Source organism: Schistocerca americana, chromosome 1, assembly GCF_021461395.2.
Source record: "Schistocerca americana isolate TAMUIC-IGC-003095 chromosome 1, iqSchAmer2.1, whole genome shotgun sequence".
Classification (NCBI taxonomy): domain Eukaryota; kingdom Metazoa; phylum Arthropoda; class Insecta; order Orthoptera; family Acrididae; genus Schistocerca; species Schistocerca americana.
In genome coordinates, this window is record NC_060119.1 from 504,622,287 (window position 1) to 504,694,375 (window position 72,089).

General features: G+C 41.8%; 1 protein-coding gene across 1 annotated transcript; it reads left to right on the plus strand.

Moving 5' to 3' along the window:
* The first annotated feature begins 15,292 nt into the window (after nt 1–15,292).
* On the plus strand, nt 15,293–39,505 carry LOC124625247. The gene is made up of 6 exons (XM_047149156.1): nt 15,293–15,424; nt 23,593–23,659; nt 29,143–29,207; nt 29,295–29,330; nt 35,364–35,487; nt 39,318–39,505. Exons 1-6 carry the CDS (start codon nt 15,335–15,337, stop codon nt 39,416–39,418), a joined length of 483 nt encoding a protein of 160 aa, XP_047005112.1. The 5' UTR covers nt 15,293–15,334; the 3' UTR covers nt 39,419–39,505.
* Nucleotides 39,506–72,089: the final 32,584 nt, after the last annotated feature.

Consider the following 72,089-nt stretch of genomic DNA (forward strand, 5'->3'; position numbering starts at 1 on the left):
GTAGTATTAACATAAAATAAAGTCGAGAGAGGGCAGGAGGGAATGGAGACAGCCAGTGAGAGGCATCTAGCGCCTTAAGAGAGAAACGGTACTGCTAGTCTTAACTGGGGACAGTACTCCCCCTTTGAAAATGTAAATAGTGTGTAATGAAAATAGATAACAAGTAAATGAGTAAAGATAAAAATTAAGCTGTACTGATGAAATAATCCTGGGGAGGGCACGACCGCCACAAATGGGGCTGTTGATCACACTCGCACTGCAGTGAAGTCGACGACTGGAAGAGGCTTTCAAAGTTTCTGAAAAGCGCAATGTCAATAAAATGGTTCTGCTGATTTAATGTGTTGCCAGGCTCTTGCAGACGGTGTATAAAAAATCTCAATTTCTTCCAATATCGTCAGGTGCGTGTTAGGTTCATTATGGAGTACTTCCAAATGCATATCAGTAGGTCCAGCAGTATACTTCGATACTAGAAACGCCATTTATTATGTGATCAAAAGTATCTGGAAACCCCCCTGCCACCTACTGCCAGGTACTCCATGTCAGCGACCTCGGTAGTCATTAGACATCATGAGAGAGCAGAATGGGGCACTCTGTGGAACTCATGGGCTTTGAACGTGGTCAGGTGATTGGCTGTCACTTGTGTCATACGTCTGTGTGCGAGATTTCCACACTCTTAAACATCCCTAGGTCCACTGTTTCCGATGTGATATGGAAGAGGAAACTTAAAGGGACATGCACAGCAAAAAAGTGTACAGGCGGATCTCGCCTGTTGACTGATAGATACCGCCGACAGTTGAAGAGGGTCGAAATGTGTAATAGAAGATATCCATCCAGACCATCACACAGGAATTCCAAACTTCATCAGGATCCACTGCAAGTACTATGACAGTTAGGCAGGAGTTGAGAAAACTTGGATTTCATGGGCGAGCGCCTGCTCATAAGCCACACATCTCGCCAGTAAATGCCAAACGACGCCTCAAATGGTGTAAGGAGCGTAAACATTGGACTATTGAACAATGGAAAAACGTTTTACGGAGTGACGAATCACGGTTCATAATGTGGCGATCCGATGGCAGGGTGTGGGTATGGTGAATGCCCGGTGAACGTCATCTGCAAGCGCGTGTAGCGCCAACAGTAAATTCGGAGGTGGTAGTGTTATGTGGTGGTCGTGTTTTCAACGGAGAGGCCTTCCACCCCTTGTTGTTTTGCGTGACATTATCACAGCACAGGCCTACATTGATGTTTTAAGCACCTTCTTGCTTCCCACTGCTGAAGAGCAATTCGGGAATGGCGACTGCATCTTTCAACACTACCGAGCACCTGCTCATAATGATCGGCTTGTGGCGGAGTGGTTAAACGACAATAACATAATGGACTGGCCTGCACAGAGTCCTGACTTGAATCCTATAGAACACCTTTGGGATGTTTTGGAACGCCGACTTCGTGCCAGGCCTCACGGACCGATGTCGATACCTCTCCTCAGTGCAGCACTCTGTTAAGAATGGGCTGCCATTCCCCAAGAAAAATTCCGGAACCTGATTGAACGAATGCCTATGAGAGTGGAAGCTGTCAAGTCTAAGGGTGGGCCAACACCAAATTGAATTCCAGCATTACTGATGGAGGGCACCCCGAACTTGTAAGTCATTTTAGCCAGGTGTCCGGATACTTTTGATCGCGTAGTGTATTTCAAACGTCCTGCATATTTGACCAACGCAAAGTTTTTGAACAGCTTCCACACTTTAGTTTACATACACTTGCTGCACTGAATTTCGAGGCTTTTCTATTCACACAATGCCTCAGTCTGAAGCGAATAATGCCATTAGTTTTAAATCCTATACGCCAATTAGTACTGCAATATTGTCTAGGAATAACTTCTGATAAGAAGTCGAGGGCATGTACACGACTTTGTCTTTCCGTTCACCTGTTAATGTGCTGTCATCGATTTTACACTATTGTTGTCTTTAAATTTTCTGTAGGAGCTTAGTCACTGTTGAGACTGAATAACTGCTGCTCAATGCCACTTGCTTTGCAACAGTGACATATTTATTCCTCTCATGCTCGCTTAGGGGCAGTTTTGATAACATATCAATCATGCAAAGAAAGTATCCTACCGTGATACTTTCAGGGTGCCAAGACTTAGAGTCAATAATAATGTGTGCACAGGTCGGTTTTCTGTGTAAGCTAAACCGTTGTTTATCCGCCTCTCTTGTAACCGTAATGTAGAGGTAGTTGATGGCTCCTTTATTTTCGTGCTCAATTATAAACATAATGTTTGGGTGAATAGCTTTCATTCTTTCCGCTATGTCATAAACATCGCTTTGATCGTCTTTAACTAAGAAAATAGCGTCATCCACAGAACGGTAATAGTGGAGAACTTTGCTGGATGCTGCAGGGTTGTTAGCGAAAAACTGGTTATCTAAATGATTAAGGAAAATCTCAGCCATATTACTGGCTAGGGCACTATAAAGTAGACACTAAGACAGATGGGAGGAGGGAGAGTGGGAAGCACCCAGACAGATGAGGGGGGGGGGGAAGGGGAAGAGAAGAGGAAAAGTAAAAGGGGGGAGAGCCAGTGGAGGGAGAGGACACAGAAAAAAGGGGGTTCATGCTGGATGCGAGAAGGAGTGGGGAAGCCAGAGGAGGGAAAAGCAAAAGGACTAGAGGAGGGGGGGGGGGGAGAGGAAGGAGACGAGGGTAAGTGGGGGAAAACGGGATACAGGATGGAAGGGGGGAGGGAGCCTGGGAAAAGGACAGAGGGAGTGAGGGGGAGGTGACAATCAGAGTTGGTATAAATGGAGGGAGAGAGGACATCATCTGGGAGAGGGAGTTGATGGAAGCTACCTTGGGACAGGAGATGAAGGGTTTAGAGGGGAGAGTAGGAGGGACACAACAGTGAAGGCACGGCAGTGGGTGGGGGTTGGAGAGGAGAGAAGCAACCAGGGGATAGGGGGGATGGGGCCTTCACTGCTGCTGTGGTGGCCTTATATTGCCCATGGACAGCTTCTGATTGGTCGGCATGTGATTGGTCAGCGCTTACATACTGCTGTCGCAGGTGGTATCAGTGTCTGTGCTGGTGGCAGCACCACTTCCGTGGCCGCATAAACACTGCAAGGAACATCTCTGCTGCTTCTCTGCATAGAGCGCTCGTTTCTATGCACTGCTCAGGTAATATCCACTATCACGGCTACAGTTATTCTCGCGCATTCTTATCTCAGAACCCTCCTTAATAATAGAATCCCAGTACGTGGAGGCAAGAGACAAAATTTTTGTTTCATAAAATAGTATTTTATATTTGTTAGTGAGACTGTGCTCCACACTCGCCGATTTCTCTAGTTCTCTATTTTTAATATGGCATTGGTGTTCTGCAGAACGGTCAGAAATGGTACGAATTATCTGACCTGTATATTATAATTATCCGGGCTGTTATGCCGTGGTCGGTTGATGAATTCTGAGGTGATTCATCAACCGACCACGGCATAACAGCCCGGATAATTATAATGGACATGATATTTCCGGCCGTAAAAGTTTACATTTTAGTATCTGACCTGTATAATTGCTTCCACACTCAAACAGGATGATATAAATTCCAGGGACCCTGAGGCAGAGACTGTCCTTAACAGGGGGCATCATCTCCTTGATTTTCTTAGGAGGACTAAAAATTGGTCTTATGCCTCGTTACCCAGGACTCTTTCTATTTTACTGGATATAGTGCCACAAAAAGGAAGAAGTGCAATCGATGGCTCATCCTGTGAGTGTGCAACATTTTGGCGTTTACTTTTTTTGGAGAACGCTGCCTTTATATCGCGTGCACCATTGCCATTCTTTCGGAACACGTACTGGAGATGGTTAATTTCGAACTTTAAGTAGTCCTCGTCAGAAACAGTTTTTGCTCGACATACCAACGTGTTCAAAACGGCTCTCTTATGAACAGGATGATGGAAACTGTGTGCATTAAGGTATAAATCGGTATGCGTCGGCTTGCAGTACACAGAGTGGCCGAGACTGCCGTCCGCCTGTCGTTGTACTAAAACGTCTAAAAATACGAACCTTCCTTCCTTCTCCATCTCGACAGTGAACTGGATGTTCGAATGTATGTTGTTCATGTGTTCCATGAATTGTGTGCGATGTGGCCAGATCATAAATGTGTTGTCAACATAACGATAAAATAAGGATGGACGGAGGGCAGCCGAATTTAATGCACATTCTCATAATTCTCCATAAAAAGTTAGCCAGTGATGTTGATAGGAAATCACCGTTACAAAGGAAGAGGCATTGAGCAACAGTTGTCCAGTCTCAACAGTCACTAAGATCCCACAGAAAATTAAAAGACATAAATAGTGTAAAATCGATGGCAGCACGATCACAGGTGAACAGGAAGACAAAGTCGTGTACATACTGTTGACTTGTAAAGCATGTGTGTCAGAAGATACTGCTAGACAATGTTGCAGTACCTATTGGGGTACAGGATTTAAAACTAATGACATTATTCGCTTCAGACTGAGGCATCGTGTGAATAGAAAAGCCTCGAAATTCACTTCACTATGTGTGAACTCCTAATGGACCAAACAGCTGAGGTCATCGGTTCCTAGACTTACACACCACTTAAACTAACTTAACTAACTTATACTAACAACAACAGCAACACACACACACACACACACACACACTCACACATACACACACACACATGCACGAGGTAGGACTCAAACCTCTGGCGGGAGGGGGCCGCGCAATCCGTGGATGGTACCTCTAACCACGCGGCCGCTTCGCGCGGCCGAAATTCAGTGCAACAGGTGTATGTAAACGAAAGTGAGGAAACTGTCCAAACGTTTACATAGGCCAAACAGGCAAGACGTTTGAAATATGCTTCAAAGAATACGCTTCAATCCATAGTAATAAACAGCATTTGCTGAGTGTCTTCTAATATCGAAGCATGTTGTTGGAGCTACTGATGTGCGTTTGGAAGTACTGCGCAGTGAACCTAACAGACACCTGACGATTTTTACACACCGTTTGGAAGAGCCTGACAACACATTAAATCAGCAGAAACGTTTTATTAACAGTGCATTTTTCAGAAACTCTTCCAGTCGACAACAGTGCAGTGCATCGGCCCACACACCGTCCTAGCGGCAGGACACGGCAAAACCGTGCGCTGTACAGCGCCACCGAGCTGAAGAAAACGCAAGTAACCAGAACTGTCACACCCCTTCTACTGCTTTATACTTCTTTCAGCCTTTTACTTTCAATGTTTCCACATTCTGATTGATAATATTTAACGACGCTTCATGCAGTTGTAGGCCTTCTACATATTTCCACTTCTGTAATCTTACGATCTTTATGTTCCACTTTGTTTTAGATCTAAAGATGATTCAGAAGGATACAAACCTCTGATTAACTTAAAAATGTGTGCAACTGAGACGGAACAAGAAATGAGGGCTATCTTAAATGTCTACTCGAATACAGTTGCTAAATTCTCTCACGACGATTATGTCAACGATAGTGAAAAACATTAGATTAATTACAGAACGTACAGACTCATTCAAGCGATCATCTCCCTGCCGTCCATATGTGAATGGAACAGGAAAGAGCCCTTCTGTCTTGTACAGTGGTACATACCCTCTGCCATTCGATGCCCAGTGGTTCGCAGACTATAGATGTATATGTAGACTTGTTTTCTTTTTGCTACAGACTGTATATCCAACCATTCAACCAAACAGCTGCACTGCGGTACATTGCGAGTGTTCATAACGTTCAGAGATGAACTAATTCTTTGTTAAACAGGTTTGCGGAATTAATTTGGTGAAATAATTGATCATTTCATATCTTACAATTTCATATCGATACTCGTCAGCAAACTAGTTATTGTTCCATTATTAGTCGTAGTTCTTACAATGTTTTGAATTTATATAATCATTTCATAGTCATCTTTAGATCATACATTGCTATTTGAGAAATGTGGTAAACATATCAAATTTATTTTTAATGCCCAACACAGTCATTTCACGAGATCCATTAATTCCTTATCATTTTCATGAATATTTTTTGTTAAAAAAGTGATAATTTTACATGCTATAATCTCATAGCATGCCACCCCAAAGTCTCTATTGGGAGGGCAGGCTGTGATTGTCACTAGCCAGCCCCAAAGGGAGAGAGATGGGGCAGCAACACCTTTCTTCAAAAAAACATTGTCCAACTGGATCCACTGGTAGTATCTTATAAGGGCCTTAGTGAAAAGTTCAATAGTATGTGAGGCAAACAGCACCATGTGAACTACAATGCAGCTTACACACGTGATGGTAGCAGAAGACCTCTTTGATGTTACTTACAGGAACGTTACCATGGAGGAAGGTTGCTGTTCTCCAGCAGTCACAGTTACTGGAAATCAAAGAGATAGGTACATCAGCTGTGATGCTGCCTACAGGTGTGGCCAGGACACGTGTAATGGGTGGAGTAATGTGATATGGAACACAATGGAAAAGCATCACATTATCTTTATTTAGTAGCAGCAATTCTCTGCTAAAAACTCATGATAGCTGCCTCCTGGGTAAAATATTCCAGAGGTGGAATAGTTTCCCATTCTGATCTCCAGGTTGAAATTTCTCAGGAGGAGCTACATGACAAAAAAGAATGCTAGTTAAAATGGGCACATAGAACGTTAGGACTCAAAGACAATGTGAAAAGTGTAGAATTAGTGCAGCAGAATGGACTGATGTGAATACGTGACAAAATTGCAAAAGAAGGAGCTGTTGTCATTGAATGTGCCCATAACCATACCGTTAATGTAGTTGCCCAGGTTTTTGGTGGTTCAGCAGGGCTTGTCCAACATGCCTAAAAGGAATGGTGTTCCACTCAGAGCCATGTTATGCATTGTAAGGACAGTGGTCATGAAAGGATCCTAACTGACAGGGACCAGTGATAAGTGTCTCGCCTCGTCAATGACAATTGGTTTCAAAGCCTATAGGCAGGTCCACCTCAATCAATTTCAGGGCGAACATTCGAAGGTAACTGCATTAAATGGATATTTGAAGTCAAGTACTTAGAATGAGTCCATTGTACATGGGAGCACATAAAGTTTCACATCTTTAATGGGCCAAATAACAGAGAAACTGGGCAGTTGCTGACTGGAAGTGTGTAGTGTGGTCTGTTGAGTTATGACCTTTCCTCTTTTCGAAGGGTGTAAGGCATTAAGTGCACTGATGGCCAAGTAAGTCGTTAAACCTGCACTGTGTGAGGGGGGATAGTTCAGATCAGAGCTGATTCTTTGATATATCAGCTGGATATTGAATACATGAAAAAAAAACTAGTGGAGTTCCTTATAGCTTAATAGAAACCGTTATCAAGGTTAGAGTTGATGTTACACAGTGTTAGCATGATGTATGTCAGAGATGACTAATTTTGTATGTCTATTATGCTTATTTTAGCAAAATAAATGTTCAGGAATCTAATTGAGGACTGTAAGAGCTATTTGGGTGCTGACACTGATAGTGACCATAATCAAGTACAGCAGACTCTTGACTATCAGGCCTAATGTGGCAGAAGGTCATGCTGGATAACAAAAGTGCTAGATAGGCTGGAGTTCAAAACATTTTATCTTCTGATATCAGCTGTAACATTCAAAACCATTTTTTAAATACCACAACCCAATTTTATTAACATTTTCTGACTTCTTGCATACTACATGCTAGTTATAAGTGTGTGTTATGTGCATGCTACATGAAGTACCATCAATGACTGTACCATGACACATAGCGTTTAATGACCAGGAATCAGACGGCATTCAGCTCACAGCCGATATGCCGTGGCACCACTGCCACTTAACAGCGCATGCTTTGCGATAACCTTAGCAACGCCAACTGGTGTACATAGCAAGCTACCGACTATGGGCGAATCACGCCATGCCGTGCCACTGCGGGCTTCCTGGCAGCCTGTTACTCCTGCATGCCTGGACTAGTTAAAAGCACATGCCACAAATAAATATACAGCAGTGCGAAGTCAGGCTGCAGTCTTGAAAAGTGTTTGGACTCGTTGCTTGTAACTATGGACATATACAGTCTTAAAGCGACAGTGTTGTATGATTGTGATATGAACTCAGTGTGTGATTCCGTCTGTCAGTGTTTGTGTAAACTTCAGTTGAGAGATTAAACTTGTTTTTCCACTCACACCTCCAGTCTTTGTCGTTCTCCACTTCCCAGATACAACAAATTAGCGGTGACAGACGCTGGTTGTTGGTTTAGATTTCGGTTTTGGTTTCATTGGTCCTACCTTGTTTCTGGCCAGGTGTCTCATTGCCTCCAATGAGGGGAGCACTGTGTATTTCTTTTCTTCTCTTGTTTTGTGCAAACGGCGTTGGGGTACATCCATTCGTTCCTTTGCTTTTGTCTTCCTTGTTTCTTCTCTGCTTTTCGCCATGGCGGCTCCCAACCTTAGGAACATGTGACACCCGAAGGCCTCTTTCCGTATCAATCACTGCAATTCTCTCAACTGATGACTAAGTAGACATTGCTGTTGGACGACCAGCAGTTACTGCAGCAAACATTGCATCAGCACATCAATCAGGCTGACAACAGTGGCAGCCGACACCGATACAGCCTCCAATCCACAATTTTGACGCTGCAGTGGAAGAATGAGACGAACACGAACGGCAGCTGTTTCAAGACTTTGTGGTCTACAACATATCTGGTGATGTGCAGCGCTCTTATTCCCTCTGTTTGGTTGGTGTTGATATCTTGCTCATCTCCATTAAGCTGTTTTACCTTACACAACCGAAATCATTTCATTTGTCGTCGGAGGTCACCGAAGCTCTGGATAAGTAAATAAACTTTCAGTTGTTGGTCGCCTCTGCTCCTTGTAAGTTTTTTCACTCAAAATGCCAACCTTCCCAGCCATACCAGCAATGGCTCATGAAGTTACGAGGTATGACCTGGAAGTGCAAATTCGTCTGTCCTTGTGGTAAGTCATATGCTGACGCTATCGTTCAAAATGTTGCTGATTTCCGACCTTGTGTGGAGGTTCTCAAACTCTCAGACCCTTCCCTTGAGGATGTCATTCGTATAATCGAGGCACAAGAATTATTGGACACTATTGAGCTGGAGATGTCGCTCCCTGTGGTTGCCGCCCTTGTCGCTCGTTGGTCCCCACCATACAGGCATTCTGTTTCTACTGGGCACGGTAAAAAACCCATGTCATGTCCGCGGCAGTTCCTCCAAATGGCAAGTTGTAGTCCTGCCCTCAGTGCTACATTCCCCATGACAGGGATGCCTGTCGTTTTTGCCGAGATAGATGATTGTTTTGCAGTTAGTGGCATTCAGGAAGCTTGCTCCAAAACATTACATGGCCAGTCTGTCCCCCTGTCCACTTACGTCTCGGAAGCAATGGATGTGTCAGATCGATAGAGATGACGCACCAGTCAGTTTCTGATGAGTCATCTCCGGTTCAAACATGTTATAGTGTTTCCATTGTGCTGGGGTCGGCTCCAGTTGTCACTCATCCTCAGTGTCCCTCCTTGCTGATACAGGAACCAAAAAGCCGTTCATTCAGTTGTGCATCCGGAACCAGGTTGTGTAATTCCAGCTAGGTAATGGTGCTTTGGCAAAGCTTGGTTCTCCATGGCTGATGCTCCAACACAGGCCCTCACTGCATGCAGCGGGGATAACATTGCCATCCAGGGCACCTTTTATTTGCCGATGCAATACCGAGCTACCTCTAAGACAGTTCCAATCACGGCGCTCCACTCCTAAGACAGTCCTAACAGTTTCGGGCTTAACACTTTGTCATTTTTGGTTTTTAGATCTCAAACAATGTGGCGATGTTAACTCTTATGACAGCACCACAAAGTTCTTAGACCAATTCCACTAGCTTTTCAAGGACTCTCTGGGTAGGGCTAAAGCTTTTCTTGCTCACATTACGTTGAAGGATGTGGCCCAGCCAAGGTTCATCAAAGCACAGGAAGTTCCTCAGGCAGCAGAGTTATGTCGTATGCAGGACCTTGCATCCTCATGCCTATTACTGGTAGTAAATGGGCATCCCCGTCGTCGTTGTCACCTGTGCGCTGATTTTAATCCAACATTAATGCACAGTTTGTCATAGATTCCTACCCTTTTCCGCGCCCTGAGCAGTTAATGGACGAGTTATAAGGGGGCGCTTTGTTTTTCAAGATTGATCTCTGGGATGCTTACTTGCAACTCCCGTTGGATGATGAGATGAAGTCCTTCCTCATCGTCATCAGTCAAATCCGGCTGCTCCAATATCAGCGTCTCCCCTTTGGCAGTGTTTCTGCCTCTACTATCTTCCAAAGATTTCTGGAACAACTGACATCGAAAGTATCCTCTTGCGCCAATTATCAGGACAACATTATTGGTTCCAGCAGGACTCCAGAGGAACATCTCTGGAACCTGGAGTGCGTCTTCCAGACTCTTAATGATGCTGGTCTCAAATGCATTCAGGAGAAATGCGAGTTTTTCTGTACTCAAATCGAATATCTCGATCACATCATTAACACAAAGGGTGTCTGCTCTTCTGCCAAACACTTGGAGGCCATTCTGGAGCTCCCTTCCCTGAAGAACCTCTCTGACCTTCAGGCTGTCCTCGGCAAGATCTCGTATTATCTCTGTTTCATAACTAATGCTGCTCATATAGCAGCACCCTTACATGCCCTCTGGTGGAAGAATGTTCCATTTGTCTGATCGTCTGAGTAGGAGAACACTTTCCACACTTTAAAAAGTTTTGCCTGCCGACAAAGTCCTTGTTCCCTTTAATTCTTCTAAACCGGTGGGTTTCACGGTGGATGCCTCCTCTTGTGGCATAGAGGCAGAGCTGTCCCATAAAGTGTGCGCCACAGACTGCCCAACTGCGTTTGTGTCGAAACTGCTTAACAGGTCAACTACAGTCAACTGGAGAACGAGGCCTTGGCAACTGTCAACGGCGTTTCCGGATTTCATTACTATCTGTATCGACAGAAATTCTGTCTGCTGACAGGTCACAAGCCCATCACCAGTTTGTTACATCTAGCCAGTCTGTACCCGTTCAGATGGCGCAAAAACTTCCACAATGGGCACTTATCACGGCATACTATGATTAGAATATTCTCTATCGCCCCAGAGCCCGCCATGTCCCTTCTCCTTGTGGATTCAGATATGGAGTTAGATTCTTCTGTGGAGGCGTGTTTTCACATTGACCAGATTGAGGAAACCACAGTGGCTTCACTCCTGATTGACCAACATCCACTCACTGGAACGACTGGGCAAGATGCTACTCTCCAGCTTCTTCTCCCTTTTGTCCAGTCTGGCAGGCCCTACCTACTTAGTCGCTTCGGCGTTGGTTTCCCCACCGTGATACGTTTGCTGTCCAACAGGGGGTTGCCTTTTACTCACATCAAATGAGAAGACCCATATGCTAATCCCAGCATCTCTACAGCAGCGCGTGTTGGACTTGCTTCACAAGGGTCATTAGGGAACCATTCCTGCAATTGTGTATGGACAAAGACATTGAAATCATGATCACAAGTTGAAAGGATTCTGCTGAGATCTTGCTTGCTCCTCCCTATCAGTTTTTTCACTGGCCACTACCAGATGTCTGCTGGCAATGGAGTCACATCGATTTCTCTGGACTATTTTGGGGTTTGCGGCGGCTTATCATAGTGGATGCTTTGTTCATATTTCCTTTTGTGGTAATTCCAACTTCCACAACATTGGCCAGCACGATCCGAGCCTTGGAGACTATTTTCTGCCAAGAAGGATTGCCTGCCACATTTGCATCAGATAATGACCCAAAATTCACTCCGCTGAATTTGCATCCTTTTACAAGACTAATGGCAACAATAATATCTGCTCAGTGGCTTTCTCCCCAAAGTCCAATGGGGAAAGAGAAAGGTTTGTGTCAGCTTACAAGACCCAATGGACAAAGCTAGGGCCCTCCCACCCAAGGAAACTGTTCTGCTCCTGTTCCTCTCCTCCTACCATATGACACCTCAGGATGATGAGTCACCTACTGAACTTCTACATGGCAGACCTCACCGGACCTCTCTGCATGTCCCCCATCGTTCAGGCTCCCACGACCTCTCCACTCTTCCCTACCAATGACAAGGTATAGTTCCAGATTTTTCACAGGGGTCATTCATGGCTGCCTGGGATTGTTGTCTGCTCTGAGGGTAGGGCTACATATGTTATTCAGGACGGAACAGGCCGACATCAGCACAGACATCAAAATCGACTGCCCCTCACGCTACTCCTGACTCGTCTGCTGACTCCTTGGCTACAGAGCAGGCATGGACAGGCGCCACCTCTGCTGGCGGTTCCCCACAACGGATGTCATCCCATCAGCCTGGCACTCCCTGCAGGACTTCAGCATCGGACACACTGCCCTCACTGCCTTGGGGGCCTGCACCACCTCTGTCGCAGACTCTGCTCCTTCCTCACTACCACTGACACCCGTGCTGCTGCAGCCGTAGCCGTGCCTATTCCAGTGTTACTGGTGGTGGTACTGCTGCCAGTTGAGATGCCAGCCTCGCCCTCACAGTGCAGTGTCATCAATGACTGCACCGTGACACGCAAGTAGCCAGGAATCAGATAGGCGATGACACCACTGCCGCTCAACAGGGCAGGTGTATCCACCCCTAAGCCTATTCCGCGGTACGCTCAGCAACGCCAGCAGGCATACATAGCAACCTACCAATAACGTCGTGCCACACCACTGCGGGCTCCCCGACTAGTTAAAAGCATATGCCCTGGCGTGGACAGCAGTGAAAAGTCAGGCTGCAGTCTCGCGAAATGTTTGGACTCACTGCTTGTAACTACAGACATATGCAGACTTGAAGTGGCAGTATAGTATGATTGCGATAGGGATTCAGTCTGACTGCGTTTGTATTCAGATCTTGTGTGAACTTTAGTTCAGGGATTAAACTTGTTTTTCATCTCTCACCTCCAGTCTTTGTTGTTTGTACTTGCCCAAAAAAAAAAAAAAAAAAAAAAAAAAAAAAAAAAAAAAAAAAAAAAAAAAAATGGCTCTGAGCACTATGCGACTTAACTTCTGAGGTCATCAGTCGCCTAGAACTTAGAACTAATTAAACCTAACTAACCTAAGGACATCACACACATCCATGCCCGAGGCAGGATTCGAACCTGCGACCGTAGCGGTCACGCGGTTCCAGACTGAAGCGCCTTTAACCGCACGGTCACACCGGCCGGCTGTACTTGCTGGATAAAACACTACACCCTTCTAAAATTATTACAGGAACTGTACAACAATCTGCATTGTAAAGTATGAATGTACTACACTGAAGAGCCAAAGAAACTGCTTCTTTCCGGTACGCATAAACCGACTTTGTCATTGAGATTCTTCTTCCAATACTACTTGCACTAGCCGATGTAGTTCCATATAGAATATCAATATCTCTTTGGCAAATGATATCAGGACACATGAGCACACGAAACTTTGTTCCTGTTGATTCTTGTTTACTTACACCTTACTTGGCAAGAATTTGCAACCAGTTGAGCACATCATTGTGGCTGATAGAATAAACCAGAAAGTCCGATCTCGGCAGTAGCCGAATTTTGACATTAATCAGAGAACTTTTCCTGCACCTCCGCTGATTCTCACAGTGGTGATAGTTTTTAACGCCCATGTATACAGTTTTATCGAAGACTGTGGAAGAGGCCTCACATCGCAGGTTTCTCGCAACTGAGATTCGCACTTACTGTGAAAACAGTATTGCAAAGATCGCATGTTGTAAGGTGAAAACGGTTTAGGAAGACATTCCCTAAAATGACACTGAAATTCCGTCTGCGTTTCCTCACCACCTCCATGTCAAGCTCACAGTTTTTCCCATCACTTGGTGAATTCACGAAAGAGGTTCCTGCAGGTTCTATTACCTGTTCACTTAATTTATTTACGTTATATTACGGCGGCTTGAGTGTACGGTAATCATTTTGAGAGAGAAATGAAACTCTAATCCGAGCACCTGTACCTACTAACATTTTGACAGTCCTTCTTGCGCCTCAGTAATTAGACTTTTCTCACTGTATTCATTATTCGCGTAGGGGTCGAGAGTGGATAACAGAGTCTGCCCCACCCTCGTTTTCCCACTGTGCATTTCCCGTGTGGTTCGGTTTTTCACACCACCGGGAATTTTTCTTTTCTTGAGTCATCAGTCTTCTGACTGGTTTTCTGTGGCGCGCCACAAATTCCTCTCCTGTGCCAAGCTTTTGATCTTAGGATAGCACTTGCAACCTGTGTCGTAGCGCACGGCATCTTTTCCCAGCATACATATGTGACAAGTCACAATTTGTATCCTATATGCGTAAGTCTCAACGAAACGACTCGTAATGCTTTATTAGAATGAGCTGCAAGAAGTGGCGGTTACTATGGAAAAACTAAGACAGTTAAACTTTGATTACATTTTGAAAATGTAAAAGGTTCCATTTGAGGGCGTTGCTGTAGCGTTTATTCAACGTAGCACCAACTGCAGACGAGTGATTATGTGGTATTCGTGTCTTTCCGACTTGCTTGAGGGAAATTAGGAAACGTGAACTTTAGCGACGTTATTACCAAATGCGTCCAAAGAGGACCAGCGTGCTGTTATTCGTTCCTTGGCTGCCGAACGAGAAACACCGGTAGACATGCACCGGAGAATGTACAGTGTGTATGAGGCAGTATGCCTGATGAAAGTCAACTTCGATAAAGAGTATGCTGTTTCATGGTAACACACATCCCCAAAATACTAAATGTCATAAAGCAGAATTTACGCCAACTGAAGTTGGCAACACTGGAGCAGCCATCCTATAGACTTTATCTCTCCCTACGCGATTATCAGGCCTTAGATCTCTCAAAAAAAGGCCTATAAGGCTGACAATTCCTGTCGGACGAGGATTAGCAGCATGGAGTTACGAACTTCTTCACACAGCAGGACATGATGTTTCACCAAAGGGGTATCTTCAACCTGGATCGTCGGTAGGGTGATTGCCTCAATGCTCGCGGCGATTCTGCTTGACTGGCATGTCGATTCTGGACTGCACTGCCTTTAAACCAAATATTTTGATCGCCTCTTATACATTTTGTTTATTTAGCCAGTGTACTGTGCAAATAAGGGAACTGGCTGTCCGGTGGTTGGGGAAGTGCAGTGACAAGGACGTCAGCAGCAACCGCACTTTTTTTCGCGATTCACACTGAATGGTGCACACAAAGCGGGTTGACCTGCCCTGTAGCTTTATCAGGCGCTAGCGCTTCCGAGTGCCGCCGGCTGGAGGGTCTAGTTCCGGGAGAAACGCTCACGTGACGCCGAGCAGGGCTCCAGCGCCTGAGTATAAACGCGTCTGCCTCTGCGGCCGCCGGAGACGACGAGATGGCGGCCAACGCTGGGACGCTGCTGCTGGCTTCTGCGCTCTGCCTGGCGGCTGCGACTGGGGTGCTCCCGCAGCTTTCTGACCGCTACGTAAGTCAAGAGTTAAGATAACTGCGTTGGCTTCAGCGGCCAGAGTCAGGTGCACAAAAGTTTTGTGAGTGTCGTACCGCAGCATATGTAGGAAACTGCAGTGGAGAACCCAACGTTTCGGCCACGTTTGTAGTGGCTACTGATGGGATGGACCCAGAAGAAGACCACTGTAAACGTGGCAGAAACAACATTTTTTACATTATGACGTGGTACGATACTCATAAAACTTTTACGCCAAGTCAAAAGATGTTTGAAAAACCGCTAGTTTACTGTGAAACATTTACCACTGTGGACACACACGAGCCCCAAGAATGGTGTCGAAAACGGGTTGTTCAAATGTAATACAGTCAGGAATTTCTAAATGCTGACTTCTGAACTCTCGTTGGGGCCAATTGGTTTATTTCGTTATTCAAATGGTTCAAATTGCTATGAGCACTATGGGACTTGACATCTGAGGTAATCAGTCCTCTACAACTTAGAACTACTTAAACCTAACTAACCTAAGGACATCACATACATCCATGACCGAAGCAGGATTCGAACCTGCGACGGCAGCGTCGCCCGGTTCCAGACTGAAGCGCCCAGAACCGCTCGGCCACAGCGGCCGGCATTTCGTTATTATTCTAAGAAAAAGAAAGAAACGACAACTGAAAAATCTTACAGATAATTCTTCCATTAAACACACACCAGGTCGTTATAATTAAAGTACGCAAGTCCATCTACTCACGGGCTGTAATTATCGTACAGCAGTGAAAATTAGTTGATATGTTGATGCTTTAACGTAGAACCGATTTACGTTGGAAGAGAAATTAATTCCCATTGCGGCCACCACCGCTGTACACGGTCAGTATGATGGTATGACATCAAGTCTGTCCTTCGACAAGCCAGAAAGTGAGTGAACAATATGGCAATCGAGAAGAGAGACCGTGCACTATTACTGTAAAGTCTTATACACTAGTGATCATTAAAATTGCTACACTAAGAAGAAATGCAGATGATAAACTGATATTCATTGGACAAATATATTATACTACAGCTGACATGTGACTACAGCCGGCCGGAGTGGCCGAGCGGTTAAAGGCGCTACAGTCTGGCACCGCACGACCGCTACGGTCGCAGGTTCGAATCCTGCCTCGGGCATGGATGTTTGTGATGTCCTTAGGTTAGTTAGGTTTAAGTAGTTCTAAGTTCTAGGGGACTTATGACCACAGCAGTTGAGTCCCATAGTGCTCAGAGCCATTTGAACCAATTTGACTACATTTTTACGCAATTTAGGTGCATAGATCCTGAGAAATCAGAACCCAGAACAACCACCTCTGGCCGTAATAACGGCCTTGATACGCCTGGGCATTGAGTAAAACAGAGCTTGGGTGACGTGTACAGGTACAGCTGCCCACGCAGCTTCAACATTATACCACAGCTCATCAAGAGCAGTGACTGGCGTATTGTGACGAGCCAGTTGCTCTGCCACCATTGACCAGACGCTTTTAGTTGGTAGAGATCTGGAGAATGTACTGTCCAGGGCAGCAGTCGAACATTTTCTGTATGCAGAAAGGCACGTACAGGACCTGCAACATGCGGCCGTGCATTATCCTGCTGAAATGTAGGGTTTCGCAGGGATCGAATGAAGGGTAGAGCCACGGGTCGTAACACGTCTGAAATGTAACGTCCACTGTTCAAAGTGCCGTCAATGCTAACAAGAGGTGAGCGAGACGTGTAACCAATGCACCCCACACCATCACGCCAGTATGGTGATGACGAATACACGCTTCCAATGTGCGTTCACCGCGATGTCGTTAAACACAGATGCGACCATCATGATGCTGTAAACAGAACCTGGATTCATCCGAAAAAAATGGCGTTTTGCCATTCTTGCACCCAGATTCGTCGTTGAGTACACTATTGCAGGCGCTCCTGTCTGTGATGCAGAGTCAAGGGTAACCGGAGCCATGGTCACCGAGCTGATAGTCCATGCTGCTGCAAACGTCGTCGAACTGTTGGTGAAGATGGTTGTTGTCCTGCAAACGTCCCTATCTGTGGACTCAGGGATCGAGACGTGGGTGCACGATGCGTTACAGCCACGCGGACGAGATGTCAGTCATCTCGACTGCTAGTGATACCAGGCCGTTGGAATCCAGCACGGCGTTCCGTATTACATTCCTGAACCCATTGATTCCATATTCTGCTAACAGTCATTGGATCTCGACCAACGCGAGCAGCAATGTCGCGATACGATAAACCGTAATCGCGATATTCTACAATCCGACCGTTATCAAAGTCGGAAACGTGATTGTATGCACTTCTCCTCCTTATGCGAGGCGTCACAACAACGTTTCACCAGGCTGCGCCGGTCAACTGCTGTTTGTGTATGAGAAATCGGTTGGATACTTTCCTCATGTCAGCACGTTGTAGGTGTCGCCACCGGCGCCAACCTAGTGTGAATGCTCTGAAAAGCTAATCATTTGCATATCACAGCATCTTCTTTCTGTCGGTTAAATTTCGCGTCTGTAGCACGTCACCTTCGTGGTGTAGCAATTTTAATGGCCAGTAGTGTATAAACGACAGCAATTGTTGAGTCAGAGGAGAGGCTCAATATCATTAAACGGTTTACAGTAGATAATAATGAAGTTCGAGAATACGGATGAGCTTGGTTTGACACCTGGAAGTGGAAGGCGTCCTATCACGGTGGAAGTTACTGACGAGGTTGCTACTGCTGAAACTGATTATGCAGCACGTGATCCGAGTAGTGCTAGTGGTCGTGCGGTGTCACGACAATAATCCATCCAATGTTCAACAGTATGGGAAGTTCTGCGCTCTGTTTCATACTGTACCCACATGAGATCCAGACGGTGCAGGAACTGAAACCTCAAGATCCGCAGAAACTTTCTAAATTTGCTCTTTGGTTTCTGGCACGGACTGAAGTTGATGACATATGGGCGGAAAATATTCTATGCAGTGAAGAGGCACATTTTATAGTACAGGATGCAGTGAATACACAAAATTGCCGAATTTGGGGTAGTGTTAAACCAGGCGTTATGCACGAAGAGCCATTTCCACTCTCCGTATATGACTGTGTGGTGTGGATGTACAAGCCCCTTTATTGTCTTCCTTCATTGAAGAGGATACACCCAGAGAACCTATTCGATGTTACGTGACGTCTCCACGTAATCGAGACCTCCTCGTAAAAATGTGATTCGTGCCTTGGAAGAGCACAACTGTATGGAAACTACTGTTTTTATACGAGATATAACAACACACACGTAGCTTGCTTATTAAAAGATCTTAACGCAACCTTCTAGAAACGTGTCCTCTCCAGAGGTTTTCCAGACGCATGCCGCAAGATCAGCTGATCCAAATCCATGCGACTTTTGGCTCTGGGGTTTGCAGAAGAATTTCACTAGGATCACGTTCCTTTTCTACCTGATCTGCAGACCAGTGTAGAGGAACACGTTGCTCAGATTCCACCGGACCTGCTGCGAGCAGCTGTTGATACTTCGTTTCACGGGTCTTGTCGATATCTCCGGTGCTTATATTAAAAAACTGTGTAAGTGGAGGACAACAATAAAAGCAACATTATATGTTTCTCGCTTGTTTGACCTTTCCTAGCCTCGTCCCGTTTGTAATCCACACCATGTGGAAGGATTCTGTACGTCTTTCTTGCACTCAAAGCGCCAGATTTGCACCTGGTGGCCAAACCTGGAACTAATGGTGTTTCCAGCGTAAATTGGTTCCGGATTCATGCATCAGAATTCCTACCCAGTTTCGCTGCCATACGCTAACCACAGGCCACACTGGACCACTGTGGGTAGCTGTGCTTTCATTATAACCAAACGCTTTATATTTATTTCATAGAATTTTCACGTCGCTCTCGTTGCAGGGAAGCGTGGTCAGACTGCGTTGCCACGCATTACCATTTTACTCGCACACTGAACTTGGAGGCTTAAGCGGTCCCTTGACTATCTGTAATATTGTTCAATTTATTGACGTTTGGCTGCAGCAAGCGAAGTGGTATTGCGTAAACGTTTTGTCAAATCAAAGGCGAATACAGTCACTAGTTGTTAATGTGGATCTTGGGCTGGCTTTACGCTTGCCTAAGGAAAAATGAGGAAACGTGGGTGGATGAAGGAGTCGTTGTAATACTTCTAAAATGAACCTGCATTTCGAAGTCATTTCCACTTCACAACGCGTACTTCACAACCCATCAAATAATCAGTTTAGTATACGAGATAGAGCTGAGAAATATGCACAAGGTGGTTGTAATTATACTTTCGCTACTTGAGCCTGTGTAGACTTAAAATTATTTACGGTATGGTTACCCAACCTTATAGGAATGGTGTTCAGACTGTGGGCTGCAGGAGTAGCGTTGTTAGTAATTTCAGTGCCGTGACTTACGTTAGTTGCCGATATTGGTACGGCGATGTGGGGTTGAAACACAAGCGTCAGTGTGCATTTTTGTTGCAGACATCAACATGGGTGGGGGACAAGGTGGCCAGGGCTTTGTTAGTGAAGCTGTTTTATCAAAACTACAGCAATAGTGCTGCTACTCTTCGCGAGCATCGACATATTAGGGAAATACGGAGACGTCCACTTACCTTACCGGGGTTGAAGAACATGACTGTGAAGTTCGAATGAGACGTTTCGAGCAGCAGCAGAGCAAACTGTAGTGCGGTTCCAGGTTGTCATGGATGCAGATGTTCGTCGCATTGAGCAACATTTGTAACCTGGAGCATATACATGTTATGTAGTTAACAAATGTTACTCTCTCTTGTGGAAATTAAAATGTGTTTCTTTCAATGGTTTATTCGATTTTTCTCTTTCGCACGTGCTCGCAAACGTTTTCAAAAAGTTGCATTATCCTACGGTCACTCGTTTTTCATGGGAGCTGTCTCAGGTAGTGGAAGTATAATCGTAACTATCCTGTAAACATGACGAAAGAATATACAGCCTAAGCAGCTTCAACAATCAAAATCCTGTTTTAGTGCTACCTCTGAAACATTGTACTCAGGAGCCAAATAAAATGGTACACACTCCTAATATCGTGTAGGGTCCCCGTGAGCACGCAGAAGTGCCGCAACACGACGCGGCATGGACTCGGTTAATGTCTGAAGTAGTTCTGGAGGCGACGGACACCATGAATCTTGTAGGGCTGTCCACAAATGCGTAAGAGTACGAGGGGCTGGAGATCTCTTCTAAGCAGCATGTTGCAAGGCATCCCAGATATGCTCAATAATCTTCACGTCTGGGGAGTTTGGGGACCAGAAGAGGTGTTTAAACTCAGAAGATTGTTCCTGGAGCGAATCTGTAGCAATTCTGGAAGTTTAGGGTATCGCATTATCCTGCTGGAATTTCCCAAGTCCGTCAGAATGCTCGTTGGACATGAATGGACGCAGGCGATCAGATAGGAGGCATACGTACGTGTCACCTGTCAAGAGTTGTATCTAGACGTATCAGTGGTTCCATAACACCCCAACTGCACACGCCCCAAACCATTACAGAGCCTCCACCAGCTTGAATAGTCCGTTGCTGACATGCAGGGTCCATGGATTCATGAGGTTGTCTCCAGTCCGCTCGATATAAATTGAAACGAGACTCGTCCGACCAGGCAACATGTTTCCATTCACCAACAGTCCAATGTCGGTGTTGACGGACCGAGGCGAGGCGTACAGCTTTGTGTCGTGCAGTCATCATGTTTCACGATTGGGCCTTCGGCTACGAAAGCCCATATCGATGATGTTTCGTTGACTGGTTTGCACGCTGACACTTTTTCATGGCCCAGCACTGAAATCTGCAGCAATTTTGCGGAAGGATTGCACTCCTGTCACTTTGAACGATTCTCTTCAGTCGTCGTTGGTCCCGTTCTTGCAGGATCTTTTTCCGGCCGCAGCGATATCAGAGATTTGATGTTTTATCGGATTTCTGACATTCACGGTACGCTCGTGGAATGGTCGTACGGGAAGATCCTCACTTCAGCGCTACCTCGGAGATTCTGTCTCCCATCGCTCGTGCGCCGACTATAACACTCGTTCAAACTCACTTAAATCTTGACAACCTGCCATTGTAGCAGCAGTAACCGATCTAACAACTGCACCGGGCACTTTTTGTCTTATATAGGCGTTGCCGACCGCAGTGCCGTATTCTGCCTGTTTACATATCTCTGTATTTGAATATACATTCCTACACCAGTTTCTTTGGCGCTTCAGTGTAGTTACGCATCCACTGGAGACAGTGCAACAAACAGCTCTGTAGCGGTTACACGGCTAACCATAAACATATTAGGCTTGTGAACTTTCTTGGTTAGTTGCAGTACAGCGTGGAGTAGGCCTTCCACGATGTTTGGTGTGTGTGTGTGTGTGTGTGTGTGTGTGTGTGTGTGTGTGTGTGTGTGTGTGTGAAATGTTATGGGACTTAACTGCTAAGGTCATCAGTACCTAAGCTTACACACTACTTAACCTAAATTATCCTAAGGACGAACACACTCACCCATGCCCAAGGGTGGACTCGAACCTCCGCCGGGACCAGCCGCACAATCCATGACTGCAGCGCCTAAGACCGCTCGGCTAATCCCGCGCGGCCGATGTTTGGTAATAAGCGTTAGCTACTACGTGTGACAGAGGGGGTACAAGTTTTGTTTCTATCGAACTTCAAGCGATGAAGTACAGTGATGGTTATACTGTAAAAACACATGGAAAGCATGTCTTAAGAGTGATGTATCAGGTGCGACTCTTGAAAAGAACACTTTTCAAAGTGGGAATGAAAATGTGTGATACGGATCTCGATTGTCTCAGTATTCATAGAGGTACGCAACTCGGGTACCTCGTAAATAGCACAAGTTTAGGATATTGTTTTTCGCCCCCACCGAGCCAATCTTCTGACAAACTGCCAGGGCCTGAAGTGATATTTTTTCAATGAAAATTGGTGCCAAGAACCCCTACACGCTGAGCCGTATCGTAACATGTATCAAGCTGAAGATACACCTCAATGTGAGTAGACATCCTATAAATGAGTGAATGATGAGAATAACAACGTGGTACGTAAGTTTGCCGTTTTTTTTTGGGCTTACGAGATCAGTATTTGCAATAGGACTGGTCGTTTTCTGAAGGAACAAGATGTGAAATGTGTTCTTCAAACACCGTATGAGATTAAGACCCTTTTAGGGTCGGTAAATGGTAGCCTTGTTTCGTCTATGGCGAGTGTCTATCAAACCCCTATAGTTGTGGCCTGTCATACTTGGGTCAATCCATTTGAGCCATGCAGTACCGCTGTACAAAGAGTAGTCGTCACATAAGCACACAACAGCCGGGAAAATCTGCAATTGTCTTTGTACAATCATGACACGGAATGCAGCAATCCACAGATGCTGGCACGCACTTCCATTTACAGAGATAATGTAATTGTAGTACCTGTTGAGAGTAATCGAGCAAAATGGTTCAAATGGCTCTGAGCACTATGCGACTTAACTTCTGAGGTCATCAGTCGCCTAGAACTTAGAACTAATTAAACCTAACTAACCTAAGGACATCACACACATCCATGCCCGAGGCAGGATTCGAACCTGCGACCGTAGCGGTCACGCGGTTCCAGACTGAAGCGCCTTTAACCGCACGGCCACACCGGCCGGCAGTAATCGAGCAAGTGACCCTACAAACAGAGACACAGAGTATGTGCTTGAAATCCTGATCTCTGCAGTGGGACATAGTCAATGCTAACTGCTCACATCTTGTTGGTTAATGTTTCGCTATAAGTAACGTCTGTAGTTAGACAGCTCTGGTTGTGTGATCGCGCTGGTTGCTTAAGATGTGTGCTGTCTTTCTTCATTCGCCGCAGTTTGGTTTTAAAATCCGTGAAACTTGTCCATCGAAGGTTTATTTTACAATCCACAGCGTCGCATTTGTGCCTAGAAAGCAACGGGAGTTTACTTCTACAAGAATTCGCTGCATTTACGTAAGTTACTTGAACTTTCCAAACGCCAGCAGAAGCTCAAGTCTCAGAATAAAATAGTTGTGAGTGTAGGTTGCTTAGATGTCGACATCATGAAAGCAAAAAAACAATATATTGTCAAGTTGGAAGTAATTAGAACAATGATAAGAATTAAATAATCAGAAAGTGTTAAAACATCAAAGTCTAGATGATTCTTTTTCATACAGGAATCTTGATTTGTTTCGTTCCAGATTACGGGTCACAGCAACTTCAATGAATCGATGGCTACCTGTAACAAGACGTATCCGATTTCAATAGGTAAGCTTATGTATTATGAAGTGTAGTAACATATAAATTTGACCTATTTACTGCGATTGCATTATTTCGCTCATCGATTGCCACTGTTCCTTAGAGGTAATTACAGCTCATTGGAAGCAGCGCGCACCATATTTCTGACGGACGTGGAAACACCCAGAACGACATGTCAGGTTTTTGTTTCGATACCGTGCAAGGAAATTATCTACTTCAGAGGGAACTCCCCTCAGTGGACGCTGGAGGCCTTTTCCTTATTTTCTTCATATTGTATGACAGTAGCCGTGGTTTCGATGTTAAACCGCTGATTACGTCTGTATGGTGAGATCTTTTTCGATCATATCTTCGCTTCCAACATATATTTCTTCAACGTTTAATAGTATACGGTGGAAAAAAAAAATGAGACCGCTGCAGAAAGTTTTCATACCTTTTATAGCTTCTGGTGCATTACTAATTGGCAAAGGTGCTTGACCCAGTGGAATTACACAATCCGATGCTTGTAGTTGTTTCAACGCCGTGATAGAGTAACACCGACAGTATAACATCGTCCATGTATTCAGTTCTAACCCAGCTTCTTCCTTCTCTTCATCAACTGCAGTGCCACCATCTTTTGTAATACCGTTTACTCGATGCAGTCGTAAACTCCCAGCTTCTTTTTATTGTTCGCCTTTATAACATGCCGTGCTTTCCCAGGATAGTTTTTATCACAGTATGGCCAAAATAGCCCACCATTAGTGTCATCTTCCTGCTTTCAGAGCAAATTTTTGATTTAATCTATTCTAACCCTAGCGCATAACTGATGCTGGCTATACATGAAGTCAACAGCAGGCGTCATCCACTATGACATTCTCTGGGATAAATGCTCTTAACGTCGATTCATTGGGATCCATGTTTATTACTGAGAGTGATGATTACAAGAACGATGGAGTTTTGGAAATGGCACATTGTTAACCTACTAATGTTATAGATTTTCCACATTTTGCTACAAACCTCCCAGCATTTTTAATGTCATCTGAATTTTCATTTCTAACCTGGGGGTATTATTGTGAAGGAAGACTTGACGTTAATGCTCCGTTATCATTGAAATCATCAGCAGTAGTTCAGTTGGGAATACGAGGGCGTGCAGGAAAGTAATCCCGCCGAATTTTTTATATGAATACTTTTAAACCTTTTTAAATAAAACAAAGTTTATTAATATTATACATTTTATTCTTCATGTCTACCTAGTTATTTCTCGACATAGTCACCCTGGCAGCGAAAAGATTCCCCCCAAGGAGAGACCAGTCTGTTGGTACCATCACTGAAGAATTTTTGACTTTGAGGACCGAGCAACAATCTCACCTCTGCTTGCACCGCTTCAACGTTATCAGAGTGAAGTCTGGAAAAGATGAAAATCGAATGGGACCAAGACGGGACTGTATAGAGGATTATCGACGACAGTGAACGCAAGGCGACAGATTGATGAAGATGTCGCAGCGGTCGTGTATGGTCTCCCACTGCCATACTGAAGCAGAGGTTGCTCCATGTGCGAACGAACTCGTCGAATTCGAAACTCGATTGCAACACGCCGTGTCTCACGCACCGACATAGTTACGTTATGCACTGTCACCTTACAAGCCCTCTAGAGGCAGAGGGCTGCAAACATATGTACATGAAGTACAAAGATGTACAATACTAATAAAATTTGTTTCATTTTCAAAGATTTAAAGAGTTTTCACATAGAAAATCCGGAGGTATTACTTTTCAGCACACCCTGGTAATTTGGGCAGAATGTGGTCATGGTCTTCTTAAAGGATCTACACCGATATTTGTCTTAACTGATTTAGGGAGACAACAAAGTACACTACTGGTCATTAAAATTCCTACACCACGAAGATGACGTGCTACAGACGCGAAATTTAACAGACAGAAAGAACATGCTGTGATATGCAAATGATTAGCTTTTCAGAGCATTCACAAAAGGTTGGCGCCGGTGGCGACACCTACAACGTGCTGACATGAGGAAAGTTTCCAACCGATTTCTCATACACAAACAGCAGTTGACCGGCGTTGCCTGGTGAAACGTTGTTGTGATGCCTCATGTAAGGAAGAGAAGTGCGTACCATCACGTTTCCGACTTTGATAAAGATCGGATTGCAGCCTATTGCGATTGCGGTTTATCGTATCGTGACATTGTTGCCCGCGTTGGTCGAGATCCAATGAATTTTAGCAGAATATGGAATCGGTGGGTTCAGGAGGGTAATGCGGAACGCCGTATCACTAGCAGTCGAGATGACAGACATCTTATTCGTATGGCTGTAACGGATTGTGCAGCCACGTCTCGATCACTGAGTCAACAGATGGGGACGTTTAGAAGACGACAACCATCTGCCCGAACAGTTCGACGACGTTTGCAGCAGCACGGACTATCAGCTTGGAGAGCATGGCTGCGGTTACCCTTGACGCTGTATCACAGACAGGAGCGCCTGCGATGGTGTACTCAACGACGAAGCTGGGTGCACGAATGGCATAATGTCATTTTTTCGGATGAATCCAGGTTCTGTTTAGAGCATCATGATGGTCGCATCCGTGTTTGGCGATATCGCGGTGAACGGACATTGGAAGCGTGTATTCGTCATAGCCATAGTGGCGTATCACCTGGCGTGATGGTATGGGGTACCATTGGTTACACGTCTCGTTCACCTCTTGTTCGCATTGACGGCACTTTGAACAGTAAACGTTATATTTCAGATGTGTTACGACCCGTTGCTCTACCCTTCATTCGATCCCTGCGAAACCCTACATTTCAGCAGGATAATGCACGACAACATGTTGCAGGTCCTGTACGGGCCTTTCTGAATACAGAAAATGTTCGTCTGCTGCCCTGGTCAGCACATTGTCCAGATCTCTCACCAACTAAAAACGTCTGGTCAATGGTGGCCGAGCAACTGGCTCGTCACAATACGCCAGTCACTGCTCTTGATGAGCTGTGGTATAATGTTGAAGCTGCGTGGGCAGCTGTACCTGTACACGTCACCCAAGCTCTGTTTTACTCAATGCCCAGGCGTATCAAGGCCGTTATTACGGCCAGAGGTGGTTGTTCTGGGTACTGATTTCCCAGGATCTATGCACCCAAATTGCGTGAAAATGTAATCACATGTCAGTTCTAGTATAATATATATGTCCAATGAATACCCGTTATCATCTGCATTTCTTCTTGGTTTAGCAATTTTAATGAGCAGTAGTGTACTAAGGTAACAGGATTCGATATTCGGTCGAGTGGTTAGTACCTGTTGAAACAGAATCAGGACCATTTGAATCTTTACTACTAAAATGGTAGCTATTAAGTGTATATGACTGGTGATTCTAGTATTTAGTGCTGTATTCTGCTGCCCATGGTGAAATCGGGAAAAGTAAGATGTAAAGCTGGTACTAGCATGTACCGAAATTCTCTCTAACAGCGCCAGGGGATTGTCCGACGCAAAAATCATCGTTACCGGCATGCAGCGTGTAATAGATTTGAATGTATCCGTTGACAATGGTAATCTTTCTAGTTACCGGTTGCTCACGATCGGTTTAATTCTTAAGTGACACAAGCCGCCGCTTGGGCGCCAAGTCGAGAGGGGCGCTAGGGTGTATCACAGAAGCGAAAACTGACACGGGTGGTGTACAAGGGAAAATGGGGGAGGGGGCAAAAAATGACAAGTCACTTGAGTGGAAAAAATTTTTCGGGGAAGGGGGCAAAAAAGGTACGTCACTCTAGTGGAAAAATGTTTTCGATCCAGGCTTGTAGGTGCTGGGGTTCACCATGGATTCACCCCTTGGCTTCCAAATACTGTGAATTCGAATCTTGTAACGTGAGGTCGAATGCGAACGTTATTATCCTATGCTTCTTCACCTTACATTTGTCGAAATTATGTCATCAGCACTCTACTTACAGTAGAGGGCTGATAATTACTCTACTTACAGTTTTCCTGACAGCAAGAGACTACATAGTGTACATCTAGATGAATTCTCTGTAGTTCACACTTCAGAGCATGGCAGAGGGTTCTTCGCACCAGCTTCAGACTATTTCTCTGCCTTCCCACTCTATAGTAGCCCGTGACAAAAATTAACACTTAAATCTTTCTGTACGAGCTTTGATTTCTCTAATTTTATTACGCTGGTCATTTCTTCTTGTGTAGGTTGACGACAATAAAATATTTTTACATTCAGGTGAGAAAGCTGGCAACTGACATTTCGTGAGAAGATCTCGTTGGAACCAAAAACGGCTTTGTTTTAACGATTGCCAGCCAGACCGGCTTATCCTGTCCGTGGTACTCTCTCCTCTATTTCGCGATAATACAAAATGAGCTGCCGTTCCTTGAATTTTTTCGATGTCCTCCGTCAGTTCTACGTGGTAAATACCTCATTCGGCACAGCAATACTCTAGCAGAAGACGAACAAGCGTAGCGTAGGCAGTCTCTTTAGCAGACCTGTTCATCTTGAAGTGTTTTGCCAATAAAACGGAGTCTTTGATTTTCCTTCCCCTCAATGTTATGTACGCGATCGCTCCAACTTTAATTGTTCATAATTATAATTCGTAGCTATTTAGTCGATCTGACAGCTTTAAATTTGTGTGATTTGTCTTGTAACTGAATTTTAATGGTTTTCTTTTTGTGCATATTTGGATGACCCAGTATATTTCCTTACAGAGGGACGATGATCACTTTGCGTATAATTCAGATATCGGGTGTAAGTCATTTTGCAATTTTTTTTATCTTCTGATGACAAGACAACGGAGACTGCCAATCTTTTGCCTGCCTCTCTTTGTGTACATGAGAAAATGTGAACTTGTCGATAATTTACTCGGATACTGCTGTAATCTGTGCTTCGATCAACTGGTAGAAATGTTGTTTAACTATCGGAGTACAGTAATCCGATTCCATTACTGTATGTAATGGTACTCCCGTTTCGTTCGAACAATCTTCAGTTTTTTCTGCTCAATCAGGATGATAGGCTTTCATGTAATTAAGGGACCATCTGTAGGAAACATTTATATCATTCTTATGTTACTCTGATTTCTTTTACTCTCTGAGGATGTGCTAAATGCTAACTGACCTATTCGTATTCTAGCTAGCGTTTCTGACTTAATCGGTGACAGTCTCTCTACACTATTGAATGATTGTCACGGGTATTTCAACTTCGTACGATATACAAGATCCTTCTTAAATCTCATCTTTTAAACAAGACATAACACCGATTATATACATTCCCTTGGTCATTTAGAAATTTTTCAGACTGGCTAAAATGGTAGTGGACAAACTACACTGTTTTATTGCTCATCAGCACAAATTTTAAATAATATTCTGATCTCTGAAACACATTAAATGAAATTATGATGAAATACACGTACATATTGCAATTCCGTACAAGGACTCATCTTGGAAGATACTTTTGTTATATTTCTATATCATTGTTAATATTTCGATTGCTCTTTCTTTAAAGTATTGTTTTTAAATTTGTTTCAGCAATTCTGATTCTACGTATGATGAACAATGGCACATTACCGGATGAAACAAATGAGAACGCCCGGGTGAGTAAAGTTGTTTGCTACACAGTTTCATTTAAGATAAAAATAAATGGATTCTCTTGACTAACAGAGGGGAAATTTTTATTCCAGTGCTTTATAGAATGCATGGAACGTCAGAAGGGAACGGTAAGTAGTTTTTTCAGTTTTAAATCTCCCTATAATAAAGTAAGAAAGTGAGAAATGTGGCTGGTCCCCTTCCTTCCCTCAAGAAAGGGTTTTGTGCGAAAGGCTGATCAGGAGAATGAAGAGAATGATAGAACATGTGTTAAGAGGTCAGGAAATAACTTCTGTGGTACTAGATGGAGCAACAGAGGGCATGAGCTTTAGGGGAAGATATAGGTTGGAACACACCCAACAAACAACTGAAGTCACTGGGTGTAACTGTTTCTTTTAGATGAAGATGTTAGCCCAGAGGAGGAAATCTTGGCATGCCACGTCAAAACGTCAGACCAGTCAGAAACGTGATGAAAAAAAGTGTGTTCCTCAGGTGGTATATGTAAGCCACACACGATTTTAGCCTATGAGGTGATATGTTTATTTTAAAAGTGGGCCGATGCCTATGTTAGAGCAACAGTTCTACTCCACAAAGAAGAGAGATCTTAGATCTCTCTCCACACCAGCAAAAATGCTGTTGTAGAAGTTGTGACTCCAGTAAGTACAAGTATGAATGAGAAAGTACAGGTTTAGGTATATTGACAATGTAAAAATAATTAAAATTATGTACCTTCATATTGTCTCTGATTTAGAAAATTTATCGTGGTATGATGCCTACATGTGTGGCAAGGAATCAAAGAGTTCCTGAATGCGTTTCTGGGGAATATAACATCATATGGGCTCTGGACATTAGAAAACGACTCAGTGACATGTTTGTCACCAGTCCACACTGAACCAGACGGAGCCGAACCTACGTGGCGGGAAGCTCAACACCTGCTGATTTAATTCAATATACAGCCGGACTGCAGAAAAAGCTGTATGTTCCGTTACGAAGATGCGTCCAAGACGTCGACCATCAAATGGTATAATCACGGTGCTTAGTCTCGTACCTGTCTGTCGCTGGGTAAGACCCAGTTGTGTTCACTTGACGCACACATGCATAACTTTCGTAGCAGAACGCCATCTGAGAGCCTAAATGTTATGCTACGACAAACCTGTTTCCCAGAGACGAGTCACAATGCTCAATTCCCGTCCTACCACATGCTAATAACGCATTCTTTTGCGTCGACCAGATGTAGTGGCATTTATGTCCGTGTGTGTAGCACATTTAATGTTGTCTTTACATTACTGTAGTCATAAATTAACCTACAACATTAAATTTAAGAGTTCCTGTGATTACGCCCTTCAGTGCAGTAAAGGAGTTGCCCAACAGAAAGTTCTGTAACTTAACTGCATTACCTGCATGAAGTTTAATGTGGTCTCATAGAATGCTGAGTGGATATATATCTCACACCTGTTTGAATAAGTCGTAACCTCCTTAGGTCTTATAGAACTTGTTTTGATCATAGAGTTAAATTCATGGTTTTCACTTTTTTGTGAAAACAAAAATATTGGTAATGACATTGAACACAAACATATATACAGACAGTCAATTATCACCCCCCCCCCCCCCCCCACACACACACATATACGGTATTAGACTGTGTTTGCTATACAGGGTGGTCCATTGATCGTGACAGGGCCAAATATCTCACGAAATAAGCATCAAACGAAGGAACTACAAAGGACGAAACTTGTCTAGCTTGAAGGGGGAAACCAGATGGCGCTATGGTTGGCCCGCTAGATGCCGCTGCCATAGGTCAAACGGATATCAACTGCGTTTTTTTTTAAATTGGAACCCCCAGTTTTTATTACTTATTCGTGTAGTACGTAAAGAAATATGAATGTTTTACTTGGAGCACTTTTCTCGCTTTGTGATGGATGGCGCTGTAATAGTCACAGACATATGGCTCACAATTTTAGACGAACAGTTGGTAACAGGTAGGTTTTTTAAATTAAAATACAGAACGTAGGTACGTTTGAACATTTTATTTCGGTTGTTCCAGTGTGATACATGTACCTTCGTGAACTTATCATTTCTGAGAACGCATGCTGTTACAGCGTGATTACCTGTAAATACAACATTAATGCAATAAATGCTCAAAATGATGTCCATCAACCTCAATGCATTTGGCAATTTGTGTAACGACATTCCTCTCAACAGTGAGGAGTTCGCCTTCCGTAATGTTCGCACATGCATTGACAATGGGCTGACGCAAGTTGTCAGGCGTTGTCGGTGGATCACGATAGCAAATATCCTTCAACTTTCCCCACAGAAAGAAATCCGGGGACATCAGATCCGATGAACGTGCGTGCCATGGTATGGTGCTTCGATGACCAATCCACCTGTCATGAAATATGCTATTCAATACCGCTTCAACCGCACGCGAGCTATGTGCCGGACATCCATCATGTTGGAAGTACATTGCCATTCTGTCATGCAGTGAAACATCTTGCAGTAACGTTGGTAGAACATTACGTAGGAAATCAGCATACATTGCACCATTTAGATTGCCATCGATAAAATGCGGGCCAATTATCCTTCCTCCCAGAATGCCGCACCGTACATTAACCTGCCAAGGTCGCAGCCATCGTGGATTTCCGTTGCCCAATAGTGCATATTATGCCGGTTTACGTTACAGCTGTTGGTGAATGACGCTTCGTCGCTAAATAGAACGCGTAAAAAAAAATCTGTCATCGTCCCGTAATTTCTCTTGTGCCCAAGGGCAGAACTGCACACGACTTTCAAAGTCGTCGCCATGCAATTCCTGGTGCATAGAAATGTGGCACAGGTGCAATCGATGTTGATGGAGCATTCTCAACACCAACGTTTTTGAGATTCCTGATTATCGAGCCATTTGTCTGCTACTGATGTGCGGTTTAGCCGCGACAGCAGCTAAAACACCTACTTGGCCATCATCATTTGTTGCAGGTCGTGGTTGACGTTCCACATGTGGCTGAACACTTCCTGTTTCCTTAAATAACGTAATTATCCGGCGAACGGTCCGGAAACTTGGATGATGTCGTCCAGGATAACGAGCAGCATACATAGCACACGCCCGTTGGGCATTTTGATCACAACAGCCATACATCAACACGATATCGACCTTTTCCGCAATTGATAAACGGTCCATTTTAACACGGGTAATGTATCACGAAGCAATTACCGTCCGCACTGCGGAATGTTACGTGATACCACGTACTTATACGTTTGTGACTATTACAGCGTCATCTATCACAAAGCGATAAAAGTAGTCCAACTAAAACATTCATATTTCTTTACGTACTACACGAATACGTAACAAAAAATTGGGGTTCCTATTTAAATAAAACACCAGTTTATATCCGTTTGACCTATGGCAGCGGCATCTAGCGGGCCAACCATAGCGCCATCTGGTTTCCCCCTTCATGCTAGACGAGTTTCGTTTTTTGTTGTATTTTCGTTTGATGCTTATTTCGTGAGATAGTTGGCGCGGTCACGATCAATGGACCACCCTGCATACCGGAAAAAAGGTCTAATATCTCTCGTGCTGCAACAGTTGAATGCGCTGGGCAACGGTCTTGCTGAAACCGCATACGTTGCTGAACATCAAGGGCAATATCCTACATTACTACTGGTACTTTTTGTTCTATAAATGTTCGATGTTTTTTCCCATTCAACGTGCTGTTGACAAATACGGACCAGTGAGTTTGTACCCCATGATGCCACACCGTACGTTAACTGACCGAGTATGTTGATGGTCAACTTGCCGTAAGCAGTGCAGATTGTCTTGCACTCCAGTAATGCATGTTATGCCCGTTAACACTACCAGGCTTTGTTGATGTAGACTCATCGGAAAATAGGACCTCAGTAAAGAACTTGGGGGTCGTCTGCATTTGTTGACTTGCCTTTTCACAAAACACTGCCTGGTTGTGCAATTCGACAGCATGAAGTTCTTGATGCACTGCCGCTTGGGTGCACTGCTGATGGTACAGCCATCTAATTATCTTCTACTGCAATGAGTTTGCTTGGTTTTCTTTTGCTGGTCTGTACGCTGCCATCAGACATAAAGGCGTTCATAACCTTATAAAAGAGCGAACGAGAGCGGGCTTTCTCTTAAAAACGCGTCTGTTCTCGAAACTATAAGTAAGGGTGCAGACAAAAAACACTGCGCAGGTATTGAAATGTTTAGAGCTTCTATGTCATGATGCGTCATAATTCACTACATGCTCACGATGGCGCGTAAAGTAGTTTCCTGTTCGGTATGTCAGAGAAATAGAACGTTACGAATGGGGTTTCGAAATCAGAAGTTATGAGATACTGGCCTGTCCGAATTTCACAGCATGTATGTGGGGTCCCACATGCCATTGGATATTCAAGTGCCATTGAGTAGCATGTCGTAAATTACGATTGTGTACCCATTTCTATTCCTCCGATTACAGCGCCATCTGTGACCAAACAAAGGAAGTACTTCATACAAAACATGTGTAGCCTTTGCGGTAGAATCGTAATCTGCAATACAAAGAGGGGGTTCCCATTGAAGATTTCGAAGTTGGCTCCTGTCCCCAACGTGAATAGGGTGAAGAGGGGATCGAGTGTGGTATCATTGGATGTCCCTCTCCAAATTGGAACTATAACTTTTTTTGATTTGATGTGTAGTTTTCGAGATATTTCAATGTCTTCAGTTTGTATATATATATATATATATATATATATATATATATATATATATATATATATATATATGTGTGTGTGTGTGTGTGTATGTATGTATGTATGTGTGTGTGTGTGTGGTTTTTTTTTCAGCCCATAACATGTAGGCTGTCCTGCACAACAGGTGCAATGTTTTGCATTACTATCGGTCTGCTTTATTGACCTGTTTTGCAGGGGCTACTACATTTGCAGTTGGGTATGGCTGGGGGAAGGCTGACTGTGAGATTGATAGAGGAGTGCATGAACAGAGAGAGGGGGGCAGTAGGGGATGGATAAGGAAAGAGAGGGCACCTATTTGTGATTTTTATATATATATATATATATATATATATATATATATATATATATATATTCAGCAGAATAACTTCTTGATGTACCACATATAGAAAGTGGCACATCATAACATTCTTGTCTGTGCTCCTTTATAATCCCTGTCATCGCAATTGTGTAAATTAGAGACTTCCGAATGCGGAGCACATCACATATAATTGACAGGTTGCTCTGCATCTACAATAGGTCTCGTATACACTTTCTTGTTTATCACATCTGTGTTTTAGATTAATTATGTGAGATAAAATTTACCATGTCTTTTGATTAACGGACCTGAAGAAACTGTAGAATGGATTGGAACCTGTAATGATTATAAACACAGTAGTGAATATAAACATGATCTCCTTCCAGAGGCCCATCAGGGCTTACCAACCACCATGTCATCCTCTGTCAATGGCGTCATTGGATGCAGTGTGGAGGGCATGAGGTCAGCAGACTGCTCTCCCAGCCATTTTCAGTTTATGTGGCCTGGAGCTGCTACCACTCACTGGTCACGTAGCTCCTCAATCACTAGGCTCAAAGAAAAATCAATAAAATAATTCGACATAGTTCTCGCTGATATCTTGTCAAGCTTTCATAAACGAGTATTCACCTCAAAAACGCTTTTGTGGAAACAAGAAGTAATAGAATGTGGGTAGCATTTATAAATATGTAATGAATTGTGTTGCATTTACCATTATGCCATTATGAAGTGACTGACTCAGTGGCTAATCTTTCTTTAGGTAATGTCATAGGTGAACATAGCTGTACTATAGGCAAGATGAGGACCAGAATTTCGTCCAATCTTATCAGAAACGAAGTATGATATCGACGGTATGATCATCCAAAATATGACACTTAGGTAGTTCATAATACTGTAAAATGCAGCTGTTATTTCACGTTGTTGTGAGTTTCATTAGTACAGACTGCATAACCGACTGGTACCAATAGAAACAAGATGCCCTGAATTTCCACGAATCTCGTTGTTATTTCATTTCTCCATTCATCTTTAGTCAATTTTGACAGCCACCATGATATCATGATTACAGGAGAATATTTTCACTTATGAAATATGGTAGAAATAATTTTTCATGTGGAAGTTCCAGATATACATTCATGCACAGGTAAACACCGACGGCACATGGAACACAACGCTTGCAGAGCAGATTGAGATCGACATCTCCGTAGCGCATGGCAAAAACCACACGGAGGACATCAGGAAGATCATGGAGGAGTGCGCTACAATGAGTAAGTATTATTAATACGGTAACATTGCTAATCTGTTAATTTTAGCATCAGTACTCACATGTACGTGTGATGACCGTCCACAACAGGTATCCAAGTGGTCTCCTTTATTCTTCAGCCTGTAGACATGCGTTTTCGTAGAATCTGATAGGTTCGTTATTGAGTAACTGTTCCTTTGATTACTGATTTGTAAATTGTCTCTTCCTCGCATAACATATTGGTGATTATGATGTACGTTAGGATCCTGGTAAGGATCTTTTAACAGTTTAATTAATTTTTTTTGTAGATGCTGATCAGTATTTTTCATTTCTCTACGCGACACTAACGAAACTTACTTTCATCATACCTCACTGCTTTATTCTTCTTACTGCTGTTGCAGAGATATAACCCAGAGTGATTTTTATTTTGAGTGATCAGTTTTGTGACTGGTTTGATGCGGCTGCCACGAATTCCTCTCCTGTGGCAACCTCTCCATCTTAGAGTAGCACTTGCAACGTATGTCCTCAATTATTTGCTGGAAGTATTCCAATCTCTGTCTTCCTCTACAGGTTTTGTCCTCTACAACTTTCTCTAGTGTAGTGAAAGTCGTTCCCTGATGTCTTAACAGATGCCCAATCATCCTGTTCCTTCTCCTTGTAAGTGTTTTCCACATTTTCCTATCCTCTTCGATTCTGCGCAGAACCTAATCATTCCTTATCTTATCGGTCAAATAACTACCAGCATTCTTCTGTGGCACCATACCCCCAATGCTTCGATTCTCTTCTGTTCGGTTTTCCCATGGTCCATGTTTCACTACCATATATGCCATTCTCCAGCCGTGTATTCTCTGAAATTTCTTCCTCAAATTAATGTCCTCTTTGCCATTGATAATCAGCTTTTTATATCCTCCTTTCGTCATCTGCCATTGGTTATTTTACTGTCTAGGTTGCAGACTTCCTTAATTTCATCTACTTCGTGGCCATCTACCCCGATGTTAAGAATCTTGGCGTTCTCATTTTTGCTACTGCTCATTACTTCCGTTAGTCTTCGATTTACTCTTAATCCATACTCTGTACTCATTAGAATGTTCATTCCATTCAGCAGATCATGTAATCCATCTTTACTTTCACTCAGGATAGCAATGTCATCGGCGAATCGTATCATTGATTCCCCTTCACCTTGTATTTTTATCCCACTCCTGAACCCTTCTTTTATTACCACTATTGCGTCCTTGATGTACTGGTTGAACAGCAGGAACGAGAGACTACATCCTTGTCTTACACACTTTTTAATCCGAGCACCTCGTTCTTGGTCGTCCACTGTTGTTATTCCCTCTTGGATCTTGTACATATTTTATGTTATCCGTATCTCCCTATAGCTTACCCCTATTTTTCTCAGAATTTTGAACATCTTACACCATTTTACATTGTCGAGAACTGTTTACAGGTCGACAAATCCAATGAACGTATCTTGATTTTTCTTTAGTCTTGCTTCTATTATGAGCCGCAACGTCAGAATTGTCTCTCTGGTGCCTTTACCTTCTATAAAGCCAAACTGATGTCATGTAACACATCCTCAGTTTTCTTTTCCATACTTTTGTATATTATCCTTGTCAGTAACTTGGATGCATAAGCTGTTAAGCTGACTGTGCGATAATTCTCGCACTTGTCAGCTCTAGCAGTCTTCGGAACTGTGTGGATGATATTTTTCCGAAAGTCAGAAGGTATGTCGCCAGACTCATACATTCTACACACCAACGTGTATAATCGTTTTGTTTTCACTTTTCCCAATGGTTTCAGAAACACTGATGGAATGTTTTCTATCCTATCTCCCTTATTTGATCTGAAGTTCTCCAAAGATCTCTTAAATTCTGATTATAATGCTGGATCCCTTGTCTCTTCTAAAACGACTCCTGTTTCTTGTTCTACCGCATCAGACATCACACAAATCTTCTCCATCCGCTCTCTCCTCTGCATTTAACAGTGTAATTCCCGTTGCACTCTTAATGTTTTCACCCTTGTTCTTTATTTCACCGAAGGTCGTTTTGACTTTCCTATATGCTGAGTGAGTCCTTCCGACAATCATTCCTTTTTCGATTTCTTCACATTTCTCAAGCAGCCATTTCGTCTTTGCTTCCCTGCACTTCCTATTTATTTCATTCCTCAGCGATCTGTATTTCTGTATTCTAATATTTCGTCGAACATTTTTGTACTTCCTTCTTTGATCGATCAACTGAAGTATTTCCTCTGTTACCTCTGGTTTCTACGCAGTTACCTTGTTTCTACCTAAGTTTTTCTTTCCGACTTCTGTGATTGCCCTTTTTAGAAATGTCCAGTCCTCTTCAACTTTACTGCCTACTGAGCTATTCCTTATTGCTGTATCTATAGCCTCAAAGAACTTCAGGCATATCTCGTCATTACTTAGTACTTCTGTATCACACTTCTTTGCGTATTGAGTCTTCCTGACTAATCTCTTACAGTTAAGCCTACTCTTCATGACTACTACGTTGTGGTCTGAGTCTGTATCTGCTCCTAGGTATGCCTTACAATCCAGTATCTGATTTCCGAATCTCTGTCTGACTATTCTGTAATCTACCTAAAATCTTTCCATATTACCCGATTTTCCAAGTATACCTCCTCCTCTTCTCGTTCTTGAAGAGAGTATTTTGTATTAGTAGCTGACATTTATTACAGTCTTTCTCCTCTCTCACTCCTTGTCCCAAACCCATATTCTCCTGTAACATTTTCTTCTACTCCTTCCCCAGCAACTGCATTCCAGACCGCTATGACTATTAGATTTTCGTCTCCATTTACGCACTGTTCTACCCTTTCTACCCTTTCAACATCCTCATATACTTTGTCTATTTCTTCATCTTCAGCTTGCGATTTCTGCATGTGTACCTGAACTATCGTTGTCCGTGTTCGTTTGCTGCCGATACTGATAATAACAACCGTATCGCCGAACTGTTCAGAGAAACACACTCTCTGCCCTACCTTCCTATTCATAACGAATCTTATTCAAGTTATACCATTTTCTGCTGTTGTTGATAGTATCCTACAATCATCCGGCCAAAAATCGTTGCCTTCTTTCCATTTCACTTCACTGGCCACTACCATATCTAGAATGAGCCTTTGCATTTCCCTTTTCAGATTTTCTAACTTCTGTACCGCGTTCAAGCTTCTGACATTCCACACCCCGACTCGTGAAAAGTTATACTTTCGTTGGTTTTCACCCTTTTCTTCATGGTTATATTCCCTTTCCATCCCCCTCCCGGGGACTATTCCGGAATCTTTTGCCAGTGGAGAGATCACCATGAAACTGCTTCCGTTACAAACTATATGTTCTGTGGATAGACGTTATGTGTCTTTAATGCAATGGTTTTTATTGCCTTTTGCATCCTCGTGCTGTTGATTATTATTGATTCTTTTGCCTTTTGGGGCACAGTGTATTTGATGACGCTACTTGTAAAGTTATTGGATTGTGTTTGTGTGCACGAACATAGTATATGTGAGGCAACGGCGGACAGAAAGAGAGAGTAACAGAGGCAAAGGAGAAAATGTCTACTAAATACCCGGTTTGTTCGGTGTACGATAACTTTTGTCTTGAAATACAGAACAATTTTATAATGAAATTTTTTATGAAATGACTACGAAATTCAGATTAAAAACTTCAAGAAGTATATCATGAAGCAGTTTTTTCATAGCGCCCGGGTTTGAGATCTTTCTGCTCTATATATCATTTCCTCCTCTGTATGTCAGAGTTATTGCTATATTATTTTATTATTACTACATTATTTTATTATTAACTATAAGTTAAAGCCAATTTGTATTAAATTTTGCCCCTCTATTTCACAGCGGGTTCTGGTTCCTGCATGACAGTCTACCTGATAAAGAGATGCATTGACAACAGAATGGCTGCCTTACGAGGACCCTTTCAACTTAATAAACAAGAATGACGTTACATTGACTTGTCAACCACTGTTATATCCGGCATCAGAAAATTGTTATGTAGTTTCTCAATAAAAAAAATGTAGACAAAAGTATTTTAATGGCTATTTCTGTACTTCTGTAGTAGTATGTGTTATCAATTGATTGGCATGACATTTAATCGTCGTATAATATTATTTGGACTAATAACATATCTTACAGGTTATTTAAAGCCTTAACCCTTAAGGTACAATATTGTAATGAAATAACCTACCTATAGCTTCTCTCATGACACTGTCATTAATTTAAAGTGAAAAAGGAAAGAAAACAGTGTGAACCGGAATTGTGAAGTAGATGGGCCTTATACAAGCTTCTCTATCACTCTTTTATCACTCTTTCTTCTTCGTGTTGAAGAGATGCGCTAAAAAGGTACCATTATAATAACACAAACCTGAAAGTAAACCAATCGATAACACAGTTAGCTCAATGCATTCCTCTGTTATGCTGAATTTAGCTTTAGCACCTAGAACATTTTACGGCATAATCTGTAATTCTAATCTCTAGATTACTGATTTGAGATTTCTTCACTCTGCCTTCATTATCTATACTGTATCCTTAGAAGCTCCACTCCTGACTGCGACTTACCTGCTACAGAACGTATTTTGGTCATGCAACACAAATAGTGATGGTAGGCCTTGGGGGAAATGATCTGTTCAACTTGTCCCAGTTAGAATCCTAACAGACTATAGCTATTGTGTCAAAAAACTACAGAAGTTTTATGACGTACATTACATTTTAGGAAAAGTAGGGGGGAGGGCGGCGTGTTGCGTCCATGATTCGCCACTTGAACGTATTTACTCGTACTTTCAGGGACAACAAAATATACGCAGAAATTTTGTAGTATAATGATAAAAGTAAACGATATGTTGCACAACAAAACAGACACAGCAGGAATAGAGAGAAATACATGATGATGGGAACAAAGTAAGTTCATTTACAGCAGCACATCATTCCATTTCGCCGAGAAATGCATAGCCTTCATGATTTTGTTATGGGACCGTAAGGTAAAAGGTTATGTATGTCTACTGTTATGTGCCAAAGGTGTAACTCGAATTAATAAAATAAATTACTGAACCCAATCAGAACGGGTTAAAATAAATCCTTTTCTCTTTGTGAGAAAGCTCCTATCAAATAATAAAAAAAAGAAATGTACTGGGCAACTCAAAATGATTATAAGAATGAAGATTATACTGATTACGAACGATTATATCTATTTAACACTTAGTGGCAGATGGACAATTACAGAAAATGTAAGCGGAATTTCAATTTCTTCACACTTTATATGTGTTCCATACGACCCTCATTGGCCACAGGAACGACATGTAAACCACAACTGATTTCACACCATTCTTTCTGCAGCATACATAGAATCACCGACGCGAGCATATTACAAATGAGCATTTTGAATTCTGGAATTGTTTTCCTCCACAACTACCCAAAATCTTCCAATTAGGTTCTGTTTAATTTTGAACTCTAGAACGACAGAAAATACGACCTACATCTTACGCCATATGTAATGGTCTTTCTGAAGCTACTGTGCTTCTTATCAAGAGCAGCCAGTGCCTCTCTATTGGTATACTCGAATGTAGTCTTAAGCCTGTAAGATAATATAATGAGATCTGACCCATGATTTATTCGTTACGCCTCGCAGTATCACGCTAAATGAATTCAGCACGACTGATCAGGGAATGAATTTCATAAACAAATTAAAAAACAGTTTCTCGAAATAAATTCGCTGAATCTGAATAACTTGGCTTCAGCTGTGTTGGATGTAGATGTACGGTCTACTGTTCGGTCTGGAGTCGTGCAGCGATAGCCTAGTGGTTAAACGCGACAGTTCGCGATAAATGGGAAAGCCGGATACGAGTCCGGTCAGGTAAAGTTTTTCATATGTCACCAATATGATAGTTCATCTATTTCTAACACAGCTGATGCCAAGTTATTTGTACTCAGCGAATTTATTTCGGAGTCATTTCGGATGACTGTTTATCGTCAACAACGTCTGTTCATCCAGATACACAAGTAAAAAGACGTTTTTCATTTAGTAGCACTGTTGTCACTAATCACATATGGTGGAAAGCAGTGATGGGAAACACAACGAAAATGACTAGCGAACTATGCTCCATGGAAAAGGACAATTATTGACTCGGGAGATTCTCTTCACGACGTTTATGGGGACTGACTTCTTACCAGACTCTCTCGATATTATTCTGTCAACAAACGATCGTGTCGTTGGAAGCATGGGACACTTTTTTCTCTTGTGAACGTATTAAAATCAAAGACTCACAACAACTGGGAAGGGTAGGCGACAGAAAATACGTGTGGGAGTTGGAAAATAAGTTTCCCCTGTCGACTGTAGTCAGAATTGTGTGTGAAAGGAAAATAAAAGACAGTGAGACATTAAAGTTAAGACATATCTTTATTTTTCTACATAATTTCCAAGTACATTGAGACATTTGTCATACCGCTTTATAAGCTTCAAAAAGCCTTCCAGGGAAAAATATGGGCCTTTTTGACGTCAGCATTGCTGCCAAAGCGCCTTCCACCGAGAGTCTTCTTCAAAGCAGGAAACAGATGGAAGTCACTTGGTGCGAAATATGGATTGTAAGGCGGATGGTGTAGGCGCTCACAACCAAGAGTTGCAATATGGTTTTGTGTTGCCGTCGCCGTGCGTGGTTTCGCATTGTCATCCAACAGCAGAACGCCAGATCTGAGAAGGCCACGCCGCTTTTTCCGAATCACCTCTTCCAGTTTCGACAGAGTGGTACAGTACCACGCAGCATTGATGGTTGCATCCTCCAGAAAGTCCAGCAGCAAAACTCTTTTGGCGTCCCAGAAAGCGGTTGAGTTGCACTTTACCTGCAGACGGAGTGCTTTTGAACTTCTTTCTGACAAGAAATGACGGATGTTTCCACTCCATGGATGCGGCCTTCGATTCGGGCGTCTATTGGTGGACCCACGTTTCATCCCCCGTCACGATACGAAACAGAAGGTCATTGCCAGATTAATGGTAACGCACGAGCTGTTCCAGGCTGAAAGCCATGCGTTGTTCCATGTGTGTCGGGGTCAGTTGGCTGGGCACCCATCGTGCTGACACCTTCTTGTATCGAAGTATGTCGTGGACGATCTTGTGAGCTCACGCATGTTCGATTCCAGGTTCTGCCGCTACCCCATCGATGGTTATACGCCGGTTCGCTTCCTGGAATTTGCATCTGTAGTGGCCGTGCGCGTCCGTCTAGGTCTCGGTATGTCGTGCACTTGCTGACATCCATCACTGAATTGATGGTATCATCTCCGCACCATTTGCCTCGACATCACACCTGAACCATACACCTCAACAAGGCGGTTATGAATTTCTGTGCCTCATTCTCCATGTGCCCATTCACAGCGGATAACAGCTCTCACTTCCGCCTTTGACCACGACTCCAAAACGCACTTTCTCTCCATAGCTCCGGGAAAAGACTGAGCGGCTGGCCTCCGCCTTGCACAGGCACTGCGACAGCGCCATCTGCTTGATCGCGGTCGGCCTCTACCCAATGGTGTATCCGTGTTTTGCACGTGTCCGTTCACCTGCCGTCTTTCGCCCATATCACACAACTGTGCCCACAGTCGAATGGGAAACCTATTTTCCAACTCCCCCTCGTAAATTCACCAATCAAAGTAAATGAAAATAATTCCTATTAATTGCGAATAGTTGCTGTCAAGCCTGGCTTGTGACCGTCCACTCTGCCCAAGATAGTCCGTAGAGCACAAGGAGAATCATAAATCGAGCGGTTCTAGGCGCTTCAGTCCGGAACCACGCGTCTGCTACGGTCGCAGGTTCGAATCCTGCCTCGGGCATGGATGTGTGTGATGTCCTTAGCTTTAAGTAGTTCTAAGTTCTAGGGGACTGATGACCTGAGAAGTTAAGTCCCATAGTGCTCAGAGCCATTTTGAGCCCTAGTGCCTAGAGCCAGTTGAACCATTTTCTTTGAATCCTAAATAAGCTGAAAAACTATAAAATTTACACACACGAAATTTGGCCACACAATTCCCTTGATAAATGAATTTCATTACTACACAGATTACCTGTATTAAACGAAATTTCTAATTGTTTTATCGTAAGTGTGCTTGGAAACAGTTATGTTAAACCATGTTGAGCCTGTAATTACAATATAATATCAGGATCTAGCGATTTCTTTCTGTTTTCGCTTTTATCTCAGTAATGAGAAGCAAGGGGAAACCTTAGCCATGGTGGACCGCTACAAAACTTTTAATTATTGTTTTAACAGAGCAAATATTACAAACCACAAAAAAATTTTGAAAAGCAGAGCGATTACAATATTTAATCGTGAAATATTCTCCAAATGAGATTTGTTCGTGTTCTCACTCAGGCCGTACTCAATCTACAAACAGAATAAAACGCTACTCATTTCGTAATATTAAAGAACAACAATTAATCATCATTCACACTGATGGAAAGGGACTTGATGCATCAGTTCAAGGAGGGGTCGATGGTTCGTACTAATAAACTGTACCTTGAGTGTAACATCAAATTTGGAAATTTGTGGTAAGGTCTTATGGGACCAAACTGCTGAGGTCATCGGTCCCTAGGCTTACTCGCTACTTAGTCTAACTTAAACTTACGCTATGGTCAACACACACACCCATGCCCGAGGGAGGACTCGAACTTCCGAAGCCGCGCGAACCGAGACAAGACGCCTAACTTCGAACGGCTATCCCGCGCGGCTGTAAGATCAAAAACAAACAATCTGATTATGTTGAAAGGTTATACTCCAGGCCATGTATCAATGTTCTGCGTGCCTATGTTCCGTAGCGTGTGTCACTGAAAAAAAAATGTTAACGAGCATTTTGAGACTTGCTTCAGTCTTATACACTAAACTGTCGAATAAACAGGTAAAGGAGTGAGTATTCAAATACAGAGACTTATAAAGAGGCAGAAAACGGCGCTGCGGTTGGCAACGCCTATATAAGACAACAAGTGTCTGGCGCAATTGTTAGATCGGTTACTGCTGCTATAATGACAGGTTCTCAAGATTTAAGTGAGTTTGAACGTGGCGTTATAGTCGCTGGACAGCACCTCTGAGGTAGCGATGAAGTGGGCATTTTCCCTTACGACCATTTCACGAGTATACCGTGAATATTAGGAGACCGGTAAAACATCAGATCCCCGGCATCGCTGGAGCCGGGAAGAGATCCTGCAAGAACGGGACCAACGACGACTGAAGAGAATCGTTCAACCTGACAGAATTGCAAGCCTTCCACAAATGGCTGTAGATTTCAATGCTGGGCCATGAACAAGTGTCAGCGTGCGAACCATTCAACGAAACATGATCGACATGGGCTTTTGGAGCGGAAGCCCACTCGTGCACCCTTGATGACTGCACAACACAAAGTTTTACGTGTCACTTGGGCCCGTCAATATCGACATTGGACTGTTGATGACTGGAAGATTATTCTCTGGTAGGACGAGTCTCGTTTCAGATTGTATCGAGCGGATGGACATGTACGGATATGGAGACAACCTTATGAATCCATGGACGCTGAATGTCAGCAGAGCTCTGTTTAAACTGGTGTGGGGCGTGTGCAGTCGGAGTGATATGGGAAACTAAATAAGAAATGCTCAAATGTGTGTGAAATCTTATGGGACTTAACTGCTATGGTCATCAGTCCCTTAGCTTACACACTACTTAACCTAAATTATCCTAAGGACAAACACACACACCCATGCCCGAGGGAGGACTCGAACCTCCGCCGGGACCGATATGGGAACCATGATACGTCTAGTTACGACTCTGACTGCTGACACGTACGTAAGCATCCTGTCTGATCACCTGCTTCCATTCATGTCCATTGTGCATTCCGACGGACTTGGGCGATTCTAGTAGGACTAAGTGACAGCACACGTCCGGAATTGCTATAGAGTGGCTCGAGGAACACTCTTCTAAGTTTATACACTACCGCTGGCCACCAAACTTCCCAGACATGAACATTATTGAGCATATCTGGGATGCCTAGCAACAAGCTGTTCAGATGAGATCCCCATCCCTCGTACTCTTATGGATCTGTGGACAGCTCTGCTGGATTCATGACGCTAATTCTCTCCAGTACTACCTCAGATATCAGTCGAGTCCATGCCGCGTTGTGTTGCGGCACTTCCGGGTACTCGCATTGGCGCTACACGGTATCAGGCAGTTGGTTCAAATGGTTCAAATGGCTCTGAGCACTATGGGACTTAACATCTGAGGTCATCAGTCCCCTAGAACTTAGAACTACTTAAACGTAACTAACCTAAGGACATCACACACATACATGCCCGAGGCAGGATTCGAACCTGCGACCGTAGTGGTCGTGCGGTTCCAGACTGAAGTGCCTATCAGGCAGTTGTACCAGTATCTTTGGCTCTTCAGCGTAATAGCATAGCAAACAAATAAGAAAAATCTACAATTACCAAATATTTGACAATTTTTTCTTCATTATATAAATTCAACATGGTACTAATTATGACCAATTAAAAATGTGTTTAAGTCACCACATAAGCAGGCTAAATATCAATGTATGTGTCCATGCACGTTGTCATATTTCACTGTACAAAAATCTGTTGGTAGTGTGAAAATGCTTCTCTAACAATGAATTGTTTTCAAATTATGGAAACTTAACATAAAACTAGTATTAAATTTAGTGCACAAAAACATAACCTGCCAGGTTAGCCGAGAGCGCTAATGCGCTGCTTCCTGGACTCGGGTAGGCGTTCCGGTCCCGGATCGAATCTGCCCGGCGGCTTAACGACGGAGGCCGGTGTTCCGGCCGGCCTGGATGTAGTTTTTGGCGGTTTTCCACATCCCCCTAGGTGAATACCGGGCTGGTCCCACGTCCCGCCTCAGTTACATGGCTCGCAGACATCTGAACACATTCGCACTATTCCATGGATTACACTAGACACAGACAGTTGGGGTACACTACTTCTGTCCTGGGGGTTATGGAGTTGCGGCAGGAAGGGCATCTAGCCATCCCTTAACTTAACCCTGCGCAAAAAAAAAACACCCAGAAAAAAACACTTATAAACAGATAATAACACAAAACACAAGAGCTCATTGATTACCCCGCAAAAGGAAAACCATACAAAATCAACACAGTTTTTACAGTCATTATGAGTCATAATGCAATTTCTGTCCTACTCTCTTCACAGGACAGCACCTTTCATACACATACCACTGAACTGTAAAGGGAAGTGGGAGACGGGTGATGAAACGTTCATTAGGTCTTAATGAACTAAGCTTCAGACGCTGATGGCATGGACAGTCAATGTTCTTATTACATGCATCGGTGGTCACGCTAAGATGCAAGTACAATTGCATGCCACAACAACCCAATACGAGTCTGTTTCTTGCACCATGAATATCAGACCAGTGCCATTACATGGGCCTGTTAGTAATGTGTTGATGTGACATAACAAATGATTTGTAAACCAGTTCTTACTGGCATGACCAACATTGTGGAACCATCTGCATCTGCAGACAATATTGTATTGAGGTATGGTTCCTCACCTAGAGAGTGGTGTCGTATGTTCTTCTGGTGAGGAGGATTCCCATAGTGAGGTGAGCCAATGGCATCAGCAATGGGAGGACCCATCAGCCTCTCAAGGCAGCAGGAAACATCCTTTGATGGCTGGTATGTCGCCAGCGAGGTTCACCTCGGATCAACAGACTAAGGTAGCAATGACCCTTGTCATTAAGAGCAGCAAAAGTACCCAGTAATGGGGTGTGAGTAGCCTCCATGACTGCTGCCAACGGGGATCAATGTGTCCCCCGTACAGCTCTTCTCGACCGAATGAAGCTGACGTGGGCCATGTGGAAGCTTCTGTTGCTGTTCTCCCATAGAGTGGCGCCACTTCCCCGTAGCTATGTGGAATGTATCTCAACATACGAATACAATATTTAGTGTACATATCAGAAAAATATATTTACACATAATGTTAAAAGCTGTTTTCGTTATACACTAACAAAATCACGAAGTTTTTACAAGCTGAAACTGAGTGCTCTCTCATATTCCTTTGATTGTAACCCATGCTCAAGGCATTCTCTCGTTCTTCTATTCACAAACACTACTTTTAGAGTGAAGTTATGCATGACATTTCTAAAAGCTAGTTGTACACCAACAAACATTTTAGGACTCAGGATGGTGAGACTCCACTTAAGAGAAAGCCATAATACCACTAGCATGTAACTCACCGTAAATAAAGAAAAACAAGACAAAAAGCTATATGCAGACTCTGACACTGCAACATGCTTGACTTCCCCTGATACAGGAGTGGGTCATCTCTTCCTTGTACCTTTCACATTGATGAACAGTCAGAGACTACATTACCATTACATAGTCGTTGCTACTGTTCTTCACTCTTGCCCTCTACCAGATGTAAAAAATCAAGAACTAACTGATCTATCTAAATATGCACATGATGAATCATACTATATAAAACAAAATCAAAAACAAATAAAACTTTTACTGCTGAACAACATTAAAAGTTACACAAAGAAAATATAAGAGCAAAATATTGTATCCATTTTCGTATGTTTCGCAGTCTTGTTCTGTCTTCATCTGACGCATCTCTTTCTCACGGATCTGTTAATACTCAGAAGAAACTGCATTTATGGCTAAACGCAACATAAAATAATAAACTCTATAATAAACGTCCACAACTGTCATAACCACAGTAACTCACACCTGCTAGCAGATTGTCGAAATAACTTTCTTTGCTTGTATTATACGCTTTCCAACGATGTACGTTCCTTACTCTTCCTGATACCTTCTCAACAGATGTGGACAGGCTTACATCCCATAGTTCTCACGTCGTGACACCATGGATTAATTCTATTTCTTGATTACTACTGGCTGTTTTACCTTCGAGTGTTGTGGTCGCGGTTATCTCCAGTGGCCCATCGCACATGCTCACTCTGTCTAAGGTGGTACAAAAAAAGCATGAATGTTAGTCATAAGTTTTCAAAGTTCTTCGATCCTACGATTCAGCTCTGCTCTGGCATGAATCTAATTATCCCAGCTACACAATGTTGCTCATCTCTGCATCTATCTGCACGAACTTAACTAAAAAATCAACATATCTCTCTCTTCCCTAATGGCAGTTAAAATCAATGAAACCCTTTCTTCGTATCCATAACATAATCTCGTTTCAGATAGCCTCCAGTCATCGACCACCCAAATGGAAACAGCACATAAGAACATTCCATTACCACAACTCGTCTTCGACTTCAAACCAACTTACTATTCACACCTCCAAAAAAAAAAAAAAAAAAAAAAAAAACAAAAAAAAAAGCTACTAATTACTTTCCCACAACTCGTTATAGTATGATGGACACCGCATCATTCGGATGTAGATGATATACCTATTTTAGATATTTGCCTATATGATGCCATCTCATCAGGCTTATCTCGAAGTTCCTTGATATTTGACACATGACGTATGTCTTGAGATCTTTTCATGGAAAGTGTCACGACTTCAACATCATTTGGATGAAGAACTTTGCAGATCCAGTACAGTTCACTGTATACATTAGAGAATTTGTTACAAGGGAACTTTTGATTCCTGGATGAACGATGGACTTTAATCAGTACCTTATCCCCTGTAGTCAAACTTATACAGCAAAGAACTCCCTTCCGAATTGCTTTTCGTGTCTCTGAAACGGCAGATCAGGCCATGCTTTCTACTAAGGGAGTCCTCAAGACACTGTTACTCATCATGGACACTCAACTTCTAGTGCCAAGAATACAGTGAATTTCTATACTACTAAGTCTTACTCTAACTATAGGATAACCCAGAATCTCCACATCATCTTCCTGTATTAACAGCACTTCCATTAAAACTAATATCTAATGTCATGGAAAGGACTTATTATTTATACTATTACCTATTCTACATTTCTCCAGGCAGTTCCTTGTATTACTGGCCTCATTTGTGCTTGACCCATAAATTATTGGATCAGCCGTCCGCAGTTCTACAATCTCCGATGGCATGTCACGCCTCTCTCCTCTCTCACATCTCGCAAAGTCAGGCTGGTCGTTCTAGGGGCCTCTTGAAGACCAGTGGCCTCTCGTGGAATCACTGTTCTGCCTGCTACCACTCCTGTTTGATTAATGGATGCCAACCTCTTCGTCTCTCGGAATGATGGGTCGAAATCGAAAAATTTCTGTCTTACTGCTCCTGTGCACGTACCTCGTTACCATGGTCACAGACCAGTTCTTGTAATATACATTGGAAAGCACTTAAATTGTTCATGCTCCTCCCAGCTGTGATTGTTTCACATTGGAGGCAAGGCGATGCTTTGTCAAGCATATCCCACTATCTCCGCTGGACCATACGGCGAGTCAAGCTATTGGTTTTGCCTTACAATTTCTTTGAAATATTGGATAGAATTATAATAATCTTTCTCACTATACATCTCATCATCAGTACGCTCATGTTTGCCTGGTGCTCAGTGCTCTTAGACAAAAACTCAGAAAGATATTAATGTCTCAAATGTTGGTACTTCGTACAATCTCGCATGATTAAGTGCATCCTACTGAATGTCCACATACGATATTTATATTATGCTATTGGATTCAAGATCTGGACAATATTTCATCAAAATTATCCAGCCACATAACGCGTGTGGGCCAGTCATGGGATCAGTGAACAAGCTATGCTTCTGAACTAAACATGACACCAAGTGATGATAAGTTTTTCCTTCGCCAAAATCGAGCAACGCGTCTGGTTCGTTGACTCTAATCTGCATGGGCACCCCACAATGTTCACGTATACTTTCCTGCAATTCATCGAGTTCTGCTGACTCATTACGCATCCACTTGTTTCCTGTACAGAATATAGCATTGCTTCGTATATTTTGGTTTCAGTCCACTATCCACTGAAGCTCATGAAACGATTTCCTATGCCTTTAATTTATCTCAGCCTGGTTCTGTTTAAATTAAAACATTCTGTTTAAATTACAACAGCAATTCGACTTCCACACTGTCGCTTATTGCGATGCAACTAGTGCGACTGGAGTCCTCATCTGTACGGAGAGACAGTGGTTATCAACTGCAACCTCTCCAAAACTTTTACTACCTGCTCTACTCGTTGCTTTACTGCCTCATCGGGCTGATCAACTTGCTGATTCACATTCTGTATCAATTTAGTCTGCTCTCTGGTACTTTCACTTACGGTTTCTCATTCTTGTGTTTGGTCAACCATTTTTCAAAGCCAACTCTCATTTCAAAACTATCATCCTTTCTTCCTCGTCGCGGGCGGCCCTGCTGCTGTCGCCTCATCCCGTATCTCTGTCGCCAAATGCCTCGATATCGACGTTCTTCCTTGTCCTTTTCCTCTTCACCCCAGCGCCTTTTGGATACCACTTAGCCACGCTTCCTCTTCTTCTCCTTCCAGGAGGTTTCCGTGGAAGTACTCTCTTGGGTCATCTCTCGTCATCCAATGTTTTGACTTGCCCAAAGCATTCCAGCTGTGTTTCTTCTATTGAGTCTTTTCTCTTGCTTCCTCACTTCGTACCTGGCCAAGTAGGGAAATTCTACAGGCTCTTCTCGAGCGATCCATTTCTAAAGCTCTGTTTTTATTTATTTCTGTGATGTCCTAGCACTCAATTCCATAGCTTGTTATTGGTTCAACGATGAATTTTTGTAAATGCATTTGAACCTTTAAACTCATTTTTGGGGAGCAAAATAGAGAGTTTAGTTTTTAGATAGCCGCCCTTCTCTGCCTGATCCTTTACTAGATATCTCTGTTACATCTTCCGTCACGTTACAGGGTATACTTAAGTCCATAAACTCTTGTCACACTTTATTAAGATGTCCTTCAATGTCCAGGTAACTTCCCTCTTCTTCGCAACGCAGATATTCTATCTTCTGAAAATTAACTTTCAAACCCCACTTTTTATACCGTTCCAACAACTTCCTAAGCTTGTAGGATATATCCTCTTCATCGTTTGGTGCAACAACCTTGTCATCACATAAAAAAGTGTGTACATACACTGTTTCGCTACTTCAATCCCCATGTCCATGAACTTTCTACACCACAGATCCGATCCGATGTCTTCTGTACATACTTCTTAAAGGGTGTGAGAGACAGCATCCTTACTTCAGTACTTTAGTTATTCTGTAGGCTTCTCTAGAAATTTCTCTCCCTACTTTAATAACACAGTCTGCTGTTTTGTAGAGGTTTCTGATACTTTTCAGGTTTATGATACTTTTTACATAAAGCTTTGGCAGTTCCCTTGAGCACAGCGCATCGAACAATAGCTTCAGTGACACTGTGTCATATCCTTTCTCATGATTCATGAAAACCAAATGACTTGTTAGATTCCCTTCCAGTCACTTCTTCATGATCTGTCTTCAGGTAAAGATGTTATCTACACGTGACCTGCCTCTTCTATAGCTGCTTTGTTCTTCTATTTGATTTACAAATTTCTTCATTGTTGATTTTAAAATCATCTCAGAAGCCTGCTTATACTTATGGCACGATAACTGCTATGTACTTTCGCGCTTCCTATTTTCTTGAATCGGGCTCAGATACGTTAAGTTTCAATATTCTGGAATTTTCTACTCATCCAACATAAATTTATTATATAACTTGCAAGAATATTCATACAGAATGCTTGAGCTATACCTCATTAGTTCTGTTGGAGCGTTTCTAGGCCCTGGTGATTTCCCAATTTCCATTTGTATAGCCGCCTTCTGCATCTCTTTCGTAGTTATTTTCACTGCCTATTTATCTTACTGGTTCTTCCGAATCTCCCACTTGATTCCCTTGTAGTCTGTCCTTTCTTCTATTAACAGGCCTAAAATATGCTTGTTCTAACCACTACACTTATAAACGGCAGATTTGCTGTTTCTTTTACTTCTTTCATCAGCCCTGCTATCATTTTCCCTGCTGACACCACATTTGTGCCGTTCCCCCTCCCCCCTCCCCCCCCCCCCTGCCCAATGCATCAATCGGATTCTTCCTATTTATCTTCCCAGATCTCGCTTTTTCTTTTGCAGATCTCCTTTTTTACTTCTCTGTTCGTTCTAACACACAAGCCTCTAAGCCTCTATCATGTTCGTCCTGTATTCTCAATCAATTATGACAGAACACCCTTTTTAGGTTCACTTTTGCTTCAATGCATTGAGTCCACTATTGTGGGCCCCCCTTTCTTTCTTCCTCTTGCTGCCCCAGTGCTTCTAATGCCGCTTCATGTATACATTTTTTTATAACTTGGTACATACGCTCCACCGTTTCTTCTTCTAAGTGCCTCAGTTTGTTTGACAACGGTGATTTATAAAGAAATTGAAAGACTATTGTTTCAAGGTGTCGAAGTTGTATTTCATAGTATCCACTGTCCTTGTGGCATTATTTGCCTCTTTAATTTGTCTTTGGCCTTTGGATGTGACTATCATCTTTACGCCTAAGAGGAAGTGATCTGAGCCATATTCTGCACCCCTGTAGACTCGAACATCATTTGTTCTTATGAATTTTTATTTTGAACAATATGGTCTGAACCGATATTTCTGGAAGGACTCTCCCATCTAAACCTGTGGTTCTGCTTATGACGAAAAAAAAACTTTAAAATTGGCAGTACACGAGCCCCGGCCATGATTAGTTTGTGGTCATATTTTGTGATTTCTATGATCTTCATTCTCTCATCAGTTTCTTCCCAGTACATTCTGTACTTCTTATGGACGGGTATTGAAATCTCTATCTTGGCCATTTTGCTCCTTTTTAACGTAACTGTAAAAATGAATATAATCTACTATATTTTCATTTCCCTTCGTATTGACCTTTGTTACACTGAGGACACACACTGTAAACTTTCTACAAAAATTTTGTCTGTATATGAGAGAACTGAACACATTGATTTCAAAAACTTTCTGCTCTTGTAAGTGTGCTTTAGATAACGTAGTCAATTACTGAGCAAAACTGACTGTTGATTGGCCATCTGTTGCGCATGTGGGCAGTGTCGTGCAATAATTATTCAAAGTTCATGAAACGCAAAATTTGATATAAATAAAATTGAATCTAACTAAATGCCAAAAGAAACTAATTCTGTGCTCAATGAAAACTATATAACTAAAACTCAGTACTGAAGTACATTACGTTGCGAGGTCTGAAGTGCAATGTTAGACTTTGAAAATTCACAAAAATAAATTACTGCTCTAGTCATGAGAAAATAACTCTTTGAAATTACCAGCACAGTTCACTAAAAATTAATGTAGTAGTGAACACGATACCTGACCGTCCTGACTACACGCTGTTTGCTCAAGACGCAAGGTGAGATCTACTCTGAAATAAAAGTGAGCTGGCTCATGCTCAGCAGGCTGTTTTTTTTTTTTTTTTTTTTTTTGTATCTGGAGTACCGACGTTCTCAATAACAAATACAAATCAGTAGATGCAGCAACTAAAGATCAAGGATCTATTCCAAATTTTTGTTTGTTTGTCAGAAACAGTCTATGACTTTGCTTGGCGTAAGGAGCAATGCACACACGACAACTTTACTATGAATCATGGAGGTGGGTTTTAATTTACAGAAAATCGTTTTTAGGAAATTAGAATGTGATTATTGAGAAGAAGACGTATGACATAAGAAGACTCTAACAATTACAAACTTTTTTCATCACAGAGGAATTATAAGCATACCTTTAAAATACCTCGAAAATCTTCTCCATCAATGTAGAGAACAAGAAATTATTATAAATAGGTTGTCAACTCCACAATAAAGTATTCTAGTTAGCTTCTACCAGATTCAAAGACAACAGGTCTCACTCAAATAAGAATGCCCCAGCGCTGCAGAACAGACTGACTAGCAAATCAACCAGACATAAAACTAAACACAAAATCAAGGACCTTATTTCACTACTCCTACAATTTGCTCATTCATCTTTGTCCCAGCACAGTAAAGGTGAATTATTTAAAGCAGCAGAAAAGTATATGAGAACCTTAGAACGCATCTACCTTCAACATCCCTGTTTCCTCGAACACTGTTATTTTGTTTGTACCCAAACCCTTCACATTCCCGATTGTTATACACGGGTACTTTTCCGTAGTATACCGTGCCCAGTGAAATACTAAGAAAATACTTAAAAAACAGTATTTATAAAGAAAGGACATTTAAAAATTGTAATAATTTCTGTGTGTAAGTTTCGAGGATAAGAAATAGTACAGAGCACTCGAAACAAAATGATCTAACGAGACGACAAGATACGCTCTTTTGTTAATTTTTTAGTCGTCTTCACTTCTTCTCTTGTCTTGGTTGCGTGTCGACGAACATCTTGCGAGTGCTGGCACATGTAAGCCTATTTATACTAGTTAAGCAGATAATATATTGATTTAACATTATTTTTCACTTTTAATTTATAAGAGGTGATCCCGAATTCTTGTCCGCTCTCCTTGAATTAAACTGCATTGGAGTAATTTACAGTGCAACAATCACAGCGGCCGATCCAGTCAACGACGCCATTACGTGGCGATATTAACTTATAAAAATTTGCGGAAGCGAAAAACTCGCCCGCTATTAACATACTATACATTTTTCTCCACAGCCGCCCGACGTTGCAGAAGATACGTAGCTTTAAGATTCTTATTTTCAGTACAACAGCCGAGAGCCAGAGCCAGGACTCCTCCGACTACAATGCAATGGTTAACGGAGGTAAGAAGAAATACTCTCCCGCGTGTGTGGGCCGCAATTGTAATTAATAACTAAAGATTTTTTGCTTTAAAGTGAACTGACTAGCCGAGGAAATTAATATAAAAAGTTTATTCCATTGTTCAACTTATATGCTCATGTTTTAAGATTCAGCGAGTCTAACGTTCATTAACATAACAAATAATTTCCACTGAAGATTAATATTGTTAAAAAGAGAACTTCACAAAAGCATTTAATTGTAAATCAAAATTGAATGAAATATCATTTTGATTAAGGCCCGCCACGTGAGTCGGCAACAATCACCGTTACCAATCAATTTCTGTAGTAAATAATAAATTAAATTACGACAGCCGACGGACGCGAGAGTAGCTATTTTCTTGTCTGTGATGATCCAATCCTGTAATTTTTCTGAGGTTTTTCATGGAGATCTCGAGACGAGAAATAATTTTTTTTACAGATGCTGGGGAGCCGGCCCAACGGTTCAACCAGGAATATTTCGGCTGCCATTCTCTAGGCAGAGCGCCTTCCCAGGGCTTCGACCTATCTCACGATTCTCTATCCCTTCAGCTGCCTTCGCGTGATATGCCACCTCCTCGGCTACCTTATTGCTTACTTCTTCGCGCCACTGATACACTGTTTCTAACTCTGATTTGACTTATCTTCCTCCTGATTTCTTCTCTCGTGCCTTTGCTTTCGGCAAATATGCATTTAATTTGGTGTTTTGTACCTCAATCATTTCCCCTATCTTACTCTCCACATTACTCAGGTTCTTTCCAGACTTCTCAAAATACTCTGTGCTTCAATTTTCTTTCATAGCTTCTCTAATCAAGTGCTCTGTGCTTCAATTCTCTTTATCGTTTCTCTGATATAGTACTGTGCACTTGGATTCTGAAAAGCGGTGGTCACGTACGAACTTGAGACAAAGTGCATCTCCACATATCGAAACACAAAATAAGACTATGGGAAAACTCAGAGGGAATCCTAATCAAAAATTTTTCCTCTTAATTGACTACACTGATACTCATGAAAACTCTACTTGCCACATTGATTCACTGAGACTGAAGGTATTTAAAGATTCACATTCATTTAAAACAAATTTTTGAAGTCACATATAAAAAATATGACAAAAAACTGTCTCAACACGCTGTTTTATGCAAAACAGAATTGAGTAGCTCCTACAAGAGAAATTGTACCTAACAGTCACTTCACTAAATTTAACAGCAGATGAGAATTTCGATATTATCAAATTAAAAAAAGTTGTGGAATGCATCGCGAGATAAAATATGTCCATTGTTCTATCAATTAGATTTCACATTACGCTTTGATCATTTGATTCTGTTCAGTTCTATAGAAAATACGGGATACATCTTTCGCCGTATCTAACGGACCGTATGAAGCTACTGTGCTTCTTATGAAAAGCAGCCAATGCCTCTCTGTTGGTAAGTTCCGTTGAGTGCAATCTCGTCTCACGTCGGAATACAATGAGCAAGCTGTGCCGGCTCTTATCAATATTGCAAATGGATACGCTCTTTCAATGTTACCAGGCATCGACTCCGTGGCGAGTTCCGAGCATTTTACAGACGTACCAGGTTCGCGTGAGGCTCTCTCGGCCTGGCATTCAAGAAGGAAGTTTGTCGCTGGCAACAAGAGAGCTGTCTACACTTCCAGCGGACAAGCTGAGTGCACAAAATCGGCATACAGGGAGCAAAGCGGCTGGATAAATTCTAGTGTCCGATCCCACTCGTCGGCTTTGAGCGATGACGTCATACCAGTGGCAAGAACGCTAGACAGAGGCAATATTTGAAAGCAATGGTTGATGTTCGTAAACAAAGGAATGTAGCGTACGATAAAATTACAATCACAATTCACACTATTAGTTACTTAGTCACGAATTATATCAAAACGAACTTGTAATATCCACGACACTATGTTCTAGCCACGATGTTAAACAAAGTGTACAAACTTCAACAAGTATTATCGATACTACGTATGGAAAAGGCTGTATCGTGTAAAAATGGCGATAATTATTTCATTATTTCTGTAATAATTTAATTTCTGTGTGAATTAAAACTATTATCAGAGTACTACATTCATAGACAACGACAATCATAATCTTTTTTTGTTACCTGTGATAACTGTGGTTCAGTTGTACTTCCTGTGTTAACCGATGATCTGTTCGGACGTGGGACGTGTGAGGTCTGTAAAGAGAAAACCTGTAACTATATATATTGTTAATTATTATTTGAAAATAGAGTCGCTATTGTCTAGACGTGGATTTGTATTTATTTCAATTGTAATCCAATTTAATTACTATTTTAAGTGTTAATGTTCAGATCCGCAATTAGGAGCGCAATTACCGCTAGTAACTTACAGCGGAGTTTACTAATGGGTGGTATAAAAAATATGAAACATTTTTCATTGAGAATAATTTTAAATGCTAAAGAATAAAGAACAAAAGGCTTAAAGACTTTTATCTGAACATATTAACTTTATATAAAAGGAATCGAGAATAACAATAGACAAATTGACTATCGTCTGTCTGCCGCCATCTTAGCAAAAATATCTCCGTGACAGTTTTGAATCGAGAATTTTAACAAACATAAGTGTTGTTGGATACAAATGAAAGGAAATAAATGTGCACCGGTCGTCCAGAATCTACTTCAAAAGACAGAATTCAAATCAGATTGAATCTCTAAAAGTAGTGCTAACAGCACATTACGTAATATCAATTTCTTATTTGCTGATGTATGAAGCCTAATTATTTCGGACGATTTACATGAAATATTTTAATAGGAGACATTCGTCAGTGTTGTGCGCGGGTAGTATTTTGTGACTAAATGTTCCATTTTCTAGAGAAAAGTGCTCCCATTCTAGGTAACAGTCGTGTAAATTCTGATAAATGATATGCAATTTAGTGCCACTCATACTACTTTACAGACAACATTTCTACACAACCTCAAGTGGAGATTTCTTTAGCAGAGTGACAAATATTAGCCGGGATAATCATTTTTAAGATCAAAAGAATTGTTACGGTGACAATAGGTAACTGGTTTTATATATTTTTTGATCTACCTGGAATATCATTTATAAGTAATTAAAGCCACGAAATACACACCACAAATTGAAAATAATTTTGATAAATAAAACAAATCCAAAGAGAAATATTTATGCGTGAAATAAATTACTGCCGTAATTTATGCGAGCAGGAAAAGCACAGAAAACCTTTGAATAACATTCACTGCAGCATGGAGCGGGATGTAGACGTAATATTATACAGTAACGTAAATTTATAACAGTAATTATTGAATCCAACGGGTCTACCGTTTGCAAGTGGGTATTTTTCTTGGGGGGGGGGGGGGAGGAAAAACTCAAATGTAACACAACTACGAGAAAATGAAACAAATAATAACATATATGAAGGAGTATCATGAAATTTGGAGAAACTGACACAGAAATCATAAAGCAAAAGCCAGAATACAAATAACAAAATTCACAAAAAGTAACAAGTATATGAATCGACAACTAGAATTGATCTATATACGTTAATTCTAGCTACCGATTCCAACATTAGTTACTTTTTCGCAGGAGTTCACAGAGTAATTACAAGTGCTGAGATCCTATTACATATCAGTGCACACACCTGCTGCAATAATGATCCAGATGAAGAACAGTGCAATAGTTTAAATCGGTACCTAGAACTGACCTCTTATAAGGCTTAATTCTAGTTACCGATTCCAATATTTATAACTTTTCCCAGTGTTTTAGAGAGCAATTACAAAAGTAGAAAGCCTATTACATATCAGTGTATACACCTGCTAGAAAAATGATCTAAATAATGAACCATCGAAATGTTGGAACCGAAAATAAGAATTGACCTACTGAAGAGGTCAATTCTAGTTACCGATTCCAACCGTTCGATGGTTCATAATTTTGGACACACTTGCAGTAAATGTGTGAACTCAGTTTTTGTAGGATTTGTACAGTTCTTATTGATCGCTGAACTACTGCGAAAAAGTAAAAAATAGTGAAGAGAGTGATACCGAATGCAGAAAATATGTAGCACTGTAGTGCCGTCACTTGTTGCAAAAATGGTCTAAATAACAAATCGTGCAATGGTTGGAATCGATAATTAGAATTGACCAATATAGCTTAATTCTAGTTACCGATTCCAATATTTGTGGCATTTTGTGTATTTTCAACACTTGTGTACCGGCGTTTCCCTTAGGATTTCAAGCTCCTTTTTTCTTAATATTTCATGTATGTCACTATTTATTTCATTTTTCCTGTTGTTGTGTTACATTTTAGTTTCTCCAATCCCAAAATCCCCACTTTCACGCAACAGACCTGCTAATTCAATAATTATTTAGTAGTAAATAAACGCTATTTCACAATATTACGACTTCACAATGTGATGTGCTGTAATGAATATAGAGGTTCTAGGTACTTTTCTCACTCGCATAAATTACAATAATAATTTATTTCAGACATGTGTATACCTCTTTTTTATTCTTATTTACTTTACTTACCTTCATATCTTTCCGATATAATTCGTGGCTGAGTAGTTAATCACGTGAACAGTGATTGCAATTTAATAGTTTGCTACATTCGTTTGTTTAAAAATATAACGGTTGCTTTCAAAGATTGTCTCTGTGTAGGCTTTACATCATTGTTCAAAGCCGGCAGGTGGAATCGGACACTAGAATCGACCCAAGAGGACAGCTGTGCATCGGATGAAAGAATCATCGGGTGGCATACTGCGAGCGGAGGGAGACTGGTGTGCCCATTGCCCACTTGGGAAAGCCTCTGTTCAACCAAAAAGAACTATACCTATAACATACAGTTCAAACTGTTTACTGTCATCTGCCGGATCTTACTTTCCACTGAGTTGCAGTCGTTTTATCACTTTGTGACCGTTACTGGTACTGAGAGACTTGAGAAGAGTGGGCTATACATTGTTTCATGTGAAATAATAATTTGTTCTTGTGATCGTGGGTCGGAATTAAATGTTTTTGTCTTAAGATTTAAATTGCTCATCTATAAGTTTGAGTATTACGCTGAAAGGGGGTAATACATTTGAGTGGTGCAGCTGGTTTGATATTGCTCAGTTTATGAATCCGGTTTTAAGATTTATATAACATGAATTTTTTATAACTTAGTTGATGCCGTATACATTTCCTTTGCTTCCATGGTCAGCTCTGTCCATGCAAGTTTGAACTTCTCTATATTAGGCTTGTACTGTGTTTGCCAGGGCCTGTTGTTGGTGGTTTATCATTAAAACATCTATAACTACGGCCGTCAGGGACAATTACTCTTGTTTCACTGTGTTCTTCTTCTTCATTGTGGGGGTTTGGATTATTTATCAGTATCACGAAACGGTATTTTATATATGTGGCTGTGGAAAGGCTGTGAAATATGTTATTTCTGGAACATGGAAGAGCTGCCCGCTATGTGAATTGGTTGTTGTTGTTTTGTTACATGTATTTTATTTACATGCTTTAGAACTATCTGCTACTGCAAGGGTCCGACAGATTCTGTAGAACAATGCATCCAGTATTATGAACTGGTGCCATGTTTGTGTACAGCCCACGTTTACATTATTGTAAAAAGAAGTGAATTGGTCATCTCCTGGCATTTAAAACTAAATTGTAAGTCTTCGCAATATCTTTTGTACTTTATTTATGAACGCTTTGTTGGTTTATTTTAATAAAGTAGTTGTCCGAATGCCGTTTATTAGACAGCTTTGCCCTTTCACTCCCAAAGCACCTTGTTCATTGACCATTTCAATGACATTTGGCTCAATGATATATCTATAGCGTATAACAGAACCTGACTAAACGACTTCTGTACGACTGATTAAGGAATGAATCAATACAACTTACAAAAATGTATGTATGTTCCACATCTCTTCCTAAACCAGTGGTGCGTTTTCAACCAGACTTGGTACACATATCATTTACTGTTTGCAAAGAATCGCTGTTAGCTTAAGAACCACTCACCTATCAAAGGGTTGGGGTGGAAGTGAAAAATCCTTGTAGCCCATTACGCGGGAATAGCACTTAGAGACTTCCAGCAAACTTTACATATAACTCCAACCCTTAACGAATTTTTTTCTCGCTGCTAATCACAGCAAAATGATGAAACGATAAAAGTTTATCGCTTATTACATTTTCACTGTTGCCTTTTAATTTCTTATTTCTTTATTAGTAACTGTATTTGCAACACATTCTGCAGAGAAAATTCACATATATCACTTAATGTACCATAAAAACTACTTTATTGCACATGTAGTTTAGGAGATACGACCTCAGAAACACTGAATGCGTGAAAAACTCCCACTTCATGCAAGACCTTTAAATTTATTACATCGTTGCTATTAAGTCAGCTCGCAAAACTTGACAGACAGTGTCCACATTTGCCACTGAATGTACCTACAAAAATACATCAATTGCGATCCATAGTTCGAGACAAATGATGTCATAAACACTGAGATGCGTGAGAAACTGTCGCATCATGACTGACGATTTAATTTGCTACTTCTTTACTACTAAATCTAATCGAAATACATTTCCCAGACGGTATCCACGTACGCCACTGAATGTATATAGAAAATATACCTTTGTAGACCCATAGTTCAGGAGATATGAGATCATAAAAACTGAAATGCATGAGGAACAACCGCATCATGCACGACACTGTAATTTATTACATCTGTACTACAAATTCTATTCACAACACATTTCGCAGACAGTAGGTGCATTTACCACTGGAAGTACTTGCAAAATAGTATCATTGTACAGTACATGGTTCAGGAGATATGACGTCATAAACATTAAAATACGTGGAAATGAAACTGCACGGTGAAATTCTCTAGACATACAGAGGAAATATTTGTAGAGATACGTGTCGAATAGGTTAAATATGTATGAAATACTGTATATTTTACATGTGCGTATGCGAGCAAAGTCACAGGTAAGAAGCTCATCATAACACCCTGGAGATATTCCAATCAAATTTGGTATTCATATTGGTTACAATATGAAAAGACATACTCTATGGGTAAGAACCGACAGCCTACTATTCTGATGAGAATGATAATGTGGAGAGAGAAGGGAGGGCGAGGAGATGAACAGACAGAGAAAAGACAGGAGGAGATAGGCACAAATAGGAGAAATAGGAGATGGAGATGGATAGAGATAGGGGAGGCGTAAATGGACAGAGAGAACGGAGAGGAGGAGATAGAAAGAGGAGGAGATGAACAGAGGCAGGGGGAGGAAGAGACGGGCGGAGAGATAGGAGAGGAAGGGATGGACAGAGGAAGGAAAGAGGAGGAGATAAACAGAGGCAGGGGGAGGAAGAGACAGGCAGAGAGAGGGGAGAGGAGGAAATGGACAGAGGAAGGAGAGAGGAGGAAATGAACAGAGGCAGGGGGAGGAAGAGACAGACAGAGAGATGGGGGAGGAGGAGAGAAACAGACAGAGTGCAATGAGTAAATGGACAGAGATAGGGAAGACGATGGGATGGACAGAGAGGGACGAGAGGAGAAGATGGATATAGTTGGGAAAAGGGAGGAGATGAACAGCTGTAAGGGAAAAGGACAAACAGATGGGAGGAGAAAATGGACAGAGAATGGGGCTGGAGTAGGCTGACAGAGGGAGGGAGTGTGGAGGTGAAGGAAAGGGACAGGGGGAACAGATAGAGCCAGGAGAGATGGATAAAGAGATAGAGAGGATGGGTAAAGAGACGGGGAGGAGAAGACGTTTATGGAGAGAGGTAAGGAGGAGATAGAGAGAAGCTGCTAAAGGAGATGAACAGAGAAAGGGGGAAGGAAGAGACTCTCAAAGAGAAGAGGGAGGAGAAATTGAACTTACGGAAGACTGATATAAGTAAATACATGGGAAGGTCGTGTTCCTCAGCTAGTTTCATTAATAAATAAAAAAAGATGTTTCTCAAGCAGGTGCGCTATCCTAACAAGAGGTGGAAAGGAGTCGTGGACTGGGCATACAGGTAACTATACTCCTTGAAAATGAACATATATTGGCAAGAGGCATTCTCTCCACGAATTTTAGCATTCATTTGAAAAACCAAAAATCATCTTAATATTATGGTTTCTTATGAGGATTGATTTCTTAATAAACGGAACACTGAGATGCGTGAGAAACTGTCGCATCATGATTGACGTTTTAATTTCTGCTTCTTTACTACTAAATGTATTCGCAACACATTCCGCAGACGGTAGCCACATATGCAACTGAATGTATCTAGAAAGGATCGTGTGGCCAGAATGAAACGAGGTGGTTGTTGTTGTTATGAACTCATTAAAACTCAAACATTCGACACAACTGTGACAGGAATTCACTAGAAGATAAGTTCAGCTATCATAGCAAATCTTAATAGTTCCTGTTAACTGTGAGCGGTTGCTGTCAAACCAGACTTACGATCGTTCTTCCTGCTCAAGAAAATCTATAGAGCACAGGGAAAAATGATAACTTACGCAGATACACAAAACAAGTCCGCATTCCAAAATCTAAGCTGATGCCCGATTAAACTTACACATGCAAAATATAACCATGCAATTCCTCTGATAACTGAATTTAACTACTGCACGGATAAAATTAAATATCTAACAGGAATGCCAAGCAAAATATTTTATCCTAAGGTCACTCAGAAGCAGCATACGTTACTCACCTCACAGTCAGACAACGACTAAGAGATCACGAAACATTCTAAAACTACTCAGATGCTATGGTCTGATGCAACAACTCTGAGTGAGGAAGACAGCCAGCCAGTCCTCAAGAAAAACTACATTGCGGTACCAAACGCTTTACCTAATAAGGTAGAAGCTAAAAATGGTAGTGACCATTCATCAACCCCCCCCCCCCCCCCCCCCCACCACCAGTTTCCTGTACAAAAAAGTTGCACAAAAGTTTAGAGGGAAATCCAACAATTTGTGCACTGGTCCGACTGTCCAGTTGCAAGACGAACATTTTCAGAGAGCTAAACAAAATTTGTCTCCAATGGTCACTCCGCAATCCAGCTTTGAAAGCTAAACTCAATGGCGTTCTCGCGCTTCTTCATTTATTTATTTTCTCCATGCAATTATGCATTCAATGAAACATGTATTTTCGCTGCCTGAATAGAATAGATGTCTGGGGACCAAATAAACCAAAAAATGAGAACGAAGAAAGCTAGTCTTATTCTACAATCGAACATGCACTTTCACTCAACCACACATTCATACACCACAGATGTAATCTTTATTCGGTTGTGAGTAAAGGGTAACATAGGACGGTGATACAACATAAAGACGAAATAAAATCGATGAAATTGGTCCCCTACTGAGTTCTTTTCCCAGGCGTGGCTGTATAATAAACAGTAACAGGAAAAGCGAATTTTCTGAACTAGGTGAAGCGCAGTACATCATTAGAAATAATGCTTTCACGAACGGATTTTTTTTTTTTTTTGCCCAGAGATCGAAATCGTGAACTCCCTTTTATATTACCTATGACTCTCTCAGTCTATTTCTATGGATTAAACTGTCATAGCCAAATGTAATAGCTGTATTCATTTTTAATTGCCCTGTATATCTAGGTTTCCATAGCTGTGCAATGTGAGCTTGCGTGGTATTTTCACGTCTTATTAATGAATGGAATTATTTAAAGGGTGACTATACTGAGCGCTATATTCTACGTGGAACTTTTCACAATATTGTTCTGCATAACACCTTTATGCAGTCTGAAATATATTTGCACTACAGAAACGTGATTATCTGTGGTAAATTTTATTTGCACTTTTAACCACAAACACTTACAGTATCATGCGCGGAGAGGGTTAATCCACCATTAGAATGAAGTCAAAGCCTACATTTTTCCCTTCGCCAGACCTGCAACAACTCTATGCAGATTGCAGTAGATAAAAATAAAAATTAAATATGTATAACGAAGCAAATCATGGAATAAAATGGCTCTGAGCACTATGCGACTTAACTTCTGAGGTCATCAGTCGCCTAGAACTTAGAACTAATTAAACCTAACTAACCTAAGGACATCACACACATCCATGCCCGAGGCAGGATTCGAACCTGCGACCGTAACGGTCGCTCGGCTCCAGACTGTAGCGCCTAGAACCGCACGGCCACTCCGGCCGGCCATGGAATAGACTACAGTGCTCTCTCCATAATGATGTAGTTTTTGCTTCAATCAGCTTTTGTGTAAATCGTCAAAATACTATTGCTTCTTTCAATACACACTTTAAAGAAGTTGTAGTCATCTATTACGTTTGTCAAATCAGTTATTTCAAATTATCGTAACAGATTAGAAATATTTTGTTAATCGTAAAATAATTTGTACTCCCCCTGCATCGAAAATTCTTTTTTTTCATGAAAAGCTAAAAATTCAGTGATAAGTGTAGCTTCAAACTGACAGTTTTTTATAGTGATATACCATCAGAAAGGTATACCTACTTTTTTGAAGTAGAGATTATAACACGAAATTGTAGTAAATTTTAAGGGAGGATGTTCATGAAATTAATAGAAAATGTCAATTTTCAATTTATCTTTTATTTATTAGTAAACTCATGGACAATAAGTTCCCAGAGTTTCAATAATGAAATTGTATCCGAAGTGCCTGAACGATAATTAAATCCGTGACACGCTCACTTCAACACTAGCCTGGTGGACAACGATTCAGTGGCTTACTTTCAGTCAAACTTGACAGGAAGATCTAGAAGGCTATGATATATGAAGGGCTTTTTTCAATAGTGGTACAAGTCTATTTTTGTTCATTCTGAGATACAGAGTCCTAAAGTTAAATGAACGCTGAAAAATCTGCAGTTGAGATATCAGAAATATTCAAGCATATATACTTCAATATTTCTGATATCTCAAGTACAGATTTTTCAGCGTTCATTTAACTCTTGGACTCTGCATCTCAGAATGAGCAAAAATGGACTTATACCACTATTGAAATAAGCCCTTCATATACTCTTTGGTTTTGTAGATCTGTAGCTCTGAACCGTATCGTAGCAACAATAACAAACCAGGTGCTTTGGTTACGAAGAAGCAATGTCCTAAAATCACATTTTCCATCTGTTACCATTGTCAGAATTACAACTTCTGATGCAGTTCTTGTATTTAATGATGGGAACGTAAGGAGGATGGCGACGTTAGAGAGAGCTGATTTAAGATAGCAAATTTCACTCAAGACATCCTGAGAAAAAATAGATTTACAGTATCTCTCTGCAGCTGAAAAGTCAGTTCAAGACCTTGTAAAGCGAACAAGGCGGAAAACAAGAAACCAGATGAGAAGTCTCGACAGGAAAAATGACCCTGAGAGCAAATCTGCGGCCTTCTGAATAGGTGATGTAAGAAAAAACTTTAGCTTGAACTGCAAATTGCTTTTCCTGAAAATGATGTTTTTTAAAGTTTTTGTACTTGTTTTTCAGAATCTATGAAAGATAGAATTACGAAATTTGGTACATTCATTTCTGTACATCCGATAAACGTTCTGTCAATAGAAAATTTTGAATTTCTGGGTGTAAGATGAGATATGGGCAAGTGCTTGGAATTTTGCATGAACTTGTTTTTGTACTTATAGAATTAAAATTAAAAAATTATGAAGTTCTCTTGTACAGAATATTCAAAAAACTACACTGTACTTGCGATATGCAAAGAGATCAAAGAGAGTAATATTTGTAGAAATATCTTGAATTGTTTCTAAGAAAGAATCACAAAGCTTATTTTCTGAAAACAAAATGTTTTAATTCCGTAAAAATGTTAAATATGTATTGTCCAAGGATCTGAAGAGTAAATGTACAAAATTTCATTTCCGTTTCTTCAAAATTGTGGATCTGGTGCATCTTTCAAACAGTGTGTGTTTTTCATGAACGTCTCCCCTCCCCCCCTCCCCCCTCAAGGCAACTTCGTTTTCTGTGCAGTTTTGTACAGTATATCCGGAGGAAATAATTGAATGAATTTTTCATCATTTGAGATGGAATGCACTTTTACCACAAAGTTCTTAGATCACATCCAAGAAACATTCACACAGGTTGAACTTACGAATAAATCACATAAAAAGATACATAATTCAACACTACATACGTCAGTTTGATACATTCTACATGATTGTAAATATAATTATCACTAAATGCGAAAGAATAGAGTATCGTAATGCATGGGTAAGTGGTAAAGGGACAAAAATGTATAACTTGAGCCCTAGCCTGACACTCACTTATTCTAGTATATCTCACAGAAGAAGAAGACAGTCTCACAAAATGTCAGTTTTCAAATGTTATTTTCTATAAAAAAACTACTTAACTTCTCGCGATAATTTTTATCAACGACGACAATGAGTTGCAGGATTAACGAACGGTGAGAAGAGGAGATGGTCAGAGATTGGGCGAGGAGCAGATAGGAACAGAAGGAATAGATTGGTAGAGAGAGGATGGGGATAGGCAGAGATGGGAGAAGGATGTGAACAGAGTCAGAGATGGGAGGAGGAGATATGTGCAATGTATGTAACATACGCGTGCGTGGGCAAGGCCACGGACAAAATGCTAGTACATTCATAATTAGGAAAAAGTCTGAATTCGGTGACAATTCAATAACTTAAATTTATTTTGCATCTATCATCGGTAACTTTCAATTCCGCTCATGCACAAGAACATATTCTGTTGCAGCCCATCCACATACATTTAGTTTTTTAAATTCATTTTTAACTGTAAATGTGCCTTTTCTGAAAAATCAATTTTGTCAGCAGTAAAGGACGAAACATAACTTGCCTTACACTTTGTGTGCTACACTGCGCTCTGCCCTAACACCAAGCATGTAACTACTCAATTTTCTATCTGAAGACGATGTTGTGAACAATCGAGACGGGTAATGGGAAAATAAAAAGAGTGACTGACGCAGTAAATCTTTTGGTATTTATCAATACTTTCAGACCACTGATGTATTCAGGAGGATTAGTCTTGTTGTTCTATTCATCAATGCCTAATCGCATCTATTTAGACACCTTTATGCAGGGCGAGGGCAGTCGTTGTTCAGGTCTCGCGTGGAACGATTGTATGTAGTCAAGTCGCACCAAAAATTTCTCTGCTCTGCAAAATTTAAGGACGAGGTAGATAAAGTAACGGAACGTACTAAAAAATCGTAGAAAACGAGTGAAAGTGCTGGAGCGTGATGCCAGAGGTCTCCCAGTCGTGCATAGAAAACTAGACCTCACGTGAGTTGAGGTCAGTGTAACTGTAGCGCCAAATGGGGCTGGCGCCGCAGCTGGTGGCAGTTGAAGGATCTAGAAAAGACAGCGTGCGTCAATCAGCGAGGAGTTACGGTACAATTTGGCAGTGATCTTCATTACAATATGACCGGTAGGCAACCTTTACATGTCTTCACACGGGGAAGAATCATTGGAAAACAGGAAGAATGACGAAGTGTGACGAGTGTAGCCCAAGGGTTTGTTATTGCTCATAACATGGTTTCATTGTGCATGAGGAGCGGTCAAAGCCAAAGGTACTTTGCGAGAAAGAGAGGATATGGTCGACCACGTTCCACTATAGCGATGGATGAGCACTACGTTGTGCAGTAGGTGAGAAGGGACTCACTCAAATAGCGGGTGCAATTGCAACCAATTTAGCAGGTCCGTAAGGCGCGTGACCACGCTCCACCGTGGCACAGTGTCTCTATGTGAAGCTGTATTTTGCTGACACCCGCACCATCGGCGACACCGTATGCGATGGCGGTAACAGCTTAGGGAGTAGACCAACGGGGAGCTATGTCACGTGCTTTTCTCGGATGAGAGTAGGTTTAATCTGAGTAGTGATTCTCGTCGAACCCTCACATGTCGAGGGGCGAGAACATGTAATGCATGCACGAACATTGTCGAACATGATCTTTTGGTGATCCAAATGTTATAGTATGGGGAAGCATAATTTTGGGTGCGGGTTCAGACATCCAAATCTTTGAACACGCTGCAGTCGCCGCTCTACGTACTCCTTCCCGATGTCCATCTTTCAAGGGGAGCAACCTGTCCTGACTTATTTTTTACGGATGATTGTGTCCGAGCGCGTCGAGCAGCGTTGTTGGAGGAGCTCTTGGAACGAGATGATATTCGCCGAATGGGCTGGTCTGCCCGTTCTTCCGACCTAAATGCAATAACGGGCGAGTGACATGCGCTGGGGAGACGTATGATAGCACGTCTAAATGCACTAGAAGCGATTCAGCAGTTGTGAACCGCTTTGTTGGAGGAATGGAACACCTTCCCCTAACAACTCCGTACCAGTCTTGTGATTAGCGTGGGAGCACGTTGCAGAGCATGCATTACCGTCCGTGGTCATCTCACACCCTATTGAGAACCATGTCCAGTCTTTTGTACTGTCCAGGGGGTCATCATAAACCGCAGTGATCTCAGTGTAATTATTGTATCATTGAGTGTTTGTTTCATTTATCTTCTGGACTATACTGAAGTAGCTCTTCCTGACCATGGTCCTACTTTTATCGACCTATGTTACTTTGCATTTCATCTTTAAGTTTTGCGCGCCAATGTATGAACCGTTACCACACGTTGATAAAAAATCAGTTTGACTTTTGCATTTTCTGTCGAATGCTATGGGCAACAGACAGCGATTAATCAAGTTATTTTCGAAATTAATGGACCAATCAGTATCGCCGTTCCTAGTTAAGCAGCGTCCGTTGGTAAACTTCTGTGTGAAAGTGGAACAACATTTATCTGCTAAAATATGTATTCCTGGGCCCAGCCATTGTTAGCAAATGCGCTAAGGGCTCAAAAATCGAAGTAAATAGTATGAGTTGTCATCCTTTCAAAGCAGTCTTTTTCACTTAAAATTAAACAACTGTTAACGTTTCCGTTTTAGTCGACAAGGCCAGGTTAGGTACGAAACTCATCCTCTCCGTTAAACCTCACTTACCAAGCCCGATCGCCGCAAGGAGAACGGTTTCAATTATAACTATAAAATACATGCCTGGAGGGAGGCTATGCGTGCGACGTCATACTATAGGGTCTTTTCAGGTGTCTTATCTGAAGTTTGCATTTTCACCGTCGCAGGAGCCCTGTAACACAAGCTCATTCTAGGACACCAAGTAACACTGCCTAGTAAACAGTTTTAACATACTCCTCCGAAAAAAGGTGATTATATTCTTAAATAAGTTGTTTCACATTTTCGACGACGAAGTTCTATACGATCTGGATTAAAGTTGAAGTAATACACACTTACCTTCTTAGCAGTGGTCCTCTAGAACTTGCGAACGTTACCGTTTATATACCGCTGAAGAGTTAAGTGGTAAGTTACTGGCGGTTAACTTCAGTCATTGAAGTTATTCGCTTAAAGGTGGAGTATATCAAATAGATATAATAGTATAAAGCTGTTCACCGCACAAAGCACTCCACGTTCCACGCGAAAGTGATCACTATTTGGATTTCGGATGACAGACCATAAAAACTTCATGCTAACTGACTTGACTGTTTCAACATATGTAAGCGCATATTTTCGTGGCCATTGTCACAGTCAATAAAATTCTTTTGGATCTGTGACCACATTGTGAGTATGTAAATTCCGATGTTTCTTCCATAATTGGAAGTGGCCTTCTACCCCAGGCAAATTAGTAAGAAAATCAGAAAATGGGGAAAAAATGTATAAAGTTTTGAAACTTCGGGAAAATACTCATATGGGGTGTAGTTATAAGAAACAGAAAAGTTGTACCATATTTTCAATTAATACGAAAAGAGGCTTATTTTTCGAACAGATACCTTGTTAGTAAATATATTTCTCGCAAAACTGTGCACGAAAAAGATGGTGTACATTAAAAAGAAAAGAAATGTGTGTGAAGTCTTATGGGCCTTAACTGCTAAAGTCATCAGTCCCTAAGCTTACACACTACTTAACCTAAATCATCCTAAGGACAAACGCACACACCCATGCCCGAAGGAGGACTCGAACCTCCGCCGGGACCAGCCGCACAGTCCCTGACTGCAGCGCCCAAGACCCTTCGGCTAACTCCGCGCGGCATACATTTTTTTTTTTTCATTTGTACGAATGGTATTTGAGGTATAAGAATTGGAACAGAGTTCTGTTAACGTAATAGTTTACAGTTTTTGTTACTTAACAAGGTATTTACTTGAAAAGCGTAATTAAAAGTACGGAAATATTTCATAGCCTATATATTCTACTTCATGATATTTCTTTTACAGTCAGTATTGTTGAAAGCAGGAGTACATGCCAACAATGGAAACGTTCCCCTTCTCGTTCATTCAATGCTCCCCTACCACTACTACAGTGACTGCCATTTCTCCCTATCCGTGTCCAGTTCAGCTGAGTTAATGTGGTGAACTGTCAAAGTAATGCCAGAGAGTTTTGTTTTTGTGATAATATTTATCTGTTTGTGGTGTTATGAAATGCTTAAAGTTAGTCTCATTTCTTTTGTCTGGACTGAGAAAACTATAAAGCTGGTCCCTAATACCTTTTTTATTTGTGGTAAATCTGTTTCGTAAGGAGAGACATCAATAGTGACGAAGGGCTTGGAAAGTCCCATACGCATCAGCAGTAGGATGGGCTCATAAACTTCGACAGAAAGCTGGACTGATTGAAGTGCATAAGGTCGACGTGAATATATTAAGGAACGTATTATAAGGAAACTAATTAATCAGAATGTTGCACAAGCAGATGATAAAAATTTGAGATCCTCTTCCTCTTATCCATTCAATTCCAAAAGGGACTCTTTCATATGTGCTGAAAAGGGTGACATAGAGCCGGAAACAAAAAAATCATTCCACGAACGCCGTGGAGGGTTTGAAGTTCGCTCTTTAACTGTGAAACATACGTTGCTTGAGAAAGCGGAGAAACGCAATGATGATTTCGGTAGAAACGTTGCCGAATGCATCAACAGTGTTTTGTGTTTAGTAGCTGCAGAAGTCCGCTATCATCAAGATTCCTTAGCTAAATTATTGTCGAA

Excerpts from the sequence above, each read along its gene's own strand:
- LOC124625247 (XM_047149156.1), top strand. The coding sequence starts at position 15,335 with ATGGCGGCCAACGCTGGGACGCTGCTGCTGGCTTCTGCGCTCTGCCTG. Across the intron at positions 15,425-23,592 it reads CGCAGCTTTCTGACCGCTAC|ATTACGGGTCACAGCAACTT; the intron begins GTAAGTCAAGAG and ends GTTTCGTTCCAG. Across the intron at positions 29,331-35,363 it reads TGGAACGTCAGAAGGGAACG|GTAAACACCGACGGCACATG; the intron begins GTAAGTAGTTTT and ends ATTCATGCACAG.